We start from the raw sequence: 70569 nt of genomic DNA on the forward strand, positions 1-70569 counted from the left end.
CATCGGGCGGAACTGATGTGCGGGTGTGTGGGTGTGCGGGTGTGCACGAGTATGAGTTGTGTGCGTGCAATTTTAAATATTGAATCTTTGATTCAATATAATCAGACTTGTAATGGCCTTCACGCTCCGATTCGCAGTCAATGGCATAGTAACACAAATACAAATAAACCGAGGGACATGTAGGTCTATCTACGCGCGAGTGTGCGTGTGTGCACATAGAGAAATCATGGCGCATAATTGATGCACTATTTAATCAAATAAAACGAAGGGACTACCTTGTGAAATAAATTTTTGTATTTATAATAAAAGCTTAGCCTGCACTTAAAATTGCGTTACATCTATATTTTTAAAATTAGCAAAAAAAAATTCTAGAACTTACATATCGTCTGAGACTGAACACGTTAAATGTATGTATGCTTGATGATTTTAAAGGATTCATTATAAAACGTTTTAAGTCTAATTTTGCAAACGTTCTTTATCTGCATATTTTTAAGGTAATGTTTTTATCAAAAAAATTCTAAAAATAATATTTTATTAATTGTAGTTCTACCGACCTATCATTGCTTTAACCAAAAATATTATTTGAGTACCAAATTTCAGTATTTTATATTACAAATAATTTTTTTAGAGAAGCACTAAGCATGATTAATTTTGTAAAATAATATTATATTCAAATTATATATATTAAAATTATATATTCTAATACATATATTTTAAAAATCAAAATTGAAAATGTAATTTAGTTTTGTAGACTATTAGCAAATATAGTGATTAATTAAGGATTGTTACTTTTGTTTTCTCCTAATGTGCCAGTCCGAGTGTGCGTGTGTTGGGATGCGCCTCCCAGTGCGTGCGTGTGTGTGCGTTAAGTATGTGCAAACAGCTGTCGCGTGTCACCGGCTGCCGTTCGCTGAAACGGAAACGGAAATTACGTGCACGATGGCAGCAACAAACTGGAACGTGTGCAGTGCCGGGAGCGAAAGAGACAGGACAACTGTGGCAGAGGGAGAGGGAAATATGGGCGGGGGCAGCATGGGGAAAAGCAATCGGTCGGCATCGTCTGCTATTAAATGGCAACGGCAATTCATCGATGATGTCGATGATGCTATCTCCATTGACCCCCTCCTCGTTCGGGGTTGAAAAATCGCTGGCCAACATGCGAAGCAATCACCTACCCCCTCGCTCCTTTTCCCCTGCCCCTGCCCTTGCCCCTGCCCTTGCCCCCCGTCAGGCTTTAATTAAATCGCAGAAGACGCGCCGCACATAATGAACATCATCATTTATCGATGTGCCCGGCTCTGTATGTATATATTTATACAAATACAAATACAAATACAAAATACTCTTGTTTGGCTGTAGTGTAAGTTTCACCGTTGTTATGGCACAATGGTAGTCTTTGATGTAAATGCAAAGCATAGCATTAAATACGGAAATACTTATAAATTACTGTTTTGATTATACTCTCATAGTTAATAAAATTGATTAAATTTGAGTGCTTGTTGGATAGTTTACTAAGGAAGGGTATAAAAAACAATTATAATTTATAAAGTCAATACACTGATTTTTTTTCATTGTATTATAAACAAAACTACTTGATGTAATCCAATACCTAGATAAAAACAAATAAACGAATAATTAGGACATTCAAATTGCTCACTTAAATCCTAATTAATCCCCATAGTTTTTCACATTTATTTATTCCTGCTATAACTCTCTGCTGGGAAAGAACCTAAAGTTCTCCGGTTGCTTGAAATAATTAAAATTCCATTTAAACCTGAGCAGATTATCTCCTTCAAAAAAGAAACACCTACGAAGGGAGCAAAGCGGCCGAGAACAATGGGGTAAATATTGTTATTTTGCATTATTCAGGTAATTTACGAGCACTCGCTTCCGGCAGGATCTCGAAAAGGACTTGCAGAAAGGACCCTGGCCGTAACTGAAACGGTTAATGTAAATGACACGGGCCAGCAGGAGCTGCTCGTTGTAAGCAGATGAACAAAAGCGAGCGGGACGACGGGTCGTATGAGTAATTTGAAGATAGCAAGCAATTAATTTCAGCTCGAGCTGAACTGAACTGAACCCAAGTGATCTGAGCCTCGCTCTTCGGCCATTTAATAGTCCCATAAAACACGCAATGCCAGCGTAAAGAATGCAAGTTGCCATAGTCGCACCATGAGTTATCTTTTGTCTAATTTAAAAAAAATGTATGCCATTTTTATAGCCTTAATTATATATTTTAAGGCCCTTAGTTCATAAAAAAATGCAATATTTTAATAATGCATTTTACTTGTATTTAAAAAAGAATCAAGTGACATACTGCTAAATTTATAAAATCTTGATTTAAGTTTAAATTTTATTAAAATAAAAACATAATAATAATAATAATAATAATAATAGACTTAACTTAAATTGACTACGTTTTTAAGCATGTTTCTATTCAACATATTACTTAATTAAATAAATTCTTGGAAGTATTATTTTGCAATAATATAGTTTAACAAGTATATTAAGTAAAAATAATATTGTGTCTATCAATAAGTACCAAATATTTTTTTATCGAAAAAAGTCCACAATCATATTAATGAAAGGAAAGTTTGTAGTCCAAGTGATGTATGCTTCGACTATAGTGTATAGCTTCTAAATAGTACCAAATGGCTATAATTCAAAGACATACCCAGACAATTCCAATGATTTTCCTTCAGTTTTTGTAGTTTAAATGGTTGTTTAAATAAGAACTACAGGATATTATCAGTAGCGCCCCATCACTTGGGGCAATTCAAAAGCTGCAGAGCAGCGCATTAATGCAGAAAAACAATTGAAGGAAAATAAGGGAAAACTCGGCTGCGAAAAATCAGCAAGAAAGCGCAAATGAACTACTCCCACTGCCGGCATTTAATTCCCGGCTCAGCCACGCCCATCGATAGTCCATTAATTTATGTTTAAATTGTATTTCAGTTTTTTGTTTGATTGTCCGCACAATGGTATACAATGGATATTTATGCGCTGCGAATAAATTCGATTTAAAAAATTATGGCCATTGAAATTTGTTAACATGTGCGTAAATTTAACAGAGCAATTAGCTTAATAATTCATGCTTGACCGAGGAAAAAAACTTAGTACTTAATAATACTGATTTAATTAAAACAAATTCATTTAGATTTGAGTGAAAAAGCAAACTAATTGCAATTTTTCTATAAACAATTGAAAATTACATTAGGCACTAATGAGTTTTAAACCACTGTCACAAGGCTAAGTTTTATGGATTGACTTTGGGCAAACGACAACAGATAAATTGGTTTGAGGGGGAAACTTGTTTGAAAACTCAAACCTAATAGTGTTAACAGCGTCAATAAATGTTCAACACTCATTTTTTTTTGTCTGCTGTGAACTCGGGTCAATGCAGGCCATTTCAATTTCTTGTAATTTATGTTTGACTTTCTGACTCGTTTTTCCTACGCCTTTCTCCATTTCTAGTTGCTATTTCTGTCATCGTTCGTTGACCAGTTCCATTTGGTTGCCGCTCTTGGCCGAAACTAATTAACCGACTTGAAAAAGTAATTAAGTCATTTGTCTGCAAGCCCCAGACGACTTCCCATCCACCGCCCCATTTTCCCGCCCTTCACTTGAGCTGATTGTGGTCTGAAAATGGGAAAATTACCAGAGGTTACACGCAAACACAACCTGGAAAAGCTTAATCAATGAAACGATCAAAAACTCGACATAACTATGTAACACAGCAAGTGGAGTTGGTGAAAAAAATAAGTTCAAAACTGTCAATAGTTTTTTCTATACGAAACACCTGATTTTAATACAGCTGCGGTCATAATAATAGAAGTGGGACAATGTAAAGTGCTCAGTACCACACCTTTTGTTTTAAAAATCATCTTACTGTAAAGTAAAGGTCCTTTATAAATCAAGTTGCGACTTAGTTGGAACAAATCTAATTCGACTTCATATTAAAATTGCAATATAAATTTAAACTAGTAATTGCCAAGCCCCGTATCAATGTCAGGGTCCTCCTGTTGTTGTTGTTCTGTCACTTTTGGCAGGAACTTTTCGTCAGCAACAAAGAAAATACTAAAATTTCCGACAAGACAAAGTTAAAACTGGAAGAGAAAACTTTTCGGGGTCGACGAAGTAAAAGTGTTAAGTTCGTGCACTTTTCATTTTGGTACACTAATTGATCTCAACGGGCGGATTAGGATAGCAAACTAAATTGATAGGTTTAAAACTGAAAACTTTGATGTATGTGTATATACCAACGAAATGCAAAAACAAACACGCACACGCACCCAAGCCCCAATTTTAGTTGAAAGTTTTTGGTGTGGAAAATTGCCGTCTTCATTCTTGTTGTCTGCCTTAGGAAAAGCGAGGAAAAGTGAGGCTGCACTTGGGAATTTTCCACACCCTTTTGTTTAGTGCCAAATAGGCTAAGCAGTTACCTGAATAAGTGGGCCACAACTTAGCTGGGTTCATCCATTAAATGACTTTGCCCAAGATGATTAACTTTTGCTTTAGTTTCCAGTCTTTGGTTCCTTTATTAATATTAGTAGAGTTTTTTGTTCGATTTTAGGTTTTTTAAGCGGTTGTTTGAGTGAAGCTTGAGCGATTTTCTGAATAAGTTATATATACACATTTCTTGAGCTCAAGTGTAAAACGACACTTAATAATTACCCTGATAAGTAGGCAATGGTTTTTGATTTGAAATAATGTATCATGCTGATCATCCATTTAATGACTCCATTTCCAAGATAATACTTTAACGTTATGCAAATTGTATAACAACAAATTTATATTCCAAGATATATTACTTACAAAGTATTTTCTAAAATGAGGTAAATCGGTTCAGTTTGAGTTCTTAAGAATTTTTGTATAATTTGTTTTTTTTTAAGGGGCAACATTTCGGAGTCTTAATATTTACAGTTCAAGCCTTGAAAAGATAGAAGTTCTAATAATCGTTAAAGTGTGTTTTTATTGTTAATTATAAGATAAATGTTAATTTATAATATAATTATACAAATATTGAATCTCTAGATTTTGTTCACCAACTTCTTTTATTTTTCTAAAAAGTTTGATTTATACCGCTCAATCTTATAAACGATTTAAGTAAAATGCTTGTTTAAGCTGGTAAATGGTTTAAAATAAAATCAACATTTAGCTATAAGTTATGGCACAAAAAAAGGTCAAAAATGTATTCCCCTATTCTTGAGCATCTAACCTGCTAGAAAAGAAATTCGATTGGTAAAAGCTAGCAGCCCTCTTTTTTGGCCTTGCCTAACCCTTTTGCTCCTTTTTGACTCACCTGTCAGGATATTTTATGAGAGCAGGCAATAAAAATTGGGCCTGTTGATGATGCTGATGAGGGTTGGACTAACTCAAACTCAGTTTAAATTTAAGCGCCGGCAATTATTAGGGCTGTCAAGCGGGCTGCTGGCGGCCTTTTTCATGCATCTTTCATACGCTTAGCGTGTTAATTATCCAGAAATTCGGTCTATTAAAGTTTCAGCAGCCGCAGAGATACGAGTGCGTACCTTCCATCCACCTCAAATGTAATTAATGGCAGCGCACTTAAATCATTTTTGTGCGTGGGCCGGCCATGAAAATCCCCATCAGCCCGACCAGGAAAAAAAATGCAATTAGTTAACAAGCGAGCAAACGAAAGAGAGAGAGAGAGAGAGAAAGAGAGAGAGAGCCGACGAATACCCGAAAAATCCGGGCGCGCTAAAACGTTTCAATTTTTCATAAATATTCAAAAAGGTAACCAAAAACCGTGGACTTCGGGCCCCAGTGGTGGTGGATAACAACAGCTGCCCCTGTTTTTGTGCATTTCTCCGTATTTTTTCTTTTTTGTTAATTTTTTCCATTTCTGCTGGGGGTTTACAAGGAGCCGGATTCGCCATTCAACGGTCAGCTCGGAGTTTCGGCTTCGTTATCGCCTTTGTATTTTTGTAGGTGTTGTTGATGCCGCCCCCGTCGGTAACCTCACGCCCCCCCACTACCCTCTACCCTTCACCACTCGCAGGACCATCATCGCTCGGCCAGAGTGGACAACAAATAAGATATAAAGTTCAGCTTATTTATGATGAAATTTGCATGCTCTTATTTAAGCATCGCTACATTATGGTGGGAAATGAAAATTAAGAATTTTAGCAAAAAAAAACAAAAGTTTTGTGACCTAAGCAACCTTCACCACTTGTTGGGGTCAAGTTTCTTATTTTTAGTTAACCGTTTTGCCGAAAATGTTAAAATAAATATAGTTCAACGAGATATGACATCCCATTATGGATAATTATGTCATAGTAACCTTCTTTTAAATGTTTTTTAATATTTTGTTCTTTTTAAGTTTGTACACTTCTGTTTTATTTAAAATTGTTAAAGCTTTAAATAAGACATGGCATCAAAATACCTTTTAGCAGGGTATATTAAATAAACAACCGACAACAGCAGCAGCAACAGCAGCCCAAATACGCGAAAAAAGAAGGAAAACTTTTTCGATTTAAGCAATTTTTATGCTTGCTGTTCTTACTGGGTATCACTTAAATTAGGGATACTTTTGACAATACAGGCTATATTTTATTTTAAATTGAAAATCAAAAAAAAAACTAAAAAAATTAGTAAATATATTTCTATATAATTGGTTTGCGCTTTCTTCGCATTATTAATAAATATCGAAAGAATCGTATTATATATATATTTTTTATGTCATTTAATCATGTTTTAGTTTATGAAATGTAACTAGTTTTTTATTTATACACCTTTCCAAATTATTTTTTAGACAGCGTTTCTATTTGCCTAGCAGGATGCCAAATTGTTCGACTACTTTTTTTCCAACTCTCGTCTAATGTTTTTTGGCTGTATATGTTTGTATGCCCGTGTATATATGCTACATGCATATAGAATGGCCCTTTTCTGGAGTAGAGGGCTAGGCTAAGGCGGCCAAAGAGCGTCCGAAAATTAATGCAAATTTATATCGTGGAAAACTTTTCAATTTGTTTCTACTTTTCCCCCCACCCCCCTTCCTCATTCTTTCTTTGTCATTTATTGCAGCATCGCCACACCCCCAAACGGTTTAACTCAGTCTGGTAAGTATTTTGTATTTAACATGCACAATTTGGCCATTTTCGAGCCATAATTAACATGCCGCCAATGCATACAGATCGTCGTCCAAGGACGAGGTCACCGAAGGGAATTTGGGCAGGCGATTGGGCAGGTTAAGCAGGATGGAGAGGATGGTGAGGAAGTGGTGAAGGTGTCTGCCAAGTTGGGCATTCAACCATTACGGCCACCTTGAATTAGTCCGCCGGGGTTTGGGTTTCCTTCGGATGCTTTGGCTATTAGCGCCCATTAAGACACTGCAAAAATAGGACACAATTTGACAAGTTATTCAGAAAAAAAATGTAAAAGAAGTTTCTTAAGTCAAATATCCTATAGTTTAGACAAAAAAGTGTTGTAAGTTCGAAATATATATATATATATATATGCGCCCATGGACACACTGAAAAAATAGGACAAAATTTGGCACATTATTTAAACAAAACTATAAAAGAAGTGTAGATTAATAAAACGTTAAGTATTTTACAGTTTAAAGCAAAAAACATTGTAATTATGTAAGAGAACATTTTACTTTTAGCGCCCATGAACTCACTGAAAAAAAGGACGCAATTTAATAAATTAATAAAAAATATCGATATAAAATATATATTATAGTCAAGTAACTTACACTTTAATAACAAAAAATGTTATAATTACGCAAGAGACATTTTGCCTAGCTTAAACTTAAATTAAATATATTATTTAAGTTGCTAAGAACATTTTAAAGGCATTTCTAAACATACATGTTTTCTGGTAATTTTTAATTTGCCAGAAAAAAGCATAACCATAAAAAAATTTTTTTGATATGTTTTTATAAATATTTCAAGCCAAAGTCACATTAAGCTATACAAAACCAATAGAGTTGTTAAAAATATAAACTGTAAGGGATAAGCAGAGTAAATATATAAAAAGGACACAATACGTTGTATTTAAATTCAATAAATCAAAACGTTCAGTGTATTTAATATTGCCCATCATCCCAAAGCCTTAAGATGCAAAGAAAGCTAACCTAACGATAAGTTGTTGTGGGGCGAGGAGAAAACGTAGACAGCCGGCCAAATGCCGCAATCAAGTTATTATTAAGTTTTTCTATTTATCCAACATAATTCATAATTTGTTTACAAAGCGTATAATAATATTAACGTCTTGTCCCGGCTTTTGTGCCTCCTACTCCGAACGAAGGAGCCGTAAACTGCTCCCACTTGCCACTGGCCATTGGCCACTGGCCACTGGGAACCACCACCAAGTCCGCTGTCAGCGCGGCAAGATAATCAGCTCCAAACTCAACGTGGACTTTCCTCATTTTATCTCTGGCTGGTCGGTGACTTCTTTTCATTTTAGTTAAAATATTTCCCTATTTTTGGCCTTCGTTTGTTGCTGCCAGCGTGGAAATCACATTATGGCAAAAAAAAAGGGGGTCAGCCTTTCTACCAAAAATTAAACTTGGTCTTCTAGAGATGGCTATTTTTATTTTGAAATTATATAGTAAAGTTTTTTCAAATATCATATAACAAAAAGAGAGTTTGATATTGTTAGAGTAAATTTTATAAAATATTATTGAGCAGAATAAAAGACGATACAGTACCGTTTATGATTAATATAAAATACTAGAGATGACTATTCTAGATTTGAAATTATATATTAAAGTATTTCCAATATCATGTTACAAACAAAATGTTAAATGTCGTTAAAGCAATTTTCATGGAATATTTATTTGTAAGCAGAATAGAAGGCGATATAGCACCATATATGATTAATATAAAGTACTGAAATCCTTTATCCTCCCATTTTTATTACCATTTCCTCTGCCCCTTTGCAATCATGGCTTACAACATGTATTTAAAACACATTTAACATGTATCGCCTGTGAGAAAATGCCTAAAACCAATGATTTTCATCACCTAACAAGTTAATTCTTGCTTTTACGATTAATACAAAATATATACTATCCACTTATTTTCGTTGGCCTGCTCTCCTCTCTAAACGAGGCCAATGGGCCTACATTCCGGCCCCACATAAGCGCATTAGGCAAAGTAACTGGAGTCTAGAGGCATTCGGTAGATCTGTGTATCAGTGTGTACTTTTTTTATTGGCCCACTTCCGTTGAAAGTTTGGTAGCCACAGCCACAGCAACAGCCACGACCGTACTCAACTTGAGTCCTTCTCTCCCTTTGGTTTTTTTTTTGTACATTTTGTCCGCTGAATTTTTAAGGTTTTGTATTTAAGTTATTTTTCCTCGTGGTGTTGGGTCTCTAGGCCTGACACTTTTTAGACCGAGCCAGAAGTGCACACGGTTGAGTGGTTGGGGCTGCAGACGTGCCGAAAATTGCTTTAAATCAAAATAAATAAAATAAATAAAAATAAAAAATACATGACTCAGGGCCCCGGAAATTTTCATCGGCAAGGGGGCAAAATCCTCCCCCCAGTTTATGCAAACGGGAATTAACTTAATTGAGTAGCGCGAACAACACAAAGAGAAGTTGAAGCTGCTGCAAAGTTGGTTCGTAATCTCTGCACTCTGCGATACTACACATTTCTCTCTGTTTTTTGTTATATTGTAATACATTACTACAAAAAAATAAAAAACAAAATCCTAAAAACAACTTACAATAATTAAAAGCTTTGATTTTAAAGTTTGGTATTCAACGAGTCACAAAAATCTTTAAATAGCTTACTTTAATTAGCCTAAATATAATTTTAATGAAATATTTAAAATACGTTTTATAGAAAAATAAACTTTTTCTAACTTTGATGTCACAATATACCGTATTCAGCATTATAAAACCGTTGATATTGAAATTAATCATATTTATAAAACATGAAAGTTCACCCCCTCTTTGTTTAGTTTTTTACTGGTGTTACTCAGCCCTTTTTATGCACTTTCGAACTTTGATTTCACAAATATGCTTTATAAAACAGCTGATATTTTTAATGGTGCCACTGAGTGCCACTTTTTCTATGGTTTTTTACTAGTGGTATTCAACCATAATCAGTGGAAAATGGTTAACACACACACTAATATGCAATTTCAAAAATTGATTTCACAATTATAGCCTATTCAGCCCAATAAAACAAAAAATGCCCAAATTTTTGCTCTTTCTTTTTTTTGGCTTTTTAACAGTGTCATTCAGTGTCATTTTTTTGTTTTTTAATAGTGTCATTCAGCCATAATCAGTGGCTTAAGCTGAAGCAACTGACAGGAGCAGAATCCGAAACAGGAGCAGTCTCGAAGCAAGAGAACTACCGAGAATTATGGGGATGGAAATGGAAGGGTGCGAGTGGCTGAGTGGCAGATGGGGAGGCAACCAAGGTTACTGTTTCCCCAGCGTAATTGCGCATAAAAATGAAGCGATTTATATGCGCGTATTTTTAATGTTTCATAATTGGGTAAGCCCATCAGATGGCGGAGGAGCCAAGGAATGCGAAGGCGCCGAAGGAACAGGATCTGCTGGAGATGCGCCTGTGTATGCCACCTTATCTCTTCTGTAAAGTGATATGTTAATGTTTGTCATACGCACACACACACACACACACTCACACACACACACAGGCACATACGCGTGCCATATTAAATGTCTGCTCTTCCTTCAGCCGCAGTCATTTCTTTTCCCTCCCCTTTTTCGCCTTTCTCAAAAAAAATAATGAAAAAACTTAAAACACATCATGGCATTTAAGTATTTAAAGGACAAGGATTGCGAAATAAAAATGCATAATTCTGGGTAAAATAAAATTTACATGTTTAATAATCAAAGACAAAGAGATTTTCACATTAGCAAAAATAATTTTTTGGCGAAAATTTATTAAATATTAAAAGGCTAGAAAGCTGTGAATACAAATCGATTGTTCGATTGATGGCGAGTTCAACAAGGTGGGATATTTATTTAGCAATATTTCCGGTCAAAGCCTAATTGTTAGTGTTTGTTTTGTTGGTGTTTGTTTTGTTTTTAGAGATTTTACAAAATAACATTTTTTTATTAATTTTCCTTTTGTTTATACTTGGCCAAAATTTTTTTTCCAGGCATTTCAATTTTTGCGAAAACTGGCAAAAAAAACAATTATTCACAGCGTGAATCAATTGGTCATTTAACATTCGTATATAATTATTTTCCCTGCTGTTTTTCGTCGCAGTAAATACCTTTTAAATCCACATCAAACTTCAATTCACAAGGAATTGATTGAAGTAATAATGACGACGAGCAAACAAAAATTAATTGTGCGCACCGTGGAGAGCAATTAAAACTTCATCGATTGGACAATGATCCGTATTATAATTACAATCGCTCTCACATGCCGAGCAGATAAATTCGCTTTGTAATGACAAAAACATTGATAACATCTCAACTGAAAGTGTCAAACACTCGGCTATTTATTGGCAAAATTGGCATAAATGAGTGTGAAACTTTTCGCACCGATAGCCCAACGCGATAACGATAATCGTATGCTGATGTTTTTCATAAATAAGCCGTTATTCATTTCTTAATTTAACACCATAATGCCCTGCGTTATTTGTATTCATTCCTTGGAAGTCCAATCCGCGGCCGGCGTTCATTAAAATTGAAAAATGCCACTTTAATGAATTTATTTGCGACACTTAACACAAGCGCAAGTAAACAGAGAAAAATGATGTTCATTAACATTAAAATTTCGCTTCTTCCACTACAGACCCATTGTTATGGTCGCCCCAGCTCCAGATGCTTCGTCGCGTCTTTTTATACACTTGGGAAAATAGATAGTAAGTATTATCAATTTATTGAACAAAAATAAAGACAAGTTTTAAACATCCTGAGGGAAAAGTATACGACTATTTTCTACTTATTTGCTTTGAAAATTTTATTTTTATTTTTGTTGATTTTTCATTAGGTTAAAAGTTTTTTTTGTTAAACAACCAAATTATGTAGCATGTGGCGTATACCCTAATTTAATTACATAAACTTTGGTTCATTCTAAACCGCATTAATCAAAATATTTATTTTTATTTTAAATAAAAAGTTAAACAATAACTATTATTTTCAAGAACCGTCAGGTTTTTTTTGGCTTAAAACACCATGGCGTATGAGTTATGTGCATCCTTCTACATGTATTTTAGTGGGTATACGCCTTAAGTCTTTATTTGCATAAACTTGTAAGTTGTAAACAAAAACATTGAACAAAGTATTAATTTTTAAATTTAAATAAAAACTTTAAAACGAACCTTTATTTTCAAGAACTATTTGTGCATTTTTAACATTTAACACCATAATATGTAATCTTTTATTTTTATTTAAGTAAGTGTACACATAAAAAACTTTCATGAAAACTTTACCAAGTATAAACATTCGAAATCAGTAAATTTAAATTTAGGCACATAAATAAAAGAAAGTCCTTCTGTCTAAGTAATAGGTACCTAATTTAGCTGAGTGTCCTTGGAAGCAAACTTGAAGTCCTGCTGTCAGTTCGTGGGTTTGCGGGTTCGTCTTGGGGCTGGCAATTGTCATTACCGCTTCGATCTATTGTCAAAGCTGTTAGCCTGCAATTGATGAGTCAATATGTCAACGACTGACAGGTCACGTTGCATCGCACCCCCACCATTAACCATTTACTTGCTGCTTAACTCCACTTGGGTCGCCCAACCATTCCGCATTAATTTTCAAATAGTTAACATTCAGAGTTTCACAGGCAATTGCTTGTGAGGTAATTTAATTAATGCGAATTTCAATCAGCCAACCATTCTGCTGTAATCAGTGTCACTGCAAGGAAGGCATTTATTTATTATGATTAACACTTTTATGATTTATTTGGATGGAAATTAAAGCACTTTGGAGATGACACTTGGACATTTATAATATAGGTATTTAATAAAAAAATAAAAAAATATATCAAATATTATATAATTTGAAAAACATGTCACAGCACTTTTAAGTGCAATTATAAATATTTTATTTGAATTAAAGAAATAAATTGAAATACAAATCGCACATAAAGAAATTTGTCTATTTTAAAATCTATGAAAAGCTCCATAAAATCTTTACCTAAAATTAAGCTTTAAAATCTCAGCATGAGATCAATTTTTGGTTTGCCTTCACAATGTGTGTAAGTATACACGTATTATTTAAAAAGGCAAAAAAATAACTTTTATCGGAAATGCAATTCAAAATCAGTTTTTATAATTTCATAAAGTACCATTCTACTTATACATTTTAATAATACTATTATATTTCCAGTGAAATAATAAATTATATGAAGCTATTTCTTATGGCCTCCCAAGGACTCCGAATCGCTTACATGTTAGGCAGTGGAGAAACTCCTTTCGAGGGGTTCTAGGTCCTCCATTCCCCCTGCAACACGTGGCTTGATCCCCACTCGAGTTCTGCCAAAGTGGCGGTGAAGTGTCCCTGCAGCTGTTGGCCTTAGTCGGTTGGGCTGTAATCGAAACTGTAAACTGGTTCGCACTCGCATGTGTTTATTGGAGGGGGAAAGGGTTATTGGGGGATGAAAGGCTTTGATGGGTCAAGAGGTCAGGGCACAAGCATTTACATTTTGAGTCGTTGCACTCGAAGAACTCTGGGAACTTTATTTTTAGACAATTGACTAAAAAAACTATATGATTTTAATTGAATTTGTATTACTTTAATCGAAAATATATTCCAAGGTTATTATTTACACCATTACTTTAGTTTGAAATTATAGTTTCAAATTTAAACAGAGGCTATCAAGTAAAATCATTTAATTATATTATTATAATACAATTTAAGGAATTTAATATTATTTTAAAAAGGCTAATAATAAATTTTATAATAGATAACCTTGCAAACTATTTCATCAAATACGTAAATATCATTTAGAAAAACCATACAATTTTCAAAAATAAAGTAATTATATACAAAGGGCCCCAATTTTTAAAACTCAATAGTGCCAAATTATTATTATTTTGTACATTAAGCTGGCAAAAAGATGTGTGAAAACCTTTGCGCAATGCTTAAGGGAATTTATATAGAAATTGATTGTGGGTTTCAATTTTTTCAGTGTACCGGCAGCAATCGCTATTCAGAGAAACCTCAAAGATCGGGACCCCTGTTGACCAGAGGAAAAGGTGGCTAATTCAATTGCTTAGGCGCCCATTGAACTGAGCCAACAATCCGCTCGGCAAATTGCTTAATGCTCCAAGTCACGTGTTCGTTCCGTTCGCCATATTGCCACCGCTTTCTGCGGTTAATTTGCCACACTTTGCAATCCTCCCCCGAAACCTTGTGATTCACATGCCCCACCACTCCGTTTCCCTACTGCTTTTGGCCAGATTTCGCCCCTATGGGATCATGGTCAAGGGAGACGTAGTCGCCGCTTGTTTTTAGGCAGGAGCTCAGGAGTGGCGTTAATCAAATCAAGATTAAACACAAAAAATAAAAAAGTATAAAAAAAAACTTGTTTGCCAAACGACTGTCAACTTTTCTATTATACACAACAATATCATATAAATGTGATTTTCAATATCTAAGGAATCATTTATTTTACAATATACAATATTTGAAAATACTCCATATAAAAAGGGGGGGAAAAAGCGGAAGTCTTAAGTCAATAATGTTTAAATAATAACAAATTAAATATTTGTTTTGTCTTATACGCTCGGACAAAAATTTAAATATAATTATTTTAAAATATTGTTAGAAAGTTTTTTAATTTTTTGTATATGCATTGCTTAAATTAAATTTAAGATTTGCAAACATAGCCAGGTTACACTGTTTTAAACTGCTTGCAACTAAGCCTCAGGTATATTTATTAAATATATTTAATATTGTTAAATGCTTAGCTTTTAGTTTCTTTATAATAAAATCATTCAATAGCTCAATTTGTCTAAAAAAAATTATCTATATTTTAAATTTCGGCGACTAGAATTAATAAGGCATTGGTGGCAAAACAAAATAAAATTAAATATAGCTAAATATTTCAAAGTTACGGGACCTTTAAATGTTGGAAACTTTTACTAAACCTATTTGCTATCTCTTTTCGTTTCATGACCGACAAGTGTAAAATGCATCAAAATTATATTAATCTGTCAATAATACGTAAATATTTATTTGTTTATATTTGCATTATTTATTATGAATTATGTATTATTTATTATAAGTCGTTAGGTTTGTGGTGTACTTACCCAACCAACGATCCCACTTCCAAACAAAAATCCTTTATTTTTGATCCATTTATTACGTTGCGTTTTTGAAATAGTCGATGTGATCGATATCAAAATGTTATTAACGTCAATATTTTATAAACTACGTTGAAACTTATGTAAATCATTAATTTAATTAGCCTTAAAATATAAAAGAAAAAAATAATAATAATTAGCTACAAGTGTTTGCCATTTATGACATTTTACCAATTATTAGTCAATGCATAGGTTTCAGCTTTTATACTGTTTTTTTCGAATTCCAATATTTTTCCCATACATTTGTTTTTGTTTTTTCTATATCTATGCCGAAAGTGTACAATCTTCTAGTTATTTTCAATGAACACGCTACCCTCTTCGAGGGGTAGGTCACACGCTAAGAACCTAAATGCTAGCCTAAAGTGTACAGATAAAGTAAATGTATAGTTTTAGTTCCATGTGCGATTTGGTTCGGGTTCTGGTGCAGCAAGAAGGGACACCTCCTTGGTGGCTGCTTCCTCTGCCCCATGGAATTTACCTCCGCTACGGCTTCGTATCGGAGTTGGTGGTATGCTAGAATATGGTGCTCTCTGCTGGCTTGCGATAGACACGGCCCTTCTTGCGCATGTACTGGTTGATAAAGTCATACGATTTGTGCTTGACAGATTCCGTACACGACAATGGATTGCCGGTCAGATCGCAGTACCGTACTTCCTTGGTGGTAATGTGATGACTTAGCTGCAGATGATAGAACCACATGTATAAGGAATTAGGAATTGGAAACGAGAAACGAGAAACGATAAGTATTGCCACAGTACGCACCCTCTTAATCAGGAACTTGTAGTCCTCGTCGCTGGTTATTCGACCCAATTGACAGGTGTCCTTGCGATAGGGACGCAGGAAATCGGCCACATGCCCACTGATTTCAAAGCGGAATTTTTCATGGGCCTCGCGTCCGCTTATGGTGGTCAAAAGGCTTTGGGAGCTGCAAGTAAAAAACAAAGGCATTAATGTATAGGTAAACTCAAAACAGGCATTACAGATAGGTAAACTTTAATTTGTGAATTTGTGTAGGTCAACAGGTTCTTCTCGAAGTTAAAGTTGAATTGAAATATGTTAAGAAACATGTTAAAAGACACATTTATATATATTGCATATACAGTGGAATAGAATAATATTCAAGTTGCATTGAAATGATGCTATTTTTTATAAGCATATTTACGAAAATAAAAAAAAATTGTAATTGCTTAAATTATTTTGAAAACAAAAATAACGAAAAATATTTCAGTGCATAAATAACAAACATTTTTTACTTAAGAAATATACAAATCTTTACCTATTTAAGGTAAAAAGTAGCTATAAATTTTGTAACCTAGAAAAACAAACAATTGTACGACGCAACACTGGGTAAACCCGTAAGACAAAGACCCACCTCTTGCCCTTTTTGCTGCGGTGCTCCTGGCGATGCTTCTTCACCGGCACATGCGGTGGCATCGGCAGCTTGCGCTTGCTGGCGGATCCACTCGCCTGTGGCACCTGACCACCAACCGACTTTCCTAGAGCTGCCAAAGCCGCATGACTGGTGCTGGGTGCCATGTCGAGGGCATCGAGCTCCTCCGCCTGCGCCGCCACATTGCCATCTGCTGCGGACTGATCTCCAGCAGCAGCAGCAGCAGCACCAGCAGCACCAGCAGCAGCAGTAGCTGAAGCATCCGCCGCATCCTCGTCGGAGGAGTAGAGATAGGCCTGGATGGGCAGTGAGCTGGCAGGAGCATCTTCTGGCTTGCCAGAGGCACTCGGAAGCTGGGAAGCGGCAGCCGTCACCGCCGTGGTCACATCAATCCTGCGCCGGCGGTAGAACTCCTTGCGCCGACGGATCTTCTCCTTGTTCTCCTTGTACTTGCGCGACTCCAGCTGATTGTACAGGCGATCCTCGTCGCGCCGCGGACTGATCACGCGAATGGAGACGAGCCGATTGCGACGCAGTTCGCGACGCTCCTTCACCTTGGCCTCGACATACTGGGCCAGGGACTTGGAGCTGAGCGAGCCCACATAGTCCATGTCGACCTGGATGAGCTCGGTGGCGAGGAGCGCCGGATCGATCTGTAGCTCATGCAGTGGCTGCTGCTGCGTGGGATCCTCCTCCACTAGTGTTTGCAAGCGCTGCTCGGGACTGGGTGGCTCCCACTGCGATATCCGCTCGCGCAAATTGTAGTAGTAGATATCCCCATCGCTTGTCAATCGCCAGTGCCAGGCTGGCGGCAACGGATCCACTCCCGCCGGCAGCTTGTACTCCACGAGCGGCGGAGCACCGCCCTGTCCACCGCCATCCGGTTCCGGCGAGAGCAACGCCTGCGACAGCAGCTCCGTGCGCTGCGGCGTGGGCACGGGCATGTCCTCGCTGTTGAACCACTCGCCAGTGTCCGCGTTTTGGTAGAAGGGCAGCTGCTTGGGATCGGTGTTCAGGTCCGCGCCGAAGAACTCGCATCGCAGCTCGTGCTCCCGCCAGTCCTCGCTGCACACACGCTTCTCAGCCTCGTCCAAGGCCACCTTTTGATTGAAAAAAGGTTGAAAGGTTAAAAACAAGAACAAAAGCTTGCAGTAAGGGGATGGTTTAGTTGGGCGAAAAGAATCAATTTTATCAAATTTTACGCAATCGTTCCTATGGCATCGTTAATCAAAACTAAAGGGATAGGTTCCACTCACCTTCCTCTCGAACAGACTGCGCCGCAGCTCCTTGGACAGCGTGCGCCTTGGCTCCGTGGCGGTGCCCATGTCGGGCCGGCGGCGACTGTCGTTCCTGGCCATGCCGTCCATGGCTCCATTGCTGCCCTTCGGCTGGGTGGTTATCGTGCATATCGTGTTGTTGCCACTCATGCGGATGGGCTTGCTTATGCGGCTGCTGGTGGTGTCGCGCCGGAAGCGGTCCTGCCGGAACCGATCGCCGCCGCTGCTCTCCCGCTCGCGCTGATCCTCCAGGGCGGTGCTGGCATGGACGTGCTTCTGCTGCCGGTCCGCCTCCCGTTCGTGCTCCTTCATCTGCTCGATGCGCTCGCGCTTGGGGATGCGGAAGATCTCAGGCAGGGCCTGCCACTTCTGCAACAGGGCCAGCATCCGCTTGTGCTGCTGTTGCTGCTGTTGCTGTTGGTGCTGTTGGTGCTGTTGCTCCAGACTGCTGCTCCACAGCTGGACACTCTGGTAGACGCGACTGTCGTTGAGCATGGTGCGATTTGGTATGGGCAGCGATTCGAGGGTGTCCAGCAGGGCCATACGCAGCTGATGATCGTTGCCGCTCTCGCTGATCCAGGCGTGCAGCAGGCGCAGGCCATGGTAGTCGAGGAAGAGCCGGCGACAGGGCAGTTCGCCGCGCGTCAGCACGCCCAGCAGTTGGAGGCGGGTCTGCAGCAGCTTGGCACGCACCATGCAGCGCGAGAAGCGCAGGGTGTCAAGCTGATTCTTCAGCCCGCTGCGACTGAGCAGCGACAGTTCCTCCAGCACATCGGGATCCTCGAGCATGGCATGGAATTTGCTGACCTTTGGCTTACGCGCCGCCTTCTCGCCCGCTGCAGATCCACACGAGCCACCCGAGCTACCTGAACCACCACCAGCACCGGCAGTGGGTTTCAGCCAGCGACCGGCCTTGTACTCGCGATCCTTGGACTTGGGCTGCTGCTGCTGGTGCTCCTTGCGCTTACGATTGGCGGTGGCGAGCGGCAACTTGGCCTTCAGCTTGGACTTGGCCTTGGCCTTCGCCAGCTTGCGTGGCTGGCCCTGCTGCTCCTGCTGCTCGTGCTCCTCCGGCTCCAGTTCCTCCTCGTCCAGCAGCAGCTCACCCTCGCTGTCGCTGTCCACATCCAGCTGTTCGCCCTCATCCGAATCCGGTTCGCCGCCAATCCAGCCCCGGCAGTTGGCCGCCTCGCAGTAGCAGCGCTGGGCATCGCGGCCATACCGCTGATACTGATAGTCGAAGGTGATCTCCTCGCCCGGCTGAATGGGCTTCACGCTGAAGAAGCCGATGCGCAGCTCGCCGTTGACCGTCCACTTCTGCGTCTCGGCATTGGGGTCGCAGCTGTGGTTGATGTACCGCGATATGTTGCCCTTGGAGGTGGCATCGATGATGGCCTCGCCGCGCAGCGCCATGAAGTAGTAGTGGCGCTTGCGATCCTTCGAGTACAGATGCTGCCGCCGCTCGAACTCCTCGCTGTCAATCACCTCGCCCACATACTCCATGATGAACTCGCCGGGCGGCATTTGCAGCTCCGCCGTGATGCCGCATCCCTTCTTCTCGGTGCGAAAGACGCGGCAGGGCCAGCACTGGTGCTGCTGGAAGCGCTTGTTCGTGCACCGCTGCCCATTGGTGCACAGCGGTCCGCACTCGATCATCAGCATGCGGTTGATGCAGCCGGCGCCGCAGCTCAGATGCCCCTGGGCCTCCTCATCCCCGGTGAGGAAGCAATCGCACTGCATCTCAGCGTTCTCCTGGCTTACCTGTGCCACCCAACGGAAATTATGGATTAAACAAGAATGGAAGCGAAAATCAGCAAGCCGAAGCTTATATATCCTTGCAGCTATGCCAAAAATTAAACATACCCATTAAAAAAAAACTATTAAAACTATTGATTGATGATTTTCACTTAAATTATTCGATCCTTCCTATGGCAGAGCTATATGATATATACTAGCTGCAATAGAGAAATAACTTTTGGTAAAGTTATATGCGGATTGCTTTAAAACTGAGGCACTAGACTGTCAGACGGACATGGCTAGATCGACTCTCCCAGTGATTAAGAATATATTTACTTAATAGGGTCACTCATTGGAATTATAATACCCTCGGCAGGGTTATGATAAAACCCTTGGCTGGTGGACACTGTACTCACCTGCCTGGCACAGCGGTAGTAGTTCTCCCTCAGCGGTTGGAAAGTGTTCAAGCCCTCGCTGCGCAGAAACTGCTCATTTATGGCCTCGATATTGGCCAGCTCGGCCAGCTGTTCGTCCATGCTGATCGGTGCCTGGGCCATGCTGGCCACCCCTCTGCCCTGGCTGGCCCTCTGTCCCTGCGGCTTCTGTTTGATGCGATGCGAGCGACGAACTCCTCCTCCTCCTCCTCCTCCACCTCCACCTCCACCTCCGCCGCCACCACCACCGCCGCCGCCGCCCGCGCTCTCCTGCAGAAGATTTGTGGTGGAGACGGAATCCTCGGGATTGGATTGCGTGGGAGAGGGTGAGGGTGTGGTGGCCGGCGTCTCCATATTGGCCACTCGTTGCGCAAACTCATCCTCCTCGGTGTCTGGCTCCCGTGTCTTGCCCTCCTCCCGCTGCTCATCGTCCACCTTGTAATCGCGCTTGAGCAGATTGACACCGTCCTCGATGAATTTGGCAATGTCACTCAGGGGATTGGTTGTGGTGTCCAGCGGTTCCGGCGAGGTCTGCACATCCCAGCGTCGCTGCTGCTTGCTGCCCGAGGAGGTGGACTCGGACGACTCGGTTTCCATGAGGGCCGCATGCAGGGATTCCGCCGACTTGCGGACCTTCTTCTTCTGCTGCTGCGCTCCTTGCGATGCACTCGAACTGGAGTCCAGCGAATTCTGGCGGCTCAGCGATGCCTTGCCCTGCTTGCGACCCCTCTTCTTGGCCGAGGAGGTTCGCAGGAGGGTGTCGTGCAGCGGATTCGCCGACGCCTTCGGATGCATCGAGAAGCGGCGCTTGGTGAGCGGCACAGGCGTGGAGGTCTCGGCCTGACGATCCTCGCAAATGGTGTTGCGGCGCAGATCCAACTTGGAGCCTGTCTTCGTTCGCTTCGCAGAGCATTCGGATGAGGAGGAAACTGGCGAACTGGCGGCCATCAGCTCCTCCGTGGGTGGACTGATGCCGGTCCGGAGATCTTTGGCTTCCTCACAGATTGTGCTGCGCCTTGGATTCAGCTTCTTCTTGGGCTTCGATCGCTTTAGCTTGCCAGCCGACATGGGTACATGGGTGGAATCGGAGCTGGGCGAGCTGTTCCTCTCCAGCTTGGGTGAATCCTCATAGATGGTGTTCCGGCGTGAGCCTTGCTTGCTGGCCAATGACTTCTTTTGGTGGGTGGAATCGGAGCTGGGCGAGCTGTTCCTCTCCAGCTTGGGTGAATCCTCATAGATGGTGTTCCGGCGTGAGCCTTGCTTGCTTGCCAATGACTTGCATTTCTGGCCAAGAGTCGGCGTGGAGGAGGCGGCAAGGGGAACGGGTGAGTCCACCTTGGGCGGCACTTTCTTCTGCTTCTTCTTGCTCTTCTCCTCGAGACGCATCTTGGCATTGGCCTTGTCCATGGCCTTGAACATGGCATCGCACTCAACGAAAGCTGGCGAGGATTTCTCCTTGGATTTGCAGGAAGAAGGTGTGGAATATTCGCTGGCTTGCTTCTTCACAGGCTGCTCCTCTTTGGCAGCCTCAGCTGCTGCAGATTCATTGGATGTGGCCTGATCTGGTGGGCACGATTTCGAGATCTCTGGCGGGCATCTTGGTGGCTCCTTCTTCTCCGAGGCAGCCACTTCCGGTGGGCTTTTGGCAGTTTCTTTTTCCTTTTGAGTTGTCGTGTTGGTTGAGGATGTATCCAGTTCCTTCTTCTCAAGTGAAGCAGCATCTACTGCTGGCGATGTCTCCTTTTCAATTTCTTTCTTGGAAGCGGCTTCTTTCGTTTCCACTTCCATTTCCTTCTCCATAGCCACTTCTTTGAATGAATTTACTGACTCTCTTAGCTTTAAGGTCGTAGTTTCTGGAGGGGATTTCTGCGATTCCTGATCTTTCCTATCCATGGGTGGGGATTTCTCAGCTTCTTTTTCCTTCGTAGAAGCCACTTCTGTGAGGGATTTCTTGCGCTCCTTCTTCTCAATCACAGCAGCCGGTTTCTCCTCGTTCTTTTCCTTAATTTCTGGCAGGGATTTCGGCACTTCCGGATCATTCGTGGCCATTGATTCAGCTGGAACGGCGGCTGCCTTCTCCTTCTCGCTGGCTGACTCAGTCTTCAGTGCAGTAATTTCAGTCGGAGACTCAGTCTTCTCCACCTCCACCGTTTGCTCCATTGTGGGCAGTGCCGCCTGATCGCCATTCTGTTCTACTCCAATTTCCTTAGCTCGGGTGTCTGGTTCGGAAAATGTTATCTGATTCACCTTAGCTTCGGCTTCTGAAGGCGGAATCCGTTTGGCCTGAGGAATGGCTTCCACTGGTTTGGATTCGGGCAGATCGTTCTTTGCCAGCTCTGGATGAGGTTCGTCCTCTTTCTCCGACTCTTGCACGGCTTCATTAAACGGTTTCTTCTCCGGCAAAACCACTTCTGTTGGTGGTTTAGTTTCTGAAACTAATGTTTTATCCACTTTCTTAACGGTCTGAACATCTATGGTGGTCGCTGTCATGGTTTTCGTAATCTCTGCTGGCTTTGGGTCATCTTTGGTGACCAATTCTGGTGTCGGAACAGCTTTGGTGACAGTTTCTGGTTGTGGAACAGCTTTCGTGACCGTCTCTGGCTTTGGAACATCATTGGCTATCAATTCTAATCCTGGTATCGCTTTAGGTTTCTCTTTTGGCTCAGGATTGGCTTCTTTCGAGTTCATTTCAGATTCCGGAATAACGTTTTCGGGCTGTGGAGCAACTGGCTTGGCCTCTGGCGTGCCTAAGGCAGCTTCAGCGATGGACTCCTTCCTGGTAGTGATAACCTCCGTCTCCTGCACCGATTTAATCTCCACTTCGACCTCCGGCAGCTCCATGTTTTCGATGGGACTGGGAGCATCCTCCTCCGGCTGGCTCAGACTGTCCTCGATGAGATCGATCAGCATGTGCTGCTCCTCCTCCTCCTCCTCCTGGTCCTGGGACTCCTCGGCGTCCAGGATCTGCTTGCTGCTCTCGGCGGCTATCTCGGCGAAGGTCTCCTCGAGGGTCTTTCCCTGTCGACTGCTGCCGCGTGGCTGCGCGGATCTCCTGCTGCGTCGTGGTGCTGGAGAAGAGGACTCGGCCTCCGGTTCTCCGCCTGGCGGGGTGGCTCTGTCCACTGCTAATGCTAATGCTGCTGCTGCTGCCGCATCCTCCTCCTCCTCGGCCTCGTCATCGGCTGACCACAGACTGGGCGGTCCGCTCAACACCTCCACCATAATCTCGTCGAGATCTTGCTCGGCATCGGACGTTTGACCCAGCTTGTTGGCCGCTTCTTGGGGCTCCTCTGCCTTGGGACTCTCCGTTTCGATCTCAATGAATATGATCTGCGAGTCGGAATCGGAGTTATCCGCGGTCACCACTATGCGCGACACCTCCTGCTCGCTGTCGGGCTGCTCGTCCAGGGCATTGTCATCCTGCAGGGCAGGCGGCTCCACCATCCCCTCCACCTCCGGCGACGAAGACGACGGCGATGGCGGCGAGTTGCCCATGGCCATGTCGCCGGAATCGGAGGACTCCTGCCGGCGGGCCAAATTCAAGCGCTTGAGGGAGACGCGCAGCTTGGACTTGGGCTTCCGTTTGACAAGGGCAGCTGGCTCGCCGCCGCTGTCGCCACTGCTGCCGGTGGAGGTGCTGCTCGTGCTGGTAGAGTTGGTATCGGAGTCGGAGCAGTTGGGCGGCACCAAACTGGCCGGAGCCGCCACCTCCGGTGTCAGGGAGGGCTGGCTCTTCCGCGGACGACCCCGCTTGCGGGCGGCCACCACCACGGGCAGGTTGGCCAGCGTCTGGACGGGATTGCCGGCGCCACCGGCCACCGGCTCGCTGCTCACCTGGGCCACAATCAGGCTCTGGGTGGGTCTCGGTTTGGCGAAGATCTCCAGGGCGGATGGCGGCGGTGGCGGGGGCGGCTTCGTTATCGACTGGTGACTGCTCTCGAACATGGAGAACAAGCGATTCACGGATGTGGATGTGGAGGTCGATGCAGACGTCGATGTGGACGACGACGAACTGGGACTTGGATTGGAATCGATGCGTGCCTCGATCTGGATCTTGTGCGCCTTTCGATTCTTATTCAGTAAATCCCGCACATCGAACTTGATGATCTTCTTGCGCGAACTGCGGCGACACTCGTTCGGCCCGCCATCTGGATCCTCCGGCGGAGTGGGTGACGACGATGCATCCTTGCTGGGATTGGGGGCGGGCGTATTGGGGGCGGGCGTATTGGAGGCGGGCGTATTGGAGGCGGGCGTATTGGTGGCGGGTCCATCGGCGGGAGGCGCTATTTTCGGCGGCCGCCCACGTCCGCGGCCACGTGACGCAACTGCAGCTGGATTAGGCGGAGCGGACGACTCCTCCATTGCGGGCCAATGCTGATGGGGGGGGCTGCAAATCACAAGCGTAGAAACGAGAACTTCGTTTTCGGTTGCAATTTCGTTTCCAATTACAGCGCAATCTGGGTTTTTTGTGTCATCGTCATCTCGAATTTACAGCTATCTACTGCACTTGCTCTCACATGCATACACCAACATCCTTCCTTTTGATTTTTTTTTTGTTTCTCTTCTTCTTTATTCGTCTCTTCTGATACGCTCCCCAACCCCTCCTTTTATTGTTTACACACTGGTGGCAAGCGGCCAGTGTTGGAAAGGGTGTGCGCGTCTGTTGTACCTGAGTTATACGAAATGGTACAATTTTAACAGTGTATAATAATTATTATGAAAAATTTAAACCGATTAAGTTCATATTCAATTTATTTAAGTTTTATATCAAGCACATATTAATATACAGAGATTTATCTTTTATTTATTGTGTTACAAACAAAACATTGTATTCGTACCTAGACTGTAAAGAGGTACTCACAAGTTGTACAGATGTTGAAATATCTGTGGGTTTCCCAACACTTATAATAGAGGTGGCAGTCTTGGGCAAGTGACTACCGCTAACTGCCAAACGGGGTCAACTATCGCCACTCACGGGGGTGGTTAAACGGGATATATATGTTTTTTTCCAATTGATTTAGTGAAAGTCCGTTGATTTTTTATTACTAAATCCAGGGTGCACTGTTAATCAAATTGCATTCATGTCTCAATTTCGATGAGGCACTTAATTTAGTTTCACTCCAAAGCGTTCCAGCGATTTTAACAGTAACCGATCCATGGTCACACTGGAGTCTCCTTATGTGTGTGAGTGAGAGAGAAAGAGACGGAAAGAGCGCTTTTCCAAAAGCCGAGATTCAAAAATAAGCGTTTGATTTTAACTATTCATGTCACAAAGCTAACAATAAATGCGGATTATTCATTCGGTTTATTTATTACTTAATTATTTCATTCAAAACTAAACCGGCTGAATAAAATCACAGGGTTATTAGAAAAATCGAAGTGCGTTAAATGTCAAGGACGACGGAAAAGCCACAACAAAAAGGAAAACTACAACGAGCGAGAGAGCAACAACTAGGAAAGTTGTAAAGAAAACTGAGAAAAAATTGGAAAAACTGAGGAAAACGGAGGAAAAGCCGTGAACATGTCGAATCCGGTGCACGGCAGACCGCCAAATAATTCGGGCTCCTCCGCTTCATCCTCTTCGTCCGCCTCCTCGCCAATTTCGGTAACCGTGCAGCCCGGGAATGCTGGAAACAGCTCCTCATCCTCCTCCTCCTCCTCTTCGTTGGGCGGTGGAATCCTCAAAGAGAAGGTGGGACTGCCGCCGGTCTATCTGAACCTCAATGATGTAAGCCAAGCCCATTTCGTCCTGCCCCCCACCGGCTGACTAACCCGTCTAATCCTTCCCTGCAGAATGCCAAGGATCAAAACCCATCCTCCTGTTCGCCTCTGCAGAACTGGGACGACACCCGCACCGCCGACGTCTGGCTGTCCTCGCTGCACAGCGTCATCTTCATCATCACCTGCGCCCTGGCCGCCTTTATCCTGTTCCGCAACGTGCTCACCTGGTAATGATTCCAAACATTCAAGTTCCGAAAAATGATCTTTCGGATACCGAAGAGTGATCCTTTGGATGCCGATGAGGTGTTTTTCGCATTCGGAAAAGTAAAGATCCGAATTCCGCAAGATAATCTTCCCGATTCCGAATAGTGATTCTGAAAAGTGATCTTTCGTATTCCGAATAGTGACATTTCAAGTTCCATCGAGTGATGTTTCGGATTCCGAAGAGCTATCTTACGAAAATTGTTGAGGCATCCGACATCCGGTTCGGAATCATACGCTTTCACTCACATTCAGACACTCTCCTTTTGGTGGTAGTATTTCACCCATATATGAATAGCTAAGCCTTGTCAAAAAAAAGTACATAACTTAAAAAAAAATTGTCTAGCAGCTCTATAAAATATTAAATATTTACCAATTTACCAAATTTCGCAAATTAATTAGAAGTGAGTTCCGAAAACGCAAAATATGGTTTTAAAACACCTGAAAGCCCTTAAATTTGTTAATGTCATTGCAACAAAATAGAAAGAGTTGTAAAAATTATAGTCCGATAAAATTAAAATGTTTTGGGTATTTTTTTTAATATTTTCAAACAACAACAAGTTACAACAAAAATAACCCTGTTGATAATGCATTTACCTTATGCAGTGAATCTGCATTTGTAAACAGATTGTGACCCCAGATTGGGCTTTTTCATATAAAAGTTGCATTAGCTTATATTTTACTATCGTTCCGTCTGTTTTGTTTACATGTGAACTTTGGGCTTTGAAACTATAAATTTATAGGTTGTTATTGATGTGTCTTAAACTTAAAACATAAGTATAGCTGCTTTTAGTAAAATCGTTTACAAAAATATATATTTTAATATTTAAACGGTATGTATCGTATATCAATTTAAGTTGCTCCAGAACTCATTTAAATATTCCTAAAATTTCTATTTGCTTTATACTTCTTTAAATGTGGTAAAGAAATTATAAAAGTTTTTTTTTATACGCATTGATATTTTGCTCAAACAAAATACAGTTAATATTTTCACCACAACCTTCTTATAATGCAAAGAAAGCTGTTTTTATGGTTTATACTAGTATAATTTATTTTAAATGGTGTAATTATAAGTGAGGGGTCATAACAAATATGATAAAAATGAAGTAAGATATAGGGCATACATTTTTTAACCTGAAAGGGTATTCCAAGCTTCGGTTTCCGAGGCTATACTTTCTTCTCCACTCTCTCTCTCTTGCTCTCTCTTTTTTGGGGGAGAGCCTGGAATTGAGCCGAGCTTTGATTTCGAGAACTGCGCTTTTCCACGCGATCCGGCGATCGCAAATGCCAGTTGCGTTTGCAACGCTCAGCAGCGAAGACGAAGAGCGCGGAGAAAGCTTTTAGGGGGAGAGCGAAGAATCGGGAGAAATACAATTCTACAAGAATAAGAACATAGATAGAGAGTGCGAACCATGGAGGATAAATTCATCGAGGTTTCTTATATATATGCCAGGCATCTGCAGAGCTTTTGGGGCGCCTCCGGGGATTTCTGGCAGTCGCAGTGGGACAAATTCATCGACTCGTTCGGTAAGTACATAAATGCAAAATCAAAAAAAAAAAAAAAAAGAAAAAGGGGAAAAAGAATGGAGAAAGGCACAGGTAAACTTTGCCCCTCTCTCTGTGCCTTTGTGATATTGTACGAATTGCAATTCTCAGCCAGAAGCGACAACAAAATGTCAACATCAACTGTTTTGTTTACTAATTCCACCGCACCGACACAAAGATACAGATAAAAGAGATAAAGATACAGATACAGATACAAACGCAGCCAGAAGTGATGCCAATTACGCAAAATGAATCGCCGCGTTACTCATTCGAATTTGAATTCTATATCATATAAACCACCCATCTTGGAAACCTATTTTTTAAGAACTTAACTTTATTAAGCCAGAGCAAATATTTACACATTGCACAATAGGCTCATTGCAATGAACTTCGGTTAGCTGATATTGCCTAAGCTCAAAGTCGGAAGCTGTTGAAAAAACAGGGTTCTATGTATATAATATTTACGGGATTTATCATAGGCCTGTTTAATTGTATTTTCCGTATACCATTTGCAATTTACAATTCACACTCTTTACTGCCTTAATGCTTTTCATATAGGGTCTTTATCTTTATGGGTTTATTTACCAGCTTTACGTTTATTGCACTTATAATAATTATCTTAAGCTGTTTTATTTCTCTTTGTCATCATTAATTTAAAAGTGTAGAAATACTTATGTTAGCATAAGAAATCTATATTCATTGTACCAGGTTTTCCCAACAAATAAATTATTTTTAAATTAAAAAATTTCTTTTTTAACAAGTAAGTTTAAAATACTTCTCCTTCCATTTGCCATAACCATTTTGTATGCATATGAACATCTTAACTTACAAATGCAATTTTCCCAGGTGACGAACCCATGGTGCTGTGGGTATTTGGCACCACCATTTTCACGATGATCGTCTACTGGACGGTGGGCACACTGTACACCTTCATGGATCTGACCAATCGGCCCGCCTGTCTGCGCAAGTACAAGATCCAGCCGGGCACCAATGAGCCCGTGGAAGTCCGTCGTCTGCTGAAGGTTCGAAATTGATTAAAAACCAAGTCTTAATTGACCCCAATGGCTGACCGACCCCTCCCATCTGTCTGTACCGCATTTCAGGTGATTTGGTGCGTGGTCTGCAACCAGATATTCGTGGGCATACCCCTGGCCTACGCCAGCTACCGCCTAATGGAGATCCGCGGACTGAGCGACATCCGCGACCTGCCCACATTCCACTGGGTCTGTTTCGAGCTGACCGTGTGCATCCTGATGGAGGAACTGGGATTCTACTACTCGCACCGCCTACTGCACCACAAGCACATCTACAAGTACATCCACAAGCAGCACCACGAGTGGACGGCCCCCATCTCGGTGACGGCCATCTATTGCCATCCCATCGAGCACATCTTCAGCAACCTGTTGCCGCCCTTCCTGGGCGTCTTTCTCATGGGCAGCCATGTGGCCACCGCGTGGCTGTGGTTCGCCCTGGCGATCCTCTCCACTCTCAATGCCCATTCCGGCTACCACTTGCCGTTCTTTCCCAGTCCCGAGGCGCATGACTTTCACCATCTGAAGTAATACATAAGGATCCGCTATGGGTTTTCACTTTTCAAGACTACTCAGAATGTTTTTCAAAGTGAAAATGCCCCTGCTGCCTTAAACCATTGTGTGTATGTAGGACTGATCTAAATTATTATTTCACAGATTCAACAACTGTTTCGGCGTGCTCGGAGTGTTGGATCGGCTCCATGGCACCGATTCCCTTTTCCGGGCCACCAAGTCGTATGCGCGACACATCATGATGCTGAGCTTCAAGCCGCCACGCGATGCTTTCCCAGATCCGACCATGAAGTGAGCAGACAAAGTCCAAGCATTCCTCAATCTGTGTATACAAATTTCAATTGTGATATGACAAGGCAGATCCTATTTTGTACACCTCATATGTAGACGTCGTTGTGCAGATCCCTAGAACCCTGCACCCGCGAGCACCGCTCCCAGAGCGAATCCCCCACAAATGTTAATCGAGTCGAATAAAGCGTAAATGTAAATGTATAGACAAAAGTGAGGGTGTGAGAATGACTTGGTATTCATTCGATGGCAAAAAAAAAAGGCGCCTGCTTAACAATCATAAGCGTACTTTATATACGTATATTTAAGATACATAATTAACAACTAAGCTCTAATATTATATATTGGTTTTTTTTTTTGCGTAGCTATATAATAGAAAAACAGGGATATACAAATGAGCAATACTAGATTCAAATGGTAGGGTTAAAGGTTAAAGATTAAAAAGAGCGATAGGAAGGTTAAATCTTAAAAAGTAAGTACAATCACAAAATACAAAAAAAAAAAAAAAACGGGTTAAATAGTCGATTGCCTTAGGTAACTAAACAAGATTTGTGGACGGTCCGAGGGTGGACGGGTCCCGCGGCTATTGCTTCACCGCCTGGGCCACGCCCTGCTGCTGCCCACTGCCGCTGCCCTTCAGCTTGGTCTCGAACTCCCCGAGCACCTCCTTGTAGTGCGGGCCCAGCTCCTCGCGAACCGCCTCGTACCAGCGGGCCAGCTTGTTGCGGTTCTGGAACGTATTGTAGCCAATGGACTCTGCGATGCAAGGAAGAAATACCAGGTTAATGGTTAATACCAATGATAACTGAATGGTTTCCTCATCTATAAATCTTTGTTAAGCCCTGGCAGAGGATAATTAGTTTCGGAATAATCAGTTTTTCGGAAAAATGCATGAAAAAAATGTTTTTTTCGCTGTTTTTAAATTTATTCTAATATACTCAAAAATATAGTTGTAGTTTACTATTTTAGAACTACTGATAATCAGCATAGCTTCTTTGTTTTTAATCATGTATATGCATAAGAACAATATATATGGTCGATTTATATACTATTTTATTTTGATAATAGCAAGGGTATATTAATTTCCGTTTCCTTTAGAATCTTTAAATGGATTTCAGCTCCCATTAGGCCATTTTCAGAATTTGGTTTAACAAGACCTATTCCACTGTTTTAAACGATCTAATATCTTATAAAAAAAATCTGCTGAATATGATAAATAAAGATTGGATTTGGGCTTTTGGTGACCAAAATAGAAATTATTAGAAACAAGCTAGTCAAAAGATTTTGTTAAAAAACATAATACTAATATTAAATTTGAATTTAAAGCATTTTAATTAAAACAAAAAATGAAATTCTGAGAAAAACACAACACACTAGTCATTCTTTTCTCTCAATGCTCATATTTTAGTCAATTTTGTTCGGATCGACTTGAAATTTAAAGAATTTTTTTTTTTTAGATTTGTATATATATTAAATTTTAAATTAAAAAGTTCTACTCACTGGGCTGATCGATTTCGCAGATGGCGCTGAGATCCGCATAGGATATGTTCTCGCCCATCATAAATTTGCGGGAGTTGAGGAAGAGCTGCTCGAACTCGTTTAACGTGTGCTCCAGCTGCTTGCTGGCGAGATTCACCTGAAATGGCCACCGAGATTAGAAGATTCGGAAGGGAGAACGAGGAGGCGGACGAGGAGGAGGATCCTTGAGCCTTGATCACCTACCGCATTGTCGGTTGGGCGCGTCTTCTGCAAATAGGGCACCAGCCACTTCTGCTGGAAGTACTCGGTGGTGGCCACGCCCATGTGCGTCTGCTGCCAGGCCAGGTACTCGTCGATCCGGCTGCGACCGAGATGGCGCCGTGGGTACCAGTGCTCCGGCACCAGCTTCTCGCGGGCCAAGTGCCGGAAGATGGCCACGTTCTCGGACAGCTGGTAGCCATGGTCGGTGATCGCCGGCAGCTTGCGGAACCGGTTCACATTGTCCCGGAACTCGCCAGTCAAGTGCTCGCCTGGAGGAAGGAAAAGGAGGGGGCGGAAAGAAAGGGGGAAGCTGGTGAGATAATGATACACCCACAAAAAAATCATCCGTACTTAAATTTAATGAGTAATAACAAATAACATCATCCGACTTATAGATCATTTTAAACCTATCACAATTGCACCTATTATTTTTAAAGTAAAGTAAAAAAAAAACTCTTTTTTTTGGTTTAATCATTCGAGGAAGGAAAAGTTTTCAGGCTTATCACAATTGTGCCTTTTATTTTTATAAAAGATATAAATCTTTGATAGTATTAACCATATAATTAATTATTTAATAATAATTTATTTATAAAATTGTAATAATTCATTATAAGCTCAACAAATATTAACAAACTATCACAATTGTACCTATAATTTTTAAAGATTTAAAGATTTAAATGTATAGTTTTAAAATTTATTTATCGATATAGAATCAACCAAGTCCCATTTCTTTAAAATAAAGTCTAAATTCCTATGCAATTATTTTTTGTTCATATTACTTATAATTGACATAATAATACACTCAAAAAAATTCATCATAAATTTAATAACAGAGGTACCTTTACCTTTCACGCTTGTAATATTATTAAGTATTTAAACATATTTTAAAAGTATTAACCATACGATTATTTGGGTATATCATTTGATTATAAAATAATAATTTTTCCATTTCTTCACTATAAAGTCTACATTTCTATACAGGTTTTCTAGTTCTTGTTGTACCGATTAATTTAGTTATATTTTATGTCAGATGTTAATATGCTTATGCAGCAATCATCCGATCGGTTGATCGCCTGATCCCAACGAGATATTGCTACTTGGCAACAGGTGCTGAATCACTGTCCGAATTTCGGAGCCGATAACGATAAAGGGGAATGTGAAAGAGATATTGCCCCGAAAAGGGGGGCGTGTCTGGCCGGCGTGAAAGACAAAGTCATTGTCAATGTCGCCAGTTGTTGCCCATCAAGGTCACGGGAGTGGAGTGGTGTAGAAGTCGCATTAAAACAAGGGGTTTGGGGTGGCACTTGCGAGGCCTCTGGCTCTAAAAATACCCGCTCAGAGTCGGATTCTGAAATTGAATGCCTGTCCACACCCACACCCGTCATCCCGTCATCCCGTCATGATTTGGGTGGTGCGAATAAACAAAGAAATTAAGTGAGCATTTTTAATGGAAACCCATTTGATTAGTCAGCAACAGTGGCCGACTGTGATTTCCGACATCAACAGCTGATTAGATCCGATTCAAAAATAACAAATAATGTCAGTGGCAATTTGTCAATTGTATAATTGCCGCCATTTGGCAAATTAAAGCGGAATATTATGATGGCCCTAGGTCCAGCCAAAGGGCGACTCGTGAGAGATTCGTGCTGCACTGACTGACTGCTGATCAAGATCTGTATCCGTAGTGTTAGTAGCTTCTACTACCGGAAGCTCGGGGGTGTTATTATCGCATGTGCATTGTGAAAGCACTAAAATCTAGATGGCTCAAGCCAATTAAATCCAAAAGTGTTATCCAAAATCTTACAGCTTTGCACACTCGGTTGGTAGGAAATACACTTAAAAACAAACTTAAAATACTACAAACTTAAGTAGTAGTCCTTATACCTCATTGTTATTTTACTTTAAACACTTTTGTGCAACTATTATAAGACCCGTCTAACCTGATCTCTAAGAATCACCGTAGATTACTTTACAAATCGTTTCAAACACTTTTAGAAAGGTACAACGGACTGCATATAGTACTAACCTCAGCTAAATACTAACTATCCAACCTTATATGACCTCTAGTAACTCAGCTTGCGGCCCGTGGATTGCCTTGCAAATCGCTGGGTCCACTCGTTGATAACTATCAGGAGGGTATACCAAATTGGGTCGGAAAATATTAATTTTTATGGTGACGATAGAGCAATAATCAAAGGCCTTAACTCGATTTCCACTTGATCCGAATTGCAGCGGGCTCGTAAACTCTCGACCAGAGATTAGATTCCTTGCGTCATGCTCGACCGGCATGAAAACCGGGTGGGTGAGCTGCTCTTAACAGAAACTACAGAGGCTACAGAGGCTACATTGAGCACAGTGAGCTCCAACTACTGAAAGTGCTTGCCCCCGCATCGAAGTCTCGGAGTCTTGGAGTCTTTAACCTCCACAAGGTTGTCTCTGTCTACACGCCACACTCCACTCGAATGCAGTGGCTGTGCAACGTCGACGACGACTCTGATTTCTAAGCACCGTCGGCTCTCCGGAGTGCAAAGTCCAAGTGGCCATGGTGGATATCGGACATATAGACATACTATATATACGCGCATATAAAGAGGGAAAGCTCTCCTTGGGATTGGGACTGCGATTAGCATGATCGGTATCAGATGCGGATATTAATTTACCTGGCGAATGGCTGACGTCAACCGATAAATGCAAACCCGACCCGACAGATATCGCGATTATATATGCAGCCGTTAATGGGCCTCTGTCTTCGATGATGGCTGTGTGATTGCATCCTCGCATCAATTCTGCACTTTATGGCGTTTCCGCAACCTTGACCAAGTGCAAAACGAACGAGACTAAGACTGAGACTAAGACTGAGACTAAGACCAAGACTAAGACCAAGACTTAGACCCTCCCCCCTTCTTCTCGTTTATTGGGGTCTTCACAAAAGTGCTAAGCGCACGCGCAGCCCGGCAAACAAACTGACAAAACAACAAAAGGTTGAAGAAAAGAAAACAAAACTCAAACACAAACACAAACACTATCGAAAAGGTACTGAAAAAGCAAACTAGCAAACAAGTCAGTTGATCTGTACAAAAAGATTGATAAGTGTCCAAGTTTGGCAAGCAGGTGATAAAACCAGCGCAAAGATCGGTATAGATTCCCGCAGTAAAGTAAACACGATCAAAGTGCACTCTGGTACAGTGGGACCCCATCCACTGGAACTCGAATTTCCTACCCGAATTATGGAAAATATAATATAGGGATTTACATTTGCATAAGCTCAACACATAAGAATCGAAGGGTCACGATTTGTGTGACATTGTATTATATGGTTATTTGGACTTATAGAGGTTCGACTGTTTGTTTTCGCAGTGGCTTGGCTTGTTGACAGGCGATAAAAGCGTGAATCGAAAGCGATTAAGCGGTTTTAGGATGCCTCTAGTGGTGGGTTAAGATTAACAGTAAACACGTTCAAAGTGCACCGCTAAAAATGATTTTTATTTGTATTTTTGCATTCATTTTTATAAAGGAAACCTCACGTTTGGGTCGTGGTAACAAATTCCCTTTTGAAACGGTTATTGTTTTTGAAACTATCACGAAATCCATTGATCTATAACCTTTAGGTGACATTATTTAAATAATTTCCCTATCTACAAAAACAGAAAAAAAAAAAACAAAAAAAAAAAAACGGACTGCCCACTTTCGCCTTGGAAACTTTTCGGTTCACAAATGGAATTTTTAACGAGCGGAAAATTTTGTTTGGAAACTCGCCGTCGACAATATCATCAAACAAAGGGCAGGCAGGCAGCATAGCATAAATGCATAGGAATGTGTGACCACAATCTTTGGACCTTTGGGCCCTATGCTATACACCTAGACCCTGCATGTCTATTGGTATGTCTATGTCTATGGCTATGTCTATGTCTATGTCAATGGGTGTGCTATGTGGATGTGCCACCGGGCACGTACTCACCCTTCAGCATCGATATGGGTATGGCCTCGAAGGGGATTTTGGATGCCTCCAGAAGGATGTAGAGCGCCCGGCTCGATTGATTAAGGAAATCGAAGTAGAACTTGAGTGGCTGCGACATCTTGAAGGCTCAGGCTCAGGCTCTGTGATGTACTGTGCTATGCTGTAGGTATATTCTGAATTTCAACTAGCGTTGCCGATTCAGATGAATATAGCCCCAATCAAGTCCCAATCGAAATTCGAAAATCCAGATTCAAAACTGCGATCGCTTGGAACACCGGACACCAGCTAGTCGCTTGGACTTTTGCTGCTAGACTGAGCTCGCAGCGCTGTCGCTGCGACATTTTAAGCGCAACGCACAGCGTCGACGTTGACGTTGACGTCGACTGCGCAGCTGCGTCGCCGGATTGGTTGTGTGAGGGAGGGCGGGAGGTAGGGGGGTCAGGCTTTGGAGGGGTTTTTGGGGGCGCCGCATTCATTAAATGCGCCGCAAAAACAAGCCAGCTAGGCGGCACAGCAGCGGCAGAGCGATCACAACAAGATGCGAACGAATAAAAAAAAACGAACGAATAAAAAAAAAAAACGAAAAGAAAAGAAAAGAAAAGGCGAACACAAAACAAAAACAGAGACAAAAAAGACCGGCTTCTTAATCTCATATGTACATACATTGCATTTAGCCCCCACTGCTGCGCACAGTACTCTCTCATCGGAATCGGGACATTGCGACTGCGTTCCCCACTCAAAAGAGGGTGTGGCCCTCAGGCGAGCGATCGCTGTATAGCCAAGACGACCTATGGTAACTCGGGAGCTAAGACGCGGATCGTGATGAAAATCCATGGCAGCACTCTCTACAGATACTCCAGTTTGTATACCTAAAATGGGTTTGATACCTACGATAGTTTACCTACAATACTTGTTTGGAGCCCAAAACAACCTATTGTAGTTCGGCAATTCAGACTCGAATCGTCATCTCTACAGATACTCCAGTTTGTGTATCTAAACTTTCAGATTCTTAAGATACTTTTTGAGGCCCAAAACAATCTATTATAACTTAGGAATCAAGACTCGAATCGTGATATTCCAGTTGGTATATCCAAAGTGATTTTATCTTGTATACCTACAATTTGTTTAACATCATATAAAAACATTTGAGACCCAAAAAGTTTAAAAATATTTTAATATGGCATACCAAAAAACTATAATTATGTAATATTGTAAAACTTAAAAAAATAACCAAGCTTAAAGATTTTACAAAAAATTAAACAACCATAAACATTTAATCATTTTGTGTAAGTAAATTTTAAGATTCACATTTTCGTTAGTGGCTAAATGGTATTATATGTACGGTAGCTCCATAACTCATAGCTTTTTTGTGGAGAAGAGTATTTCGAGTATGCCCCAAGTGTCGATTTTTTCGCTATTTGTTTTGCTTTCAGTGTTTTGTTGCTCCTGCGGCTTTTCTTGTTTTTATTTCGCTGGTTTCTTTTGCTTTCGGTCTTCGGCTTGCCTTTGTACTGGACTAGCTCTGATACTCGTATATTCGGGCGTTATCTGCCAACGATTTCCAATCAGAAAATGCTTAGTATTTATACATATTTAGAAGATTCTCCACCGAACAACTCGCCATTCCCATACCCATACCCATTCCCATACCCAATCCCACTTTTCGTATCTCCGCCGTGTTATGTTATCTTGTTTACCGAAACGGAGCCAATAACAGAAATATCAACAAGAGCAAGAGCAAGAACAAGTACCAGAACCAGACCGTGCTATATCGGTCAGCGAATTTTTTTTTGTTTAACTACAGAGCTGATAAAACAGGCCGAAGTGCCAGTGCAAAATTGCCTTGTCTTCGGATGTATCTCTAAGATGCATTTGCTGTCACAAGTGTCCGCACAAGGTGGCACAACGGTTCGCACAGAGATAGTGCATGCACTTCACTTTGCCAGAGAGCTTAAGCGAACGACTCTTACAGCAATAAAAATATGGAACATTTAAAAACATATAAAGCTTATTAAATTAGGCCTACAACAGAAATATAATAGCTCATTTAACTTCTGTTTAGGATATTAAAAAAAAAGATATATCAAGATTCTAAAATCTATGCTAGATACAAATTTCAGTAAACATAAATACATTTGTAAGATTTAATAGTTAATAATATTACTTCTAGCTATAAATAAATATTTTAATATGATGCGGTAACATATTTCAAATGAATTTGATTGTAACTGATTTATTTTCAGACAAAGACCCCCAAAAGTATGCTCAAATTGATCTCTAAACAAGTTTATTTGTAAGTGAATAAAATTAAATAAAATTGGGTCAAGTCACCTGGAATATTTTTATTTTACAAACAAAAAAGTATATAAAAAAAAGCGAATACCCTCCCCGACGGGGAATTGAACCCCGGTCTCCCGCGTGACAGGCGGGGATACTAACCACTATACTATCGAGGAATTGATACGTTCCGACCTCTGCTTTAAAAACGTATAAAAAGATTAGAACATTACCAAGAATCTTTAAATAACTTTTTGTATGACATATATAAAAACGTTTGAATTGAGAATCTTATGAGATTTTGGTTTGGCAAAGTTGTTTGACTTTTAAACCAAATCAATTTCTTCGTGTTCAAATATTTTGTTTACAAAGGGCTTATTTTAAGTCTTAATATTATGTTTCATTCATTGAATAAGAAAAAATCACAAACAATAAAAAATAAACTTGATCAGAAATGCTTAACTAACACTCAGAAATGCTTAGCTAACACTCAGAAATGTTAGGATATTCTGCTCCCTTCTATTTTCACTTATGTTCAGTGACTTTTATAAATTATATAGACTTTTTGGTACATCAGGGACAAAAAAAAAAACAAAACAAAATTTGTCACGAATATTACACATAAAATAAATCGTATACTAGGTTATATTTATTAGAGATCCAGACAGTTTACTTGGCTGAACCTGTCCCAGCTTTTTCCGGGCCAAATGGGCAGTCCTTTTACTTGGTCAAGATCGTTGAAGCAACCAAGGCGAGATCTGCAAAAAAGGGGAATACAAATAATTGGTTTCCACTTGGTTACAAGCACTTTTTACGCTCACCTGTGCATGCTCAAGGTAAAGGCTGTCTTCGGACCGATTCCGGGAATTTTCTGCAGCTCCCTCAGGCCGCCGTTGTTGAGCATGTCCAGGAAGCAGCGGTGATGATTGACCATCCAAGCTTCGGCTGCTGGCGGATCTAAGTTCCTCGAACGGGGTCCTTCGCTCTGTGTGGTGCTTTGTTGGGGTCGAACTGTGGCTATACGGCTGGTCTCCATTCTTGCGACAGCAGAAGCGCTACGTTCCCGAATTTCCGCCAGTCGCCTGCTGCGCCGCAAATTTGATGTGCTACTTTGTGGAATGGCACCGGAGGTGTCGGAGGTGTCCACTGCAAAGATGTTCGCCAGACGCGCAGAGCGACGTACGTGGGACCGTGACCAGGGACACTGCTCCACGCAGCTCTCCCCCAAAGCTTGAATACCGCTGATCTCCTGCTGTATGCTGGATGGCCGCAGACTAATGGGACTCACAATGGTCGACATGGACATGGACATGGCCGACCGCTCCATCGCAGCTGCCTGCTCCGGCTCATCCTCCTCCCCTTCGGCAACGCTCACTGCGGTGGAGTGCAGGCTGCTGGGCTGACCTGGTTGTCCAGGTGGCGGCATCCGTTGCTGGTCCTGGTCCTGGAAACCCACAAAACTGAGGCTACTGTCCGAGATGTCTATGGACGAGGGCTCCTCCAGCTTCAATAGCTCGCGTGCCCTGTAAAACGGAATTAGATATGTTATTATTATTTTTTATTTACCAAACCAAAACCAAACATGGGAACGTACAGAACTAGCTAGCACTAGCCATATTACATATAAGGATAGTGTGTACATTCTATAATTGATTGATTTATATTTATTAATGGAAAATATTGTATGGAAACGTTTTAGTAGTTCTATGTGTGTTTAGATGTTGTGCTATATTTTGCCAAATTGGCCAGTTTCTTGAGGTAGTTTACCAGGTAATTTAAGTTAGTCACCTTTTTTTGGCTTTGGGTGTCATGCCCAGTTCGGAACGAGTGCGGTGGAGCATGTTTGCGGAATGCTGATTGAAGTGGCGTTTGATAGCTGTCGAGCTGTTCACACGGAGCATGCTTGGCGTCCGTGCGGCCAGCAAATTCTGAAATCAAAGAGAGCAATGGGGGCATGAAGCTTGGGCTACATGATCTTCTTAAACATTTAGGAAAGTAGGAGGTGGTTACCTTCCGGCGTGCCACTTGCATCGGATTCAGGCGGAGCTTCTTGGCGCTGGTGCCGAAGCGCAGAGTCGACAATGTCTCGCTCAGATCGCAGCGATGGGGACTTATGCAGGCCAGAAGGTAAGAAACGACTGTGCGGTGAGTGATTCTGCAAAGGATCAGGGGAAAAAGCGATAAGTAAGCACATTAATTAGGGTATCCCTTACAAAATATTGTAATAACCATTAGTGTACAAAGTGTGTTAAATATATTCGATATTACAAATACAAATATTTCTAACGAAACAATTACACCTTTAATAAATATTTTAAACAATTCTTTTGTTTAAAAATACTGATTGGAATTTTTTTTTCAAAAAATACATGATAACTGCTGACATAAAAAAATATATACATATAATATAATAAAAGCACCTTTGAAAAAGAATGTGTTCTCAGTTTAAGTAGTAGTAATGATTGCAAAAAGCAGTATTAGAAGAATATACTTACTAAAAGTGTAAATAAAAAAATTTGAAACTCGAAATTTGGTGTTTGATTCGTCTTAATTTACTTGTTAATGTAAGCTAAACAATCTTATCGACACTAGTTAATTAACAACAATGTTAATTTTTTTTGAGCAATTAAGGTTAAACAAATCATCATTAATTTGTTTTCAAATATTTTTTTCAATCAAATTAATAATTATTATTTTATGTGTCAGTGGAACGAATTAATAGAAGGAAGGAAAGTGAGTAATATTTGTATAACAATTAGATGAGTTAGAAACCAATCAAATAAAATCTTATTTATATATGTTTATAATCTAAAAGTCAAGAGATGCAAAAAACGGATCCACTCACCCTGCAGAACTGTGGTGAGGACGCTGTCGCGGTAGGGAATCACCGTGTGGCCCGCCGCCATGGACATCACCACCTTGTTGATGCTGAGCAGGCCCAAATTGATGTTGACGCCCTCCTGCCTGGCCACGCCCTCGTGCCCGGTGCGCCTCACGCCCTCCGATCCGGCCAGATCCACAATGTTCATCCTCGAATGGAAGGTGCTGCTCTTCACGTGGATCGTGACAACGGCGTGTGACCTGGAACTGCTGGCGTTCAGGTTGGTGGCACGAACGCGACGATTGCCAGTGCCCAGGTTTAAAAGGCTTTGAAGATCCTCCTGGCGGTTCAATGGCAGGCATGTGCATCTATGGCAACGAGCAGCCACCATGGGCACATGTGGCTCCGATCCCAGCAGATCGTACGCCTTCTCATTGTATATTTCGATGAATGAGGCGAACACCTGGGTGTTACCTGTACGGTTCTCTTTCATGGCTGACACCCGATCCAGGATGTCGGATAGAACGCGTGGCAGAACGCCAAGATGCTCGGGCTTTAGAAAATGTAGAGGATTACAGTAAATATAATATAATAAAATACAAAATATTCTTAAATTAACAGCATTTTTTTAGATTTATTTAAGTAATTAAAAGAAACAAACTAGAACAAATCTGTAAAGACCGGAAATTTAAAATTTGCAATTGTAAACTTAATAACCAAACCTGGGTTTTTTTATCTCTTAAAAATTTGATTGGATATTTTATAGGGCGATTTTTAAAAGTGCGATCTGTGTGATGTTTTACTGCATATAAGGAAACAAAAGGAAGGGATTAGGAAAAGAGTAAAAAAAAGAGTAGTCTGGATTCTGTCTTTTTTTTTTTGGCTAAAGTGGACGCACAACTTGTAGGAGATTGTATTCTCTCCAAAAAAGTTTCGTGGGAAGTCGAGGACTGGAAAGTGGAACTCACCTTATCCGTTGACGCCATTCCCATCGAGTAGCTCTTCCCCGTTCCCGTCTGGCCATAGGCCAGTGCGGTGCACTGGAATCCCAGAATGACCCTTTCCACCAGCGGCTGGATCAGGTCCTGGTACACCACTTCCTGGCCCACGGTCGACGGGTAGGCGTGGTCAAAGTGGTACTCATTCCTCTCCACCACTAGGGACTGGAAAACGGGATGAGGTCCATGTCATGGATGCCATGTACAGTTAGCCTTACCTTGCCATCGCTCCATGGCGGGAATTCCACGACGCTCGGCTCCCGCCGCCCCAAAAACTGGCGATACGGCGCCTCGCGGACTGCAATGCGCACAGCGCTTAGTTTGCCGCCTTCCATGGTTTTAGATTAAAAAGTTTAATTTATTCTTTTATTGACTGGTTAAGCATCTTTTAAAATTTTGATCGCGGCAGTGTGACCAATGTTGATGCGTAGAGGTGGAAAAACATCGATAGTGCTATCGGCGTCATCGATGTTTTCAAAGCATCAGTGCTATCGATGTTTGGTAGAGCTAATCGATGTTTTTCCATCTCCATATTTAGTAACTATCGATTCTATTTACCATTAAATATCACTTAAAATTCCAAATACCAGCAAAGTTTTGTTAAATTTTTATATGAATATACAATTTTGATATGTGTTATATTTTTAATATTGTTGACCCATTTCTGTTTATAAGCTTTCAGGGTTGCATTTAAGAAAGCGCGCCAGTTTTAATTTTACTTAAACGTACGTGTTTATTTAAACACCTGCCATCTGTTGTGTTTCGACTATAAATAGCCTAAGCGCTTAGAACGAAAGCGGTCATAATGCCGCCGAAAATCCTCTGGCCGGAAGTTCTGCTGCTCCTCTTCCTTATGGTGTCATCTATTCGGGGAGAACTGGACGGTTCCAGAAGATGTGGGCCCTACGAGTGTCGTCTGAGCAATCCGATCTGCCGTTGCGAGTCCTTCTGCCAGGAGTCCAGCCAGCGGTGCTGGAAATCCCCTACGGGATGTCATTGTGCCAGAGGTTACGCTCGTGACGAACGCGGCCACTGCGTGCCCCTCATTCTGTGCCCCTGAATTTTTTAAGTGTAATTTCGGTTTTAACTGTTTTCATTCCAATGTTCATGGTAAATGAATTTTGGACATTGAACCTTCATTTTACTGGTAATTAAACCTTATTAAACTATAAAAAAACACACATTTCATTGGATCAAAGCAGTAACTTTAACCAAGACAAAAAGTTTATATCGCACTTTCGGCCCCTTGTTAATTAAATTGTTTACAAATCGGCTTCAATTAAGTTAAATTTAGCGATAGCTTGCATTCAACGTTTTTATGGCTGCATTGTGTTTTGCTTAACAAAAAAACACCTGAACACTGGTAAAAAAACCTAATAAATTTAAATTAAGAAAGCTCCCCTTTTATTTCTCATCTATTGCGGTTTTAAGTTATTTTAAATATGAAAATAGGAAAAAATTGACAATTTTCTGATTTGATTTAAATATCTGAAAATTTAATTTAAGTTTAAACCATATTTAGCTAATTTAAATCAAATAGGAACCATTTTTAATCTTATGTTTACTAAGTCATGTAATATTAAGATTTCATATTTAATTTTAATATTTAATATACAATTTTAAATTCAATGGTCAGTCATTTGTTTTACCATTTCATTTTTGACAGTATATGTGGATATACTTCATTACGAGCTTAAAAGCAATTTACATGTATGAATAGTTTTTGCAGGGCAGTTGTCACGCGGTCATCGCAATTAATTGTGATTAAATTACTTGGTACATATGTTGGCTTTTACCCATGCATATATAACAGTTTGGTTTTGTGAAATTTACAATTCAGGAATTAATTGAAATTGCATTAGGCATGCCCCAATCGCTGGTCAAATTCGATTAAAGTAGAACCTTCCTAACTGGAAATTACTCACATGTCGGAATTATGGGTATTAAAGCGGGTTCGGACTTGTCGGTCTTAATACTCAGGCTTTTGAATTTAAATTATCAAATTCTAATTTGGAAACCAGTGTGCGCTGCATCGTCTATCGATTTAACTTATTACTCATCCGACACGTTGCCTATATGCGTTTTAATGTTAATGGTCTGATCGGTCTAGTGCTACAATAACAGGGAACTATTTATTGTTTCATTAATATTGCTTTAGGTGAACAGGAGCTGCATCGTCTACCACCCACTTTATTTATTTTATATATTTATTTGTATTAAACAACATAATAAGGTGTAGAGGAGCTGTATCGTCTACCACCCACTTTATTGGTTGCATTCTATGTATTTAATAATATAACTAGTGCTACAAGAACACACCGGCCCCTACTAACTATTATTATTAATTGCTTTAGGTGTAGAGGAGCTGGAGGCAGTTGGGACCGCTAATGCAGCAGCCGTTGCCGCAGACAGGCACCTTTCCCGAGCTGTAGACGCGGCGGCAGAGGATCGGCGGACCGCGGTAGCCGCGGCGGTAGCAGAGCCGCTCGCACACCGTGCCGCCCAACTGCACGTGAATGATGGTGGGGCGACACTGGCCCCCCCTCAGGATCTGGGCTTGGGCGGGCAGCGTCGCCAGCAGCGCAGCCAGGAGCAGGAGCAGAAAACGGTAAAGGACCATCTTGCTTCTCTCTCTGTATATTGGCTGATGTTGCTGCTGCTTTTGCTGCTGCGTTTTATAGTTGTCTGCGGCGCTCGTAAAGTATGCAGAAAAACAAAAGTACAAACGGCGGTGAGGAAAAGCAGTTACCAAAAAGCGCCAGCAATTGTTGCCGTTGTTTGCCAACAACAAAAGGTCGCGCATCTGTTTATACCCACTGATCGTTCAACTAAAAAGGGTATATTGTTGGACTCGTTTCCGCCTTAATAAATAATATTAAATTTTAAACTCCAAAAATTGTTCTGTTAAAGAGAGTTTAATTGAAACGCGATTTCTTGGATAACCCAAGATGTTGGGAAGATCTTAACATTATATATAGACAATTTCGAAACTCTTACAAATCCTTTAAAGATTAATTGGTACGTACTAAGATGACTAAACAAACTGAAATCAAAGTGAAGAGCTAAAATATTTTGAAAATATTTGTACATTGATAATAAAAAGTAGTTAGTCCAGGTTAAATATATATAATATATATAACATTTTTTTTTACTATTTAATTTGACTATTTTTGAAATAGATTATAATATCTAAAATATGCAGCTCACATTTAAAGCGTATAAAACAATTAGAACCCATTTTAAATCCAATATTATTTAATAAAATAAATATACATACATTCATATTGAATCATTCAATTAAATATGCATTAATTGTATTTAATATTTTGATTTTATATTTATTTATTTTTACTTTCGATAATTACAAACGTAGTATATCACGCATTACAAAATAGAGGATATCTGTTAGTCGAACCACTCAATGATTGCGTTACATCTTGTTTTCAATTTGCAGATGCCAGCGAAACGAAGAGAAAAGACAAAAACAATAAATTATGAGCGGGAGATAAAACAAAAAGCGTAAATTGAACTGGGCGTAAATTAAAAAAAAACAGGGGGGGGGAAAAAAAAAACAACAAAACCCAAGCGGAGAAAGGAGAAGAATAATGACCGCAAGACCGCGACCACCTGACGCAATTGTCGATGTCTGCGTGGGTGTGCGTGTCCCGGTGTTTGAATGTGTGCGTGTGTGTGTGGGTGGGAGGGTGAGGGATGCGGCTTTGTAAACTTGCGCCTCGAACACAAAACAAGGATAATGGGCGAGTGTAGAAAGGAGAGGAAAGGAGAGGAAAGGAAACGAAGAGCGAGCCTGCGTGCTGAAATCAAAGATAACGACTCATCAACGGCGTCATAAAAACGTGACATCAATTTTATTGCTGGCGACGTCATCGTTTACGCATCGCCACGAAAAAGGTCAAGCAAAAGGCAAATGGAAGAAACCAAATCGATTTGAAAAAATTAATTTACTACCGAAAGAGAATTTTGTTACCTTCACATAATTTTAAATTGTAGTTATTTCTTAACAACTTTGTTGATATTTTATATAGTTTTATTCGTACTAAAACGAAACAAAAGCTGTATTTTATAAATGTAATGCACTGTTTTATCCCTTACTTTGGATATTGCCTAGCTCGAGGAGTTTTAGGAATTTTATTGGTTCTATTGGGATTTTTTTTTTTTGATTTCTCTGTTTTACTCGCCTTTTTAATTATTAAAAGTGTTTTTTTTTCAGATAAACAAAATAACATACGTACATAGCTAGTCATTTTCTTGTACAGTGGACAAAAAAAGTTAACAAACATTTTATTTTAAGAGTATTTAAAATTCTTTGTCCAACTGAATATCTTATGCTACAACTTTCGATTAGGAAATTAGTTATCTACATGTGTAGACTGGACATCTAATGTCTTGGGAATTATTTACTAGTGTAAGCTATTAAAATGAACTTTGTTTGTACGATATTTCTCTCATTTTGTTTGCACACCGCACAGCAATAAATTCCCATGACTTTCGTTTACTCTATAATTTCTCCGCCCTTTCGCTCTATTTCTATCTGTTTGCGGTCATTGCCAAGCTAGAAATATGTACACAGAAAGAAAAAAGTATGTGGAACCAGAGGAAGTTGGTCGAAAAATTAATTTTGACTTAAAATGGTTCACAATATCAAAATGTAAATAATTATTTGACCTGCCCCATTTTTTTTGCTCTGTAAGATTTAGTAACTGTTTTTGTTGTTGTTGACCTACCACACCGGCAGCGACAAATATTTTCACAATAAAATTCCTATTGATGTTTATTCATGCCACCCCTCCTCGGGCTTGGCCATCTCCCCAATTTTTTATTTGCAGCGCTTTTCGGGGCAGTCGAAGAGGCGCCACCAACACGACAAAGTTGTCGCTGGCGAATCGGAATTATTATTGAATGAACTTGTGCCATTTCTGCAGTCCATTTCGCAATAATCAATTATTGAAGAGCCGCCAATAAAAGAACAAGACGAGAGGTCCAAAAACTTCAGCCTCGCCGCTGGCCATTTGTCCAATTAATTATTGACGGCTCTCCTGGTGCGTATTAAAATTCATTTGATGTCTTCCTTGTCGCCTGGCTGTCTTTCAGACTGTATATTTCGAGCATTTGACCGCGTTTGCAAATGAACAATTTCAAATGGGTATACAAATTATTCAATCATTAACAAAGTAAAATTGTTTAGGGTTTTGAAATAACTTTAAAAAGTGTCTAAAAGTATGCTGTAAAAAAAAGAACTTAGTCTGTCATAATGAATCGCTTGTACTTTTGTATTCAGAAATATTTTGTTGCATACTTTTCGATGCTTTTATAATTAATTATAACATAAAACATGTTTATTTAGCCACTTCCTTTCAGTAAAATCCTTAAAATGTCCTCGTATCTTAGCGTTTTTTATTTAAGTTCGAGAAACATCGTCATCGGAGTCGTGCGTGTGCTTTTGTTATCGCCTGAGTGCCAGAGTTCATCTCGCTTTCCCTCCGGCGCCCACGCAGTTGATTAATCGTTGCTCGAATCACGTACAGCGACAAATGTCGCAGGTAAAAATACCGAAGTGCCCGCGGAATGGGAATGGAGGGGTTTGGATCAGGGTGGGAGCTCTCTACGCAACGATAAGCCTCGATTTGGACCCGCTGTCATCTCTGTGCTTCCAGTTTGGCATTTTTCCCGCCAAGTCTTGCCCACTATCGTTATTAATTATCGTCTATTGAAGTCTTGCTATCTAGCTTTGCGAAAATAAATGGGACACTGCTTAAAGTGTACGCTATCAAGAAATTTTGAAACCAAATACCCCAATATTGTTATTGGTTATCGGCTATCGAAGGTTTTGCTATCTGTTATTGCTAAAATAAATGGAACACTGCTTTGTGATATACAAAAAGACCAATAGTATAAAAGGGATCCGTTTTTTCTAGCTTTTTCCCCTCATTTGGAAATCCTGTCAGCACTCGTCTACTTTGATGCCATGTCGCTGGCACTCTCCCTTTGAATCCTTCGCATTAACATAAATAAATCACTTGCCGCCATCAATCAGTCTGTTTGCATTTGCGCAGGCAGCCGCAACACCTCGCCCCCAACCGCCCACAGCAACCATTTGCTTTGTTGTCGTCGCCGCTTTTTGCTTTATGCTTACGCGCATTTTTCTTTGATTTATTGATGTCTCGACTATTAAGCAATTAACTTGAAACAGTCGTCTCGCTCTAACCTCCAACCCCTAACACTGTAAGGCCCCATCTTTACTAGATGGTTCAAGGATGATAACTTGTTTTGTATGTATTTAAAAGAAAATATAAAACAGCCAAAAATCAGAGGAAAGGAATTTTAAATTTTTTTTTTTTTCATAACACAATTTTTAACGTTTTTAATGACTCAATAATTTTTGTTGTTGATTCTTTTAAACCATATTTCATCAATTATTATTTCAATATTATTTTCATCTATGAAAATAAACCAACAATCATTTCAGTTGTGCAAGGAATCTTTTGTTCGGTGTGTGTAAATAAGTAATTATGCAATACAAATGAGGCCTGTGGGATGGCCACGCCCCCGCCATCGCCTCATTTTGGGCGGCAAATGAAATTGTTGTGTTGGAATTGTTTGGACATTTGTCCACATGCGCAGGCAGATTTATGAGACAGCCGTCGCCCTGTTTCGTTGCATACTTTTATGGGTTCACCAATACATCCACATCCACAAGCACACATAGACACACACACACACGCACACACACACATTTACGAACACGTGTGCATATAGAAAGCCTGCGAAATGAGCTTAATAATTAGCAAAGAGAAAGAGCGAAATCTCGCTTACAAAATGAACAAACATATAACGAAATAAATAATAATAAAGGGAGTAGCTTGGTGAAGGGGGGTTTCAGGGGGCAATAGCGACAGCACACGTGTGACCCCGGGCAACTTTGGCAAAAACTTTTCGTTTCTAGTTTGTTTTTTCTAAAATTTCAAATATAAAATGCGAAAGGGCAGAGCCACGCATAAATGTACGTCGGTCTACATATGCATAGTATTCATAAAGTTACCACACACTCACATATAGAGAGTTTTCTTTGCGCAGAAAACAAAAATAAAGGAGCACAACCCAAAACCAAAGAAAAAATTTATCTACGACTTCTGCAGCAGCGGCATATGTCTTTGAGAATATAAAACACGAAAACAGCCAAAACGAAGGGCAGCAACGAAATGGCCAAAAAGTTGCAAGTCAGAGTGTAAAAGATACAGTGCTCGGCAGCAGTATTCCCATAGGCGAAAATATATACCATGCAGAAATCACTACACCCAAAAAAAAATTAAAGTTTAGTTTTAATAAATCAACTACAGACAGAATTAAAGTAGAAGTATTAATTCAATACCTAACAATATAACCCCAAAACTTGTTAGTTTATTTTACACACAAATTGAACCGAAATGCAAAATTTACCCTTAAAATTATGGTTCAATATAACGAAAACTGGTTCAGTTGGTGAAACTAGTTTTTTCAGCCCAATTTTTATTTGACCATGACAAGCTGCGTATATTTCTGTTATGCCTCATAAATCAATTACATTTTTAAATGGATTTTTTAAGGCAAACAATAAAGAAAAAAAAAAAAAAGGAAAAAGGAAAGCAATAAAAAAGCTCTTTAAACAATAAAGAAAATTATCAAAGTACTTTTGCTTCGCCATTAAAAAAGGGAGATGCCAAGAACTACTGTTTACTGTATGGGCAATTATCGCAAGAAGATGTACTTGTTTATGCCTAGTTTTGCCTCCCGTGGAGCACTTATTTTGGCCACAGACTGTGTGACTGGCGTTTTGGTTTCGGCTGAACTCGGCTGAAATTTTCCTTTACAGTTCTGCAAGAGTTTCCAAAATAGACAACGGCCCATGACCTCGCCCCCTTGCCTCCTCCACCGCTCCTACCGCTCCTACCGCCCACTGTTTAAAGGCAGATTCGGCCCTCAAAGAATCACCACAAGAACATGAAATGTTTACTGCATGCGAAACAAAGCCGAAAAATTGCCTTAAAGCTGGCTATTCCCCACCTATTCCTTTGGCCCAGGACAAACCAAACACACAAAGAGAAGTCACTCGGCCAAAACGGGCAACAAAAAAATACATAAAAAAAAATGGAAAGCAAAAGAAAGCAAACTATTTTCAAACTCTCACAAAACTTGGACAGCCAACAATAACAAGGCGGGGAAAAGCGGGAAAGCGGGAAAGTGAGGGGTCGATGGCAATGAGGCTGCCAAAAAGTGTTCGCAAAGTGCGAGCCAGGCAAAAGTCAAGGACAGCCAAAGAAACCGAATCGAAACCATTGCGAACCCAACTAAACTAAACCAAACCAAGCCAAACGGTACGAAACCGAACCGAACTGGACCCAAGAAAACCCCGAAAAAACCCCAAAAAAACCAATCAATATTTACTGGTGACTATAGAAAAAAAGCCGAAGGGAAATGGAGCAGCAAAAGTGCAAGCCGCGCCACGGACAAAAACGCGAATACGGACACCAAAACACGGACATATGGGCGTAAGCCAAGTGGGAAACGTGAAAAATGCGTATAAGACAGCTGGAAAATCCCCACAAACACACGCCGTAATCCACAAGGGTCTAAAATATCAGCAGGGAAAACATTTGGCAAGAATAGAGGGTACCACCTAAATCGATCACTTAAAATATGCAACAATATATTTGAATTATTTACTAAATATTTTTAGACTACATTTAAAGTGATTGCAAATCCTTAGAGATTTTTGAAGCACATCCCACCAAGACCTATTAATCTGCTAACTGTATTAACTAATTTAGATCTTTAAATACCTTAAGAACTAGCACAGAACCGTGTATATAATTTGACTAAATATATATACAGATAACAAGGCTTAAAACTAGCCTTATAACTAATATCATTATATATATATTTACCAAACCATGTATATATTTTTACCAACCAGTTTTAGTTGATCTGTAGACTTTGAACTAATTTTAAAAGTTGAAAAGTGGCTTTCAGGAACATTTCGTGTTTGTATTACTTCAAGAGAAGGCCCTCAACTCCATGGAAAGTTGATGCAAAGTTTTTAGTCTGTTGCTTTTTTTTTTATTATTTGCTTTAATCGAGGTACCCCAAATTACCCGACTAACTTTTAAATCCATATGAGGTTTCTGTGCTCGTTTCAGTGGAACTTTGGTGATTGTGGCAAACGCACACACCAAGCGGGGGGTAAATGGATTCTGAATTTGATCTGAAGCTCGTGTAATTGATACCTAGTTTCGGCGCACCAACCTCTACCAACATGCTCCGCATTTGACATAATGTGCAACATTCGTTCGTGTGACAGTTTGGGCATGCAACAGGGTTTCCATTTATCAACCAACCGAACAACCGAACAACCGAACAAGTGACCAACCTTATCTGCACCATCCAATCCTCCTTACAAATTGCGGCCATGATGGATGGTCCCAGTCCAGTTTGGCAAACAATCGTGGAGAAATGGGAAAACGCGGGTGGAGTGGGCTTGGAGTCACAAAACTTTCGGCACAGTCAATTGCGGCAAAATGTCACTCAATTTAAACTTGCCACCGACCGAGCGGAGTACCTTCTTCAACCACCCCAAACCCATGCTTGTTGCAGATTTAGTTCCTGACAACCTGACTACCTGACTACCTGACTACCTCACTTTGCCATCCAGGTTCCATGAGCACTGCCTTCCTGTTCCCGCTGGCAAACACTTGCAACTTTTATTTGCTGCAACTTTTCGTTGGACCATTGCATTCATCCTACCCTTACCACCCACTCCCCCATCTACCTTACGATATGAAAATGAAAACTGAAAATGCACCTGCCTCGAGCGGCGACAGCTCACGGAATCGAAATTGAAACTAAAATCAAGCGTAAAATTCATTTAAAATGTTCGCACCCACGCCAGTCGCCTCTTGGGTACTCCATCCCCATCCTCATCCCCATCCTCATCCCTATCCTCATCCCCATCCCCTTTCAACGAGTGCTAAAAACACAAAAACAACGCCAAAAATTTGACAAAAATTGCTTTTGCTTATTTGTGGGTTGAGTCCAGGGCTGAGATTATCTTAATAGAATTTAAAGTTTAATACAAAAAAAATCGTTTCTATATTGAACATATTTTTAATAACGGATTGAATGACTTGGTAAAACACAATGAATTCCTGGGAAAAACATTAGGTCAAAACTCAAGTAATGTTATAAGATAGAGTTTGGTGACCCCTAGCTATTTCACATTGCAGAAAGTTTACGCAGACCTGCACTTTTTGATCTATCGAATCCCAATTTTCCAGTGGCTTACCTCTGATTTGTGGATTAATTCACTAAAAATCTGCGTTGAAATATATAGTTTTAACATTGATACATGATAACTATTTAAGTTTTTATTGACTGTCTGAAAGGTTACCCAAAACTTATATATTGAATACATAAACAACTAATTAAATTCTCTAATAATGTGGATTAAAATTTTATATTTTCGATGTTGGTCACCTTTTGTACCCATTTTCAGTCAGCTTCATTCGATAGTTACAGAAAAGCTACCCCAAAAATGAGTTAAGGACTTGAAATCTGTGCAAAATGGGTCTTGGTGACCCCGATTCTTTGTCTCGGTTTCATATATGGATCTTGTAATATAGTGGTGGCATTAAATCTCAGTTATATTTATTCATTTTCCGTTCGGAAGCCAACTTTAATCCTCCAGCCCTGGATCTTCCGGTTTAACCTTCATTTGCTTTGGCTAAATGCGTTCATTGGGGGCGGCATTGGTGCTGGTGATAGCTGTGGGCGTGGCACGTGTGTGGGTAATTGTTGGCGCGGTTGATTTGATTGAAAGTCGTGTGGCAAGTGTCAGAATGGCTTGAAGGGGGGCAAGTGCCGCTTGAAGGGGGGGAAAGGAAAGGGGGAGGGGTGGAATCCCCCGATAAGATGACGATGGGATACTATATCGCTCGGCAAGGCGTGCCGCTGGCTTGGCATATGATTGTGTAATTGATTTGATCAATAGAAAGGCAAGCGAGCAACGGCAAGTAGAGAGTAGAGTAGGTGACTGAAAGTAGAAAATTTGCTGCCTTAGCGATTTGCTGGTCGAAGAAAAACCAATTTGGTGGATTTAAGTAAAAGTAAAGTAGGTGCAGGAGTGGAATCTACGCACGTACGCTCTGTTATTTGATTTTTCTTTTTTTTTTAGGCATCTTTGTACCATAGTAGGAGAAAACTTGAGGCATATTTTAACCTTTTGGATAAAACATGATACTTATAGACATTTAACCAATTATATAATTTACCATTTCTAAAAAAATACTTAATTAATTTCTCAATTTGTAATAATATTTTCATTATAATTTATCATGCTTTATTAGGGAAAAATTTATAGACTAAGTAATCAAAGATATATTTCTAGAGAAGGACTACAAACTTATTAAAAAATATTCATAGTATAATTATTCATGCTGTTTTGTAAATTTATGTTTTATGAAAAAAATTTATGGATTTCATAGGATTTTCGTTTTTAATTTTTTATTGATATTTGATAATTTCTAATCAAATTGAGCTTTTTAAAGTATTATCAGGGTATTTGTGCCTTCGACTTATGCTCACAACATTTTCTTCTCCCTCTCTAAAGACTTCATTTGTTTTTGGTCGCTTTTTCGACGCTTTCTATTTCTATTTTTAGAAGTTTGCGCCATTGAATAGGTTCGGAACATTTGACCGTTTCACCGCTTAAGAGCTTGACCCATGGCAGGACGACCTTTTGCCACGTAATTTGTTGGAATATGATGCGGCCCAAACAATGGATGTGGATGTGGATGTGGTGGGCGTGGACGTGGACGTAGGCGCTCAAGAAAGAAAGGAACCCCCGTAAAATTGCGAGGGAATTGAGGGAGTGGGGTGGCAAAGTAATCTTCAGCCTCAGTGTCGAGCGCAACGATTGAGATTCTCATTTTTATTCTCATTCCCAGAGGCATCGATTTTTGTCTCCACATCCACCTTACCCCAATATTCTCTAGGGAGTTTTAGGGTAAGAATGGGGGCGGAGGGATAGGAAAATCCGCATTGAAAATGTGCCGCGCATCTATTTCCATATAAATTGGCTGCCGCTCAACCAAAAGCATCCACTGCTCGCCTGTGCTTCCCAAAACCCCTCCGAAGCCCCCTTCCCCCCCCCCCCCCCCCCCTCCATTTATCCCTCTACAGTGTGGAAACCGGGGCCAGGCAACTTTACCAATAATAAAGCGCCATTAGTGCTGCTACATAAAGTGGAATGGGGCAGGGAAATGGAAATAGGAGAATAGCAGCAGCTACTCCCTGGGAAACGGAGAAACCTGGGGACCGGGGAGGTGTCTGTGCGGAAGCTGCTGCCGGGTAGGTTGCCCTCCAGTCGGGGAGACACCTAAAAAAATTCGAAACCAAAAAACTGCGGTCTGGAAAAGTCGCCAGGTGGATGCCTTTTTCAACAAAAAAAAAAAAATAAAGGAAATAAAAGGGAAATCTCAGCAAGAGAAAATTTAAACATGGTAGGTGTGCCACAAAAGTCTCCGGTGTTGTGAAATTCCAAGTGCAGTTATCTCAATGTGAATAATTATATTATCCAGCATATCATAAAACGCTTAAAAGGTTTCTTATAATCACTTTGGGAATCATTTCCAAACCAAATGAATGATGAAATTGTTGAAGGTTTTTAGAAACAAAACTTGTTAATTTGTTTGCCTGCATATCACTAGCAAACACCTTTAAAAAATTTACATCAATTACTTTATTAAAAGTACCATTAAGTTGTTTCAAATTGTATGTAAAATTAAATTTAATAATTAAATGAAATCTTTTTTTAATTCAATTTAAAAGAAATGGAAGTTAGATCTATTTAATAGCTCTGACTTAGGCTAAAGGTTTCTTTAAGACAGATCGATTTCAGTGACTTACACTCGAGATTCTCCATGATTCCTCTCGCTGTCAAGCTAATCATGTTATTGAGCTACCCGAACTCCAGTGGGGAAATCCAAAACAAAACCAATGGCCTTTCGGCGGGCGATTTGGGCAGGCAGAGGGAACTGCGTGGGGGGCGGGGCCGAAGGGCGCAACAATTCATGTGGAATATTGTTTATGAATTCAGCTCGCTATCGCAAATCTACACACACATACATACACGCACAGGAGTGAGCAGGAATTTCGTAGCATACTTTCATGGGCAATTGATAAGCAGTCGTCGTCCTTTGCTTCGCTTTGCTTCGCTTCGCAGGGGAGTTTGTTATGGTTAAAGTTTCTGCGGCTGTTGTTGCAACAGCGGCGGCTGTTCTTGCCACATATTTTATGGCTGTCCACTTCCGCCAAAAGCAGTGGGAGTAGCAGTGGAAGTGGATGGGGATATGGATGTGGAAGTGGAAGTGGACCTTATATAACATATATTATACTATACCACATTGACCCTGCGGCGCGACTCTGGCCAATCAGGGAAAGTGTTAAGGTTTTTATGCTCTACCCACATGAAATCACTCACCACCGCTCCAATTTGGAAAACTCGGAAATATTCCAAAATTCTAGCCCAATTGAAACTTGTTGATGATGTGGAGGGAAGTGGGTATTTATGGCTAATGATTTAGTGGCTTCGAAAGATTCATGGCCATTTAATACATGGTTTGCAAAAATGGGTTCATGTTAAACTACCTTAAAACTATGTTGCAATGTCTGTTTTCATCCGGCCGTTTATCCCCTTTTTTAATACTATTTATTTTCTTACTTACAGCAGTATTTACCTGACATTTCTCTAGTACCCTTTTTTCTGCCTTATCATTTTGGGTTTACATTTTGATGTGTCTCTCTTATATTGGCTCCCCATTTACCCACTCAATCTCTTTTTCCCCTTGTCACTTCGTACAAAACTCAATTAATACAAGTTGATGGCGCGCATTGAGCGTAAAACTGCGTTGATGAGGCATAAAAGTGTTTTAACCCTTTTGCACACACACTCGTTCTGCCAGCTGGTGGCCTTAAACACCCACTGGGCGAAGCTTGAGGTCCGAATAAAAAAAAACATGAAAAATATTTGATAACATTGCCGCCATCGATGGAACTCTCGAGTGGGAACAACCGCCACTCGACACCCCCACGTGGCACACAAAATTATGCAAATGAATGGGCTTTTTGGGGGGGGTTCGGAGAACCCGCTAACGATGCTAGCCATGAAAACAAAAAATAAAAATACAGAAAACAGAAAACAGAAACCAGAAACCAGAAAAGGAAGCACAATGGAAGTCCCCGAAACAATAACAATCCGCTGATGATAATCTCCAGGCAGGTAACGAGCCAGCCCTGGCTTCCGTCTGCCGTCACGCATTCCTCCCTAACACTACACACCCTGTCCCACCCTCGATTTGCACCCCCTACTCCACCCCTGCCCTTCACTCGTTCTTCGTGCTTTATGTTAATGAATTTATTTATTATTATTTCATGTGTTTTTTTTTCGTTTGGTTTTTTTTTTTCATTTGAACGGAACCTCTCTCATTTTTTTTTTGTTGGATTTTGTGCTTAGCTTTGCCTTGTAGCCCGGTAAATTAATTTGGCCACCGCAGGATGTGAAAAACAAGGGAATAAAGGGCATGTCTGTCGTAAAGGGGCCACATTCTGCATACGCCACGTGGGCCATCAGCGAGTAGCCAGTGTTGTCACCTAGCACTCGTTGATAGGACGAGAAGATCAGCGAAATAACTCTTTCTTTTTTCTTCTCGAAAGCGAAGCCAAAACAGAAGCGAACAAAACGTTGCAAACGTTGAAAGCTAATTACAAATGGAGTATTTGGATGGGGAATTGGGATGGACCCTTACAACATTACCGCTCCGCTCCGCTTCGGCTTCGGCGTCCTCTTTAGCGTCGGCTTCAGCCTCAGCTAATTATTTAAAATGCTCGGCGACATTAAAAAGCACTTTCGCCTCGCAATGATAATCACGAAATGTTGCCGCATTCCGTAAAGGTCCCCTCCATGCTGTATTTTGTGGTGGTTTTGTGGCTTTTTTGATAATGACGCTGATTAGTCAGCGCTTACGACAACTCGGCAATGTCTTCTTCATGTTTCAAACCGCCAACCCTCCATTCCCATTTTTTTTTGCTTTTATATCGCCAAATCTTGAGACAGAATAAGGGTGAGCCGGAGGATTAGCAGCTAGGAACTTTAAAATTAAGTTCCCTCGAATGTCTCTGACGCAATCGAGTCGACTGGAAAAACGGAAATGAAAATAGAAACTGTGCTCAACGAAAAAAAACAAAAAAACCTAAAAAGCTAAATTTGATTGATGGCAAAGAGTTTTGTTTGCCGCTAGTTTTCTTTCACTGCACTCAACTTGTACATATAAACTGAGCAGAAATATTCCCATTCCCATTTCCATTTCAATTTTCATTTCCACTTGAGCGTGCAGGGGTTTTTTTTTGCGGGGTGGAGGGGTGTAGGTTTGGGGATTGAATTGGAAAATTTCATAACAAACAAACAGAAGTAAAAACAAACATTGAACCGTCTGACTCATAAAAGTTTAGTTCTTCTAATTGCAGCTGGAAATTATTTGGATTTGCTTTGGATTTTGATAAATTGGCCATTTCCATCTGAATGGATAAACACACATCGAATGTGTATCCACACTCGCGCTAACCAAAATCCCAATCCGAAGAGTCGTCTTTTATGAACTGGCCCAAGGATCCGCGAGATTTCGCAGATGTCTCCTCTGTCCCGCTCCCGAAATTAACACCTCACGGTCCTCTGGAGGGCCATAAAAACTGATGGGGCCACTGGCTGGGCAATTAACATGGCATGGCAACAACTGGAACAACAACTCTGCCAACGGGATGTGTAAGCATACAGTGCGTTGCGAAAGTGTAGGTCAGGGTAAATATTTAAAACTTACTGCTGCCAAGAACGTATATTGTTGGATAGTCTTGACTTGTGAATTAAGTTCAGTTGAAAGATAAATTCGTGGTTACTATCATCAAATCGAACATGTTACAATGTTGTAAAAAAGCCAAAAGGGTACCCACAACCGAAAAAAAAAATGTTTGTATTAATCGGGTTGCTTGATTAATTTGAAAAAAAATATTTTGTCGGCTTTTGCATTTTTTTGTACATTTTATTAAACTCCAATGAAGCGTTATTTTCTGTGTTGTGGCCAAAAATAAGGATTAGAGAATGTAATAAATTTGTTCACATTTTAGTGAAATCGATATCAGCATATAAATACTCAAAGAAATAATTTTGAATTTAATTAAAGCACATTCGATGGTAAAGTCTTTTTGTCTCAGATATCCTTTTTAAGGACTTCCTATCCAATAGGACCTAGGGAATTTCCCTGTTGTTTTCTTTTTGAGTGATTAAAATTCCGGTACGCACTGTACGCACATGGAAAAATGTAAACTTCTAGCCGGTAACGCAACTCGAACTGAACCACTTCGCTGTGGTCTCAGTGCCCGCCCTGCCCTGCCCTGCCCCGCCCCTTTTACACTCACTACCGCCTCCGCCCCTTCGATACTCTCTGCTTGTCTTTGTCTTTCTGTGTGTTTTCAGGGGGGGTTACGTCATTGAGGGACACGCAATGGCAAATGTTTGTATTTTTATTATTATCGTGTTATGCCATGTATTTGTTTGTTTGTTGGATTGCTGGATTGTTACCCAGTCGCGTCATAGAATAGGCATCCAAAAGCAGGGAGAGGGGGAGGGGGAGGGGGAGGGGGAGGGTTAGGGGATTTAGGAAGGCTTGGGAGGAGAAGGACTCGCACTCGCTTGTAAGGTGCGTCCGCCGCTGGCTGAAAATACGCTCGTACGCACTTCCCCCGGCTTTACGTTTCCGCGTATCTGCCGCTCTGGCGATAAAGTTTTTTCCCCGTCAACTGCTGCTTTTACACAGAAAAAAAACGGGTCTTATATGTGCCTCCAATCGATTTTTTCCCAGTAAAAATATTTATTTTAATAGGACATTTTTGAATATTTAAATATATATGTTATTATTTTTAGTTAGGATTATTTTAAAATTTTTTTAGATAATTTTACAAATTGTATAAAAAATGTTATCTAAGAAGTTACCAGTAATCTGCAGAAATTAAAGAAGTATTACAAAACCTTTTAAACTTGATGTAAATTGTATTGGGAAATATGATTTTAAAGTCCACATTAGTTGTTGTAGTTAAATAATTTAAAATATACCTAAATATTTAATGTGGTTATGGCAAAAGGATTTAATATGATACCTTATTTTCTACGCATCTCATTAATGTTTTCGTTGTGTAAATTTGTGGAAACTACTATAAAAAATAATGTAGAATAATTTAAGTAGATGTATTTTAGAAAGTCTGAGAAAAAAATTAAGAAAAGTCCGTGGATAATGAGATACAATTTTATCTACACATGTAAGAAGACATTTTAAGTTCCGCAGACATTGAGAAAAATATGTTTCCATTAGATGGTTCTGCTATTTTCGCTGTGTGCTGAAAAGTGGGGGAAATTTATCGCTAACTGCTTGGCTGATTGTCCCAGTTCTTGTTCGACTTTTCCCTGCTCTTCGTCGATTTGGCCTCTTATCTAAGACCCATTGCCAGCTTTTGGTAATTGTCGAAGTCAAAGTCTCCTGCTGCTGCAGGACTTGTGTCCACGCGATTTTCATAGAGTTCAATTCGTCTGCTCTTCCTCTTCCTCTTCCTCTTCCTCCTCCTCCTTTGTTTTTTATTTTCTTTTTTTCATTTTTCTCTTCTCTTTTTTGGGGCACTGGAGTGGAGTTTTCATTTTTCCACTGGCTTTTTTTTGGTCCTCCGCTGGTGCTACTCTTTGAGTTTTTGTTGTAAGTTCTTGCAGCTTTTAACACGCATACTGAGGCGCCTCAACACGCACACTAACTCACGAGCAAGAGAGAATGGGAGAGCATGTGTGTGCGTGTGTGTGAGTGGTGAAAAGCTTTGGTGCCTTGCGCCTTCGTCATCGTTTCGTGTGGTGAATTTGGGGCTGCCTGCATTTGTGTGCGTTATATAAGTCGGTTATGAGTCGCGAAGCAAACCCTCCCCCCAACCCATCTCTCACCACCTACTCCCCTCAAAATAACGGTGCCGAAAAACCCACCACAGCCCATTGAGAATGTTACCAAAAAAGTTCTCAGTTGTTGATAGCCAGCCGTATATTCCGCCGTATTCCGTATTCCGTTTGCCGTTTTGCCGTGGATTTTGCAAAGCGCTTTCAGTCGCTGATTTGACCGCCAAACAAACGCAACGCAGCTCGGCTGGTTTTTTTCAAAACGCCTCGAAAAAAAAGGCCAAAACGCGCTCTCCGGTCCACAGCAACAACAACCACAAAAAAAAAAAAAGCCACACCAACAACAACAATAACAACAACAACAACAAAAAACCAACAATAACAAAATAAAGCAATTACATGTAGTTGGTTTGTTTTTCTTTTTTTTCAAAGTTCTAACCAGCAAATAGTTGACACTTTTTTTTCGGTTAAATAATAAATAAAAAAAAAAAAGTCAAACAAAAGAATAAACAACATACAAAAAGTAAGCAAAAGTGAGAAAATTTAATAAAAACATTACGAACAAAAAAATAATAATAGTCTGGTGCTTAACATACAAAATCAACAAAGGGATCAAGTGTTTATTTATATTTGTGTAGCATACTTTTGTGCGGCAGTCAAAGATTAATTTCCACAAAAGGGACACCCACAAACACACACTCACACCCAGTGAAAGAGATAGCTAGATAGGCGCCAGAAAGAGACGGGAAGACGAAGGTTACTTTCGCATTTATGCATATGGGTTGGCTTTCGGTTTGGTTGGGGTTTTTTAGTTTTGGTTTTGGCATTCGTTATGCTCACAAAACTTGACCCAAATTTACGTTTTGCGGTCCAGCAGCTGCCGCTAAAAAAGGGGCCTAGGGCTGGTAGAATGTGGGGGAAAAAGGGGGTAGAAAGTGGGGGCGGCATTGCCAGCGAGACAACGTGGAAGGATTATGTAAACAAAAATAAGTTTCCCTTTCCCCCATTTCGGGCTCGTGTGTCGCGACGCTCAGACTTAGCCTCCAAGGACTCAGTGTGGGTGGAGGAGGTGGTACTAGTACTCAGTCCCAGCCCCGCACATCCATCAATGGCCGCAATCATCCGCACCCAATCCTTATCCGTCCGTAATCACAAATGCAGCTCCCTCTCACCTTGCGTGTCATTTTGCTCGTTTTGGCCACGAAGCCCGCTGAATTGCAGTGTTCGAGTGACAAAACAAAACGCGGTCTACAAAATGCAGTTTAATTTGCATCAATTATTTAAAAATTGGCCGTGGCCAAAAACGGGCGCAAGAATTCCCGGAATCAGCACGAAACCAGGCGGCGAAGGATAAGATCTCCCTCATTTTGCAACCAAATTGGGCAATCTGTCGAGGCTTAATAGATGCAATCTGTCGCCATTTGATGTTCAGCAAAGTGAGATATTTGAGTTCGAAGGAGATGTCCTTAAAGTGCTCTTTTACGGCTTACAAGTTGTTGTTTTGGTTCAAAGGACATCAAATTAATTAATTAAAAATTATTAAAAAGTTATATTTCTCTCATTTACAAATTGAATTATTTCCAAAGCCCCATTAGGGGTTATTATGAATTTTAACATTGTAAGTTAAATATTTCACGGCGTTTAAAATTGACTTTATTTTAGCTGTTTGGTAGTTTTACTTGTTAAGAGTGAATGAATTATTGATAAAAATGATTTGAGTTATTTGATTTTACCAATTGCCAGCTATTATTTGTTCGAATATTTTATTTATGTACTGTGTTGATAAAAAAAAATTTTTTTGGTTTCTTTGCTTGTGCCATTAATATTTCAATTTCAAAAGCAGCATGTATTTTCGATTTTATTTTATATTGAGTTATTTTAAGAATAATCATTTAATTTTCTCTTAACAAAATCCTTGCAAATTTTTGCCTAGTTCAAGCCATGAATATTTCAATTTTAATAGCAGCATTTATTTGCTAAGACCTACTTTCCCAATCACAGTTTCCTCCAAGGAATTCCATATTAAGTGCTCTGAAGAATTTCCATTGCCGAGATGAGTTTCGCCCTCCGTCGCTTCGCTCTGAGCCTGGTCTAATCCAATCGCCTTAAGGTAGGCACTGACATTTAGGCAATCCCTCGCCAAGTTGATTGCAATCCGCCCACCTTCTCCTCCGCTCCTCCTCCTTTCTTCGAAGGACCTCATCCTTGGGCCGCCCTCGAAATCTTCGAGAGTTGTGCATTGTTTGCATCGAGCCTTTCGCTTCATATTCGTGGGCGTTCTTGTCATTCATCCTTTTGGCGGCGGCGGTGGATGTAAAAATTAATTTACCACCTCCGCTGGTGATGCGGGTGACGGTTCTCTGCCGCTGTGGGTTCCACATTTTCAGTATTTTCCCTCGTTCTTCTGGCCATCTCAACCTTCATTTACATTTTTATACAGGCAAAAAAATCATTGCACAATTCAGAAATACGAATTTTAACAGTCCAATAGCAGGCTAAAAGCAATAATTAACCATTGCCAAATTTTTTTAATCTAAAACAATTTTTCTAATCTAGATTGCAATTTAGGAAATTTTGATTATACACTAATTTGTTTATAATTATTCCATTAACGTTGAGCGGATTGCCAACAACTTATGTGGGTTGATAGATTTGTGAAAGACTTAAAAACTGCACAATTTGCTTAGCTAAAAAGATTTTTATATTAAAGTTTTACAAAATTGTAAACGGTTATTTTAAGTTGGGAAAACTTGGTAAAGTCTTTTATTTTGTACACTTTAATTAGCTACATATATTTTCGAATTTGGGTTTCAAAAAATTTAAACCAAATCTAAGATCAAAATAAGTGATTTATTTTTTTTGAAAAGCTTTTGAAAGTTTTTATATTTGTATTTAAATCATTTCACAATTTTAACTAAAGAAGATGCTTGTTTTTTTTAGATGTTGTCCTTATCTCCGCTGACTTGAAAAAAGAAAACTAAATTTTGATTTGAAAGACTAAATAAAACAAACATTTAAATTATAACTAAGATAAACTAAAGAAGATATAAGTTTTCTGGGTGTAAGCCAGCTTTCGGGTATCGCTTACAATCCATTTCATTCGGATAACTTTGCGGGGGTTCTCCGTTCCATTCACCGCGTTCCGATCCTATGGCCATGCCCATTTCCATCCCGTTCCCCCTGCACTCCCCACTCTTTGTTGGCTAGTGTAGATGAGTGCGAGAAAAGTGTTGCATGCTCGCGGGCTAAACGCGAGATGAACACGCAACCGAAGGATAAAGGGGGCAGTGGCCAAAAGGAGGTGGGAGGCTGAAGCTGACAGCAACAACAACAATGACAACAGCAACAACAACAGCAGGAACAACAACAACTGCAGCAGGCAGCATAAAAAATAAGCACACACAAAGAGGCGAGAAGGAAAAACACATTCAGACAGATAAACGAGTCGAGTTGCAAGCCAGGATTTTTTGGGGCAAAGAGAAAAGAAGACAAGAAAGGGGTGGGGGGGAGGTAGAGATAGCAAGGACCCACCTATTGCCATCTCGCTCGTTGGCACTGCATTAGCAGCCAGCTGTGAACGAAATAAACGTAAAATATTTTTAGTGTGAACAAATTTCAGCTCGTCGCTCGTTGTAAAAGGCAATACAAAATGAAACTGAAATACTGCGACAAACGCACACAGGTACACGCACACACACACAGACACACACGCAAGAGCACACCTGACATGATAACACACACACACACAAAACACACGGACTGAGACAAACTGTGTTTAGTTAGCAAATGCCAATGGCTCATGTTCGCTAGAAAGAGAGGACGAAAAGGCGTGTGTGTGTGAGTGTGGGTGTATCGTGTGTCCTTAGGCGTAGGTGTATGTATATGCGACAGTGTGTGTGCGACAGTTTTGTAAACAAACAAAGTCAAAAGCAACAAGAATTTCAGCCGACTTGAACGAAGATATTGAGGGTCTCTCCAACGAGCAAGGCTTTACATAATTGTGCCCATCCTTATAATAAAGGAGTTCATTAAAAGCGAAAGCAGGTGACCCCATTACCCCAAGTAATTCCACATATTTGCTGTTCTGCAGAAAAAGATATTAAGGACATTAGCAGCTTTTACAGAAGCCCATTCGGAGGACTTTATTAGTTCGCAAATATTTCATTTAAAGAGTTGAATTGAAGATATTTCTTATAACATAGAATGGGATGGTAGTAATTTCTTTAGTTTTCATTGGGTTATATTCTAAATATTTCTTTGCTATTACTTGGCCAAAATATGACGCACAGCCACCCTATAACCGTTACTTACCAGAGTTTTGATAAAAACAATTTTTTAAAGATGTTTTTGGGGTTTCATGACATTAAATAACTTGACATTGTAACTGACTGACTTTTTTGTGCAGCTGGCAAACTTTACTTTGCATCCCCGGTCGATTTTAAACAATTTCTCCTATGACAAATTTTTGCATTTTTTACATCATCATCTTTGCAAGAATTTGTAAAAATTAAAAATTAAATTAAATTATGACACAAAAAAAAGTTTTTATTGTGTTTTTGGGGTTTTTGGAGAGTTAAAAAAAATTATTTCTGCCAAAATGAGACCCAAAGTCAAAAGAGTTGCCATTTTAAACAGCTGGCAACCTATACCATCCATCCCTGATCGATTGAAAACAATTTATTTAGTTTTGACAAAAAAAAACGAATTTTGAAAAACGTTTTTTTTATGTCCAAATTTCGGACTTTTTTGTAAGGGGGTACATCATCATTTTTTGCAGAAATTTGAAAATCTGAAAAAATTTTAACTGTGAATGCCATTCGATTATAAATTTTATTACGAATTCAACGGTGTATGACATTCCAACATTTGACCATTATTTCCTAGGGTTTTGACACAAAAACCAAGTTTTTAATGTGTTTTTTGGGATTTTTGGCGATTTTTCAAACAAAATTATTTCTGAAGAGTATTTTTGGTGTAACTTTGCCAAAATAAGACCCAAAGTCAAAAGAGTTGCTATTTTGAACAGCTGGCAACCTATACCATCCATCCCTGATCGATTGAAAACAATTTATTTAGTTTTGACAAAAAAACCGAATTTTGAAGAACTTTTTTTTTATGTCCAAATTTCGGACTTTTTTGTAAGGGGGTACATCATCATTTTTTGCAGAAATTTGAAAATCTGAACAAATTTTAAATGTGAATGCCATTCAATTATTAATTTTATTACGAATTCAACGGTGTATGACATTCCAACATTTGACCATTATTTCCTAGGGTTTTGACACAAAAACCAAGTTTTTAATGTGTTTTTTGGGCGATTTTTCAAACAAAATTATTTCTGAAGAGTATTTTTGTTGTAACTTTGCCAAAATAAGACCCAAAGTCAAAAGAGTTGCTATTTTGAACAGCTGGCAACCTATACCATCCATCCCTGATCGATTGAAAACAATTTATTTAGTTTTGTCAAAAAAAAACGAATTTTGAAAAACGTTTTTTTATGTCCAAATTTCGGACTTTTTTGTAAGGGGGTACATCATCATTTTTTGCAGAAAGTTGAAAATCTGAAAAAATTTTAACTGTGAATGCCATTCGATTATAAATTTTATTACGAATTCAACGGTGTATGACATTCCAACATTTGACCATTATTTCCTAGGGTTTTGACACAAAAACCAAGTTTTTAATGTGTTTTTTGGGATTTTTGGCGATTTTTCAAACAAAATTATTTCTGAAGAGTATTTTTGGTGTAACTTTGCCAAAATAAGACCCAAAGTCAAAAGAGTTGCTATTTTGAACAGCTGGCAACCTATACCATCCATCCCTGATCGATTGAAAACAATTTATTTAGTTTTGACAAAAAAACCGAATTTTGAAGAACTTTTTTTTTATGTCCAAATTTCGGACTTTTTTGTAAGGGGGTACATCATCATTTTTTGCAGAAATTTGAAAATCTGAACAAATTTTAAATGTGAATGCCATTCAATTATTAATTTTATTACGAATTCAACGGTGTATGACATTCCAACATTTGACCATTATTTCCTAGGGTTTTGACACAAAAACCAAGTTTTTAATGTGTTTTTTGGGCGATTTTTCAAACAAAATTATTTCTGAAGAGTATTTTTGTTGTAACTTTGCCAAAATAAGACCCAAAGTCAAAAGAGTTGCTATTTTGAACAGCTGGCAACCTATACCATCCATCCCTGATCGATTGAAAACAATTTATTTAGTTTTGTCAAAAAAAAACGAATTTTGAAAAAAGTTTTTTTATGTCCAAATTTCGGACTTTTTTGTAAGGGGGTACATCATCATTTTTTGCAGAAAGTTGAAAATCTGAAAAAATTTTAACTGTGAATGCCATTCGATTATAAATTTTATTACGAATTCAACGGTGTATGACATTCCAACATTTGACCATTATTTCCTAGGGTTTTGACACAAAAACCAAGTTTTTAATGTGTTTTTTGGGATTTTTGGCGATTTTTTCAAACAAAATTATTTCTGAAGAGTATTTTTGTTGTAACTTTGCCAAAATAAGACCCAAAGTCAAAAGAGTTGCTATTTTGAACAGCTGGCAACCTATACCATCCATCCCTGATCGATTGAAAACAATTTATTTAGTTTTGACAAAAAACCGAATTTTGAAAAACGTTTTTTTTATGTCAAAATTTCGGACTTTTTTGTAAGGGGGTACATCATCATTTTTTGCAGAAATTTGAAAATCTGAAAAAATTTTAACTGTGAATGCCATTCGATTATAAATTTTATTACGATTTCAACGGTGCATGACATTCCAACATTTGACCATTATTTCCTAGGGTTTTGACACAAAAACCAAGTTTTTAATGTGTTTTTTGGGATTTTTGGCGATTTTTCAAACAAAATTATTTCTGAAGAGTATTTTTGGTGTAACTTTGCCAAAATAAGACCCAAAGTCAAAAGAGTTGCTATTTTGAACAGCTGGCAACCTATACCATCCATCCCTGATCGATTGAAAACAATTTATTTAGTTTTGACAAAAAAACCGAATTTTGAAGAACTTTTTTTTTATGTCCAAATTTCGGACTTTTTTGTAAGGGGGTACATCATCATTTTTTGCAGAAATTTGAAAATCTGAACAAATTTTAAATGTGAATGCCATTCAATTATTAATTTTATTACGAATTCAACGGTGTATGACATTCCAACATTTGACCATTATTTCCTAGGGTTTTGACACAAAAACCAAGTTTTTAATGTGTTTTTTGGGCGATTTTTCAAACAAAATTATTTCTGAAGAGTATTTTGTTGTAACTTTGCCAAAATAAGACCCAAAGTCAAAAGAGTTGCTATTTTGAACAGCTGGCAACCTATACCATCCATCCCTGATCGATTGAAAACAATTTATTTAGTTTTGTCAAAAAAAAACGAATTTTGAAAAACGTTTTTTTATGTCCAAATTTCTGACTTTTTTGTAAGGGGGTACATCATCATTTTTTGCAGAAATTTGAAAATCTGAAAAATTTTTAACTGTGAATGCCATTCGATTGGAAATTTTATAACGAATTCAACGGTGCATGACATTCCAACATTTGACCATTATTTCCTAGGGTTTTGACACAAAAACCAAGTTTTTAATGTGTTTTTTGGGATTTTTGCGATTTTTCAAACAAAATTATTTCTGAAGAGTATTTTTGGTGTAACTTTGCCAAAATAAGACCCAAAGTCAAAAGAGTTGCTATTTTGAACAGCTGGCAACCTATACCATCCATCCCTGATCGATTGAAAACAATTTATTTAGTTTTGACAAAAAAACCGAATTTTGAAGAACTTTTTTTTTATGTCCAAATTTCGGACTTTTTTGTAATCAAGTCCGTCATCATTTTTTGCAGAAATTTGAAAATCTGAACAAATTTTAAATGTGAATGCCATTCAATTATTAATTTTATTACGAATTCAACGGTGTATGACATTCCAACATTTGACCATTATTTCCTAGGGTTTTGACACAAAAACCAAGTTTTTAATGTGTTTTTTGGGCGATTTTTCAAACAAAATTATTTCTGAAGAGTATTTTTGTTGTAACTTTGCCAAAATAAGACCCAAAGTCAAAAGAGTTGCTATTTTGAACAGCTGGCAACCTATACCATCCATCCCTGATCGATTGAAAACAATTTATTTAGTTTTGTCAAAAAAAAACGAATTTTGAAAAACGTTTTTTTATGTCCAAATTTCTGACTTTTTTGTAAGGGGGTACATCATCATTTTTTGCAGAAATTTGAAAATCTGAAAAATTTTTAACTGTGAATGCCATTCGATTGGAAATTTTATTAAGAATTCAACGGTGTATGACACTCCAACTTTTGACAATTATTTTCCGTGGTTTTATTTCAAAACCCTTTTTTTACAAGTTTTTTTTTGGGTTTTGGAAAGTTGGCAAAAAAAAAAACATTTCACAAGAGTCCTTTTGTTGTAACTAGTGGCCGTTTTGTATAGTTGACGACCCATTCTATTAAACTACGGTCGATTTTGAAAAGGTAATTTTATAGCAATTTATTCGCTTTTTTTTATAACCGGTTACATCATGAATTTATCGGAAAATTGATTGGAAATGTTATGACGAGTTTAAGGAGGTTCAAATTTCGTATAATATTTCACTATGATACAAGATCAAAAAATACAAAACAAATGAGCATACTTCTAGAAAGTTAATCCATTTTTATGTAGCTTTTAATATTTTTTCAAGACCTTACAAAAATGTGTAACCATACCTATAAAAGTTATATTTAAGTTAATTAAAAATCTGCATAGTTTTATGTTAAACAATATTTAGGCAAGCAACGAATTTTCGATACAATTTCCCACTTTTTCCGCAACAAGGAGGGGATAAGCTTGGATTTCTTTCGCTGAACAGCAGAACTGTCACGTTTTCAAGCTTCTTACTGACTTTCCCTTTGGGAATTGAGTGTTTTTGATTTCGTTTCTGCACTTGATGCGAACGTTTTGCATGCGACATCTCGGTGGGACTGCATCTGAAATTAACAGAATTTATTTCATTGCATACTGCAGCCCCCTTTTCCTTTCGTTTTCTGCGTTTTTCTCCGGAGGGAGATGAAAAAAAAAACAAAGGCAACTTATTTTTATGCCATTCGCGTCAACCGCAGAAGGCAGCACAGAGAAAAACCCCACAGCCAACCCCTTCGGCGAACACAGGGTTAAGTTTTTTATGCGCTTTTGTTTGCATCCTCTGCAACGTGCCACGCCCCTCTCTCCGCCCTCCGGCCCCTACTTAATACGGTTTTTTTTTGTTTTTGTTACCAACTGTCATGAAAAGTTCGAGTCGAGAGTTGACCTGAAAAGTGTCGCACTGTGTATTTGCCTTTCTTTACCCCGTTAACCCCCCATCGCTATGTGCTTTCTCTGCCACGCCCCCCGCCCCGTCCCCGCCCTCGGCCTCTTTTGTCACGCCTCTGGTCTCGATGTAATCATCGACGTGGCGGCCATAGTTCGACTTTGTTGTCTGCAAAATCACTAATTGAACATGGCCAAAAACTAAAAATAGTTTTTAATCAAAATCGGGACATGGGGGATTATCGATAAGTTTGATGGATGAGTCTCGAGGGGTCAAAAGATGCAAGTGGACTTGAGGCATCCTTTGAATGAGATCACTTCACATGCCTCTTAAGCTCTCCTCGAAACAACTTTTGAGTCGAGAAAAAGTGCGGCAAACTTTTCATAAACTATCTTCGACAGATATTGAAACAGAACAAAAACAAAATATATATGTATTCTATATATATATATATATATATATATATATATATAGATTTAATATCTGCAAATGTGTTGTGAACTTGCTTCCATACTTTCTCCTTTACTCGCATTTAATATTTTTTTATAGGAAAATTATAAAGCATATTAAAATACTTATGGCAAACTTTTGAATACCCAAAAGAAAGCAACATCGACGAAAAAAGATAGAGTAAAGCGAAAATAACTAAAGTAAGACGAACTTGCGCAACAAAAAAGTTTTGCCACTAAAAAGCAATAGCAGTCAAGTGCAACAGCAACAAAAAAACAGCAACAAAAACAACAACAGTATCTAAAAAAGTTGCCACAAAAACAACATGGGAAAAAAGAGCTCCAAGTTGAAACAGGATACCATTGATCGCTTAACAACGGACACATACTGTAAGTAAATTAAAAGACTTAAATATACTTAATCAAATGGTACAGTGCGTTTCAAAAGCAGTATACATATGTCTAAGCTACTTTATTTTATGCCATTTTTAAACTAAAATGAAAGTTGAAGTTGTAATAATATATTATGTACTGGCGCGGTTCGTAAAATATATGTTTATTCTTATATAATTACTATATAAACATGTTATTAAATTAAAAGCCTAAATGCTTTCAAAATATGTGTTAAATTTATAATTTTAGTACATTTAAGGTAGTTTTCTAGTAAAAACCAGACTTTAATTTATTTTCATGGCTTCATAATAATAAAAATATCTTGTAGAAGTGATAAATAAATTCTAACCTCAATACAAATGTTATCTGAGTGCCTAACAAGAATTTAAATTGATCATTTAATCCCTAACCTTTCTTACCCTCAGGACCTGTGAGCTGCCTTAATAAACACTATATCAATTCCACATCTACCTTATTTTATTATTTTTCCATTCACAATGTCTGCACCCTGTTTTCCCCGCCCTTTGGTTTACCTTGTAATAATTCCGTTTCCTTATTTATTTATTTGTTTGTTTTGCCAGGGCATTTATGCGTTTTTTTTTTCTGTTTTGTGCCCCAACTCATTTTCCATTTCCACCGATTGGCATTTTCTCATTTTGATTTGTTTTTGTTTTCGTTTGCCCAAGCATCAATCAAAATAAGAAAAAAGGTGCAGACATTTTCCGCGGCACACATCCATACATATACATGTATCTACATATCTGACAGATAAATGCATAATTCAAAAGTGTTTTCCCCGAGAACTTATTCATCAGCGAGGGCGGACTGAACTGAACTGAACTGAACTGAACTGAACTGAACTGACTCATCAGTCATGGACGATGGCAATAAAGTCACCCGACTGACGGGAAACATCTGAGCCCGATTCGGTTCGATTGAGAAACTTGGAATTAGCCAGCTCAAGTTCGGTGCATAAATGGCGAATGGATCCATCGGTTATTGAGTTCCCATTCTCATTCTCATTCCCATTCTCATTCCCCATTGCCAGGAGAATCTGGAGAAGCACTTGACATTTATGGTTTAATTTTATCGCTTTTCTCCGTGTA

At 39.7% G+C, this 70569-nt stretch overlaps 7 protein-coding genes and 1 non-coding gene across 10 annotated transcripts in view; 3 read left to right on the forward strand and 5 right to left on the reverse strand.

The window, feature by feature from the left end:
- Positions 1–15513: 15513 nt before the first annotated feature.
- On the reverse strand, positions 15514–24732 carry LOC128264592 (probable histone-lysine N-methyltransferase CG1716). Its single transcript, XM_053000155.1, has 5 exons — positions 20092–24732; positions 17918–19699; positions 16644–17761; positions 16034–16196; positions 15514–15949 (listed from the first exon to the last, which is right to left on the reverse strand). The coding sequence occupies exons 1-5, from the start codon at positions 24469–24471 to the stop codon at positions 15785–15787; spliced, it is 7608 nt and encodes a 2535-aa protein (XP_052856115.1). The 5' UTR covers positions 24472–24732; the 3' UTR covers positions 15514–15784.
- Positions 24733–25300: 568 nt separating this feature from the next.
- Positions 25301–29683, forward strand: LOC128264603 (fatty acid hydroxylase domain-containing protein 2). The gene is made up of 6 exons (XM_053000171.1): positions 25301–25837; positions 25903–26057; positions 27545–27618; positions 28483–28658; positions 28740–29194; positions 29325–29683. Exons 1-6 carry the CDS (start codon positions 25631–25633, stop codon positions 29473–29475), a joined length of 1218 nt encoding a protein of 405 aa, XP_052856131.1. The 5' UTR covers positions 25301–25630; the 3' UTR covers positions 29476–29683.
- Positions 29684–29738: 55 nt separating this feature from the next.
- On the reverse strand, positions 29739–35489 carry LOC128264605 (glutathione S-transferase theta-3). The gene is made up of 4 exons (XM_053000172.1): positions 35167–35489; positions 31191–31477; positions 30969–31104; positions 29739–30224 (listed from the first exon to the last, which is right to left on the reverse strand). The coding sequence occupies exons 1-4, from the start codon at positions 35282–35284 to the stop codon at positions 30052–30054; spliced, it is 714 nt and encodes a 237-aa protein (XP_052856132.1). The 5' UTR covers positions 35285–35489; the 3' UTR covers positions 29739–30051.
- Positions 35490–37550: 2061 nt separating this feature from the next.
- Trnad-guc (transfer RNA aspartic acid (anticodon GUC)) lies at positions 37551–37622 on the reverse strand. Its single transcript has one exon. It is a non-coding gene; the product is annotated as a tRNA-Asp (tRNA).
- A 161-nt stretch (positions 37623–37783) lies between these two features.
- On the reverse strand, positions 37784–41684 carry LOC128264632 (kinesin-like protein Nod). Its single transcript, XM_053000224.1, is given in 8 exon segments — positions 37784–38201; positions 38265–38966; positions 39232–39371; positions 39454–39566; positions 39569–39598; positions 40289–40817; positions 41233–41427; positions 41481–41684. Coding segments are annotated over 8 exon segments (1932 nt in total). The 5' UTR covers positions 41598–41684; the 3' UTR covers positions 37784–38095.
- A 329-nt stretch (positions 41685–42013) lies between these two features.
- On the forward strand, positions 42014–42490 carry LOC128264608 (uncharacterized). Its single transcript, XM_053000178.1, has one exon. The coding sequence runs from the start codon at positions 42068–42070 to the stop codon at positions 42320–42322; it is 255 nt and encodes an 84-aa protein (XP_052856138.1). The 5' UTR covers positions 42014–42067; the 3' UTR covers positions 42323–42490.
- Positions 42491–43426: 936 nt separating this feature from the next.
- On the reverse strand, positions 43427–43965 carry LOC128264607 (uncharacterized). The gene has a single exon (XM_053000177.1). The coding sequence runs from the start codon at positions 43880–43882 to the stop codon at positions 43613–43615; it is 270 nt and encodes an 89-aa protein (XP_052856137.1). The 5' UTR covers positions 43883–43965; the 3' UTR covers positions 43427–43612.
- A 15469-nt stretch (positions 43966–59434) lies between these two features.
- Positions 59435–70569, forward strand: part of LOC128264606 (frequenin-1) — a 23131-nt gene continuing 11996 nt past the window's right edge. The window contains exons 1-2 of one of the 3 annotated variants that reach the window (XM_053000176.1): positions 59435–59823; positions 69171–69460. In XM_053000176.1, coding sequence (XP_052856136.1) covers positions 69397–69460 — 64 coding nt within the window. In that variant the 5' untranslated portion in view covers positions 59435–59823; positions 69171–69396. The remainder of the gene's footprint in view (positions 59824–69170; positions 69461–70569) is intronic. The other 2 variants (XM_053000173.1, XM_053000174.1) reach the window with 2 other exon arrangements.

This window comes from Drosophila gunungcola, unplaced genomic scaffold, assembly GCF_025200985.1.
Source record: "Drosophila gunungcola strain Sukarami unplaced genomic scaffold, Dgunungcola_SK_2 000075F, whole genome shotgun sequence".
NCBI classification, from domain to species: Eukaryota; Metazoa; Arthropoda; class Insecta; order Diptera; family Drosophilidae; genus Drosophila; species Drosophila gunungcola.

What these genes read in the sequence shown, in the direction of transcription:
- LOC128264592 (XM_053000155.1), bottom strand. Translation starts at nt 24,471, where the DNA reads ATGGAGGAGTCGTCCGCTCCGCCTAATCCAGCTGCAGTTGCGTCACGT. An exon ending in GCAGTCTGTTCGAGAGGAAG is followed by an intron (nt 17,762 to 17,917) that starts GTGAGTGGAACC and finishes TTCAATCAAAAG; the next exon opens with GTGGCCTTGGACGAGGCTGA. An exon ending in ACAAGTTCCTGATTAAGAGG is followed by an intron (nt 15,950 to 16,033) that starts GTGCGTACTGTG and finishes TATCATCTGCAG; the next exon opens with CTAAGTCATCACATTACCAC.
- LOC128264603 (XM_053000171.1), top strand. Translation starts at nt 25,631, where the DNA reads ATGTCGAATCCGGTGCACGGCAGACCGCCAAATAATTCGGGCTCCTCC. An exon ending in CAAATTCATCGACTCGTTCG is followed by an intron (nt 27,619 to 28,482) that starts GTAAGTACATAA and finishes CAATTTTCCCAG; the next exon opens with GTGACGAACCCATGGTGCTG. An exon ending in CATGACTTTCACCATCTGAA is followed by an intron (nt 29,195 to 29,324) that starts GTAATACATAAG and finishes ATTATTTCACAG; the next exon opens with ATTCAACAACTGTTTCGGCG.
- LOC128264605 (XM_053000172.1), bottom strand. Translation starts at nt 35,284, where the DNA reads ATGTCGCAGCCACTCAAGTTCTACTTCGATTTCCTTAATCAATCGAGC. An exon ending in CGCGCCCAACCGACAATGCG is followed by an intron (nt 31,105 to 31,190) that starts GTAGGTGATCAA and finishes TGGCCATTTCAG; the next exon opens with GTGAATCTCGCCAGCAAGCA. An exon ending in CTGCGAAATCGATCAGCCCA is followed by an intron (nt 30,225 to 30,968) that starts GTGAGTAGAACT and finishes CTTGCATCGCAG; the next exon opens with AGTCCATTGGCTACAATACG.
- LOC128264608 (XM_053000178.1), top strand. Translation starts at nt 42,068, where the DNA reads ATGCCGCCGAAAATCCTCTGGCCGGAAGTTCTGCTGCTCCTCTTCCTT.
- LOC128264607 (XM_053000177.1), bottom strand. Translation starts at nt 43,882, where the DNA reads ATGGTCCTTTACCGTTTTCTGCTCCTGCTCCTGGCTGCGCTGCTGGCG.